Source organism: Mya arenaria, chromosome 16 (genome assembly GCF_026914265.1).
Source record: "Mya arenaria isolate MELC-2E11 chromosome 16, ASM2691426v1".
Lineage (NCBI taxonomy): Eukaryota > Metazoa > Mollusca > Bivalvia > Myida > Myidae > Mya > Mya arenaria.
In genome coordinates, this window is record NC_069137.1 from 17,077,077 (window position 1) to 17,134,771 (window position 57,695).

Consider the following 57,695-nt stretch of genomic DNA (forward strand, 5'->3'; position numbering starts at 1 on the left):
TGTTTATAAGTATATTGTTAATATATTTATATCAATACAGTTTGCTTTGTTTATGTACAACGATAGGAAAATGATAAATATATTATTCTTCAGGGTGCTAGGTCACCCTTCCGAATAGAGTGAGTATTGACTGGTTTCACAATATGTATACACTAACCTTTCGTTGTCCCGAGCACCATCAGACCGACCATCTGAAACCTCTGAAAACATAAAGGATTGATCTTCTTATACAGAGAGTGACGCTATTTCTTCGCCGATTTGAACAGTTGATGTGCACGCGTGGCGCCAACACACTTGTCATGACAACTATTAAATTAATTGTTTCGGTGCCCTTTTTGTCATCTGGCGTGGTTGGTAAGTTGGAGCCAACACGCAACACGCGGGAGAAAAAAGCTGTTATTCTTTTCGGCGCACTTTGTTTGCTGTTCCGGCGTGTTAGCGTGTTTGCGGCACCAGGGGGCAACAGTCAGACAAAATACGTGTTTCCTTTCCTTGTATAGCCTATTGTGTCCCTTCTACTTTCTCAAGTATTGTGCCAGTATTCCGGGTTGTAAATTATTCATAATTTAAAACAAACAATATTTTTTTTCCTTTGAGGACGAGTCGAAATCTTCTAGTTTTGGCTGCATAAAATAATGATGTTACTTATTACACTTGCATTATAAAAGTATGCACATTATATTACTTACGCGCATTGATGCCTAAGCAGTAAGAATTCGCGATAATAAATAACAATATCAGCGTTTCTCTGGCCATTCTGCATCATCGTTGGCTAAACCTGGAATATATCAATATAAAGATTGTTAATAAACTAAATTGATAGCTCTTAAGCACATAGATAGTTGGTAACTGTATTATCGTTGGTCACATCTTGAAGTTCTAAAGGGAAATTTATAGCCATTAAATCCTAACACTAAAGTACACCGCCTGGATTATTGATCATATCTAAAAGTGTTAAGAAGAGAGGACTCTAGAATCTTCATTTGACAACTCTTAATATAAGCGTTTGTGGTATTATTTTTCTGATGCTATGTTTAAATTTGTAGCAATTTCATTTCAATAACCTTAAAACGTAATGCTAATGCTAAAGTAGTTGATTACTTGGCTCGAAGACCAAACTTACTTCGCTATAAATTGATATAATTATGCTCAAAGCACGAAACCACGCGAAACAGCTATATGACTTTACCGTTTACTTGGTCCATAGGACCAAACTAACGTCGTTATAAATTTGATTGATATAAGTATGTTCTGAATCACAAAACCACGCGATACAGCCCATATGCCTTTATCGTTTACCTTGTATAGACGACCAAACCTACACCACTATAAATTTATAATAATTATGTAAGCATGGAACCATATGATGCAGCGATATGCCTTTTACCGTTAACTTGGTCTCGAAGACCAAAGAAACATCGCTATAAATTGCTATAATTATGTTCTAAGGCACATAACCACGCGATCCAGGCTTTATGCTTTTTACCGTTTCAAGAGATTGAACTTTAAACTTCTGGACTATTCGTATATTCCAGCCATTTTATATAAATACAGAATTTCGAAAAATAATTCACATTTCAATAAACATGGTATACCCTCCCCGTAGAACAAAACCATAACATCATGTCCATGCCAGTCAGATAACATCGAACAAATACTACTTGATAAATAAGTACTCCTAACCATGGGTTTTAGCATGAATGCACTCAAATAATACCATATTAACAAACACGACACACGACTTTAATTTTCCAGATCTAATGACATCAATTTATTATACTCGTAGTATAATTGCTACAGATTTCAATGAGACAGATTATTGTGTATTTCCGAACAAGACATATGACGGTAATTCTCCAGATCTGACGACGTTTTATTCCCAGAGTATAGTTGCTACAAATTTAAATCAATAATATGAAAAGATCAGTATAGCAGGATAAACTGAGGATATCAAAATCGAATACGTTGTTCTACAATATATTACTAATTAGTTGTTGCAAATCATTCTGAAAAGAAAAGATAATTTGGACATTTAATTAATCGGCGTATTTTGTCAAATCTTCTGAGTATTGTTTGCTGGCTCTTTGCCAATAAAATAATATTGTTATTATTATTATTATTATTATTATTATTATTATTATTATTAATATTATTATTATTTTATTATTATTATTATTATTATTATTATTATTATTTATAATTATTATATATTATTATTATTATTATTATCATTATTATTATTATCATTATTATTATTATTATTATTATTATTATTATTATTATTATTATTATTATTATTATTATCATTATTATTATTATTATTATTATTATTATTATTATTATTATTATTATTATTATTATTATTATTATAATTATTATTATAATTATTATTATTATTATTATTATTTCGTTTGTTTGGGTGGGGTTTGAATGTGGTTGGTCTTTTCTGTTCATTCCACCCTTCAGGAACATCTATCTTACTATGTACATCACCTAGGAATTCCACCTTTCAAGAATACATATCTTACTATGTACCTCACCTAGGAATTCCACCTTTCAAGAATACATATCTTACTATGTACCTCACCTAGGAATTCCACATTTCAAGAATACATATCTTACTATGTACCTCACCTAGGAATTCCACCTTTCAAGAATACATATCTTACTATGTACCTCACCTAGGAATTCAACCTTTCAGTAATACATATCTTACTATGTACATCACCTAGGAATTCAACCTTTCAGTAATACATATCTTACTGTGTTCCTCACCTAGGAATTCAACCTTTCAGGAATACATATCTTACTATGTATCTCACCTAGGATTTCCACCTTTCTGGATAACATATCTTACTATGTACCTCACCTAGGAATTCCACCTTTCAGGAATACATATATTACTATGTACCTCACCTAGGAATTCAACCTTTCAGTAATACATATCTTACTATGTACCTCACCTAGGAATTCAACCTTTCAGTATTACATATCTTACAATGTATCTCACCTAGGAATTCCACCTTTCTGGATAACATATCTTACTATGTACCTCACCTAGGAATTCAACCTTTCAGGAATACATATCTTACTATGTACCTCACCTAGGAATTCAACCTTTCAGTAATACATATCTTACAATGTACCTCACCTAGGAATTCAACCTTTCAGTAATACATATCTTACTATGTACATCACCTAGGAATTCAACCTTTCAGTAATACATATCTTACTATGTACCTCACCTAGGAATTCAACCTTTCAGTATTACATATCTTACCATGTATCTCACCTAGGAATTCAACCTCTCAGGAATACATATCTTGCTATGTACCTCACCAAGGAATTCAACCTTTCAGTAATACATATCTTACTATGTACCTCACCTAGGAATTCAACCTTTCAAGAATACATATCTTACTATGTACCTCACCTAGAAATTCCACCTTTCAAGAATACATATCTTACTAGGTATCTCATCAAGGAATTCCACCTTTCAAGAATACATGTCTTACTATGTACGTCACCTAGGAATTCCACCTTTCAAGAATACATATCTTACTATGGACCTCACCTAGGAAATCCACCTTTCAAGAATACATATCTTACTAGGTATCTCACCTAGGAATTCCAACTTTCAAGAATACATACCTTACTATGTACCTCACCTAGGAATTCCACCTTTCAGTAATGCCTATCTTACTATGTACCTCACCTAGGAATTCCACCTTTCAAGAATACATATCTTACTATGTACCTCACCTAGGAATTCAACCTTTCAGTAATACATATCTTACTATGTACCTCACCTAGGAATTCAACCTTTCAGTAATACATATCTTACTATGTACATCACCTAGGAATTCAACCTTTAAGTAATACATATCTTACTATGTATCTCACCTAGGATTTCCACCTTTCTGGATAAAATATCTTACTATGTACCTCACCTAGGAATTCCACCTTTCAGGAATACATATCTTACTATGTACATCACCTAAGAATTCAACCTTTCAGTAATACATATCTTACTATGTACCTCACCTAGGAATTCAACCTTTCAGTAATACATATCTTACTATGTACCTCACCTAGGAATTCAACCTTTCAGTAATACATATCTTGCTATGTACCTCACCTAGGAATTCAACCTTTCAGTATTACATATCTTACTATGTACCTCACCTAGGAATTCAACCTTTCAGTAATACATATCTTACTATGTACCTCACCTAGGAATTCAATCTTTCAGTAATACATATCTTATTATGTACCTCACCTAGGAACTCAACCTTTCAGGAATACATATCTTACTATGTACCTCACCTAGAAATTCAACCTTTCAGTAATACATATCTTACTATATACCTCACCTAGGAATTCCACCTTTCAGTAATACATATCTTACTATGTACCTCACCTAGGAACTCCACCTTTCAAGAATACATATCTTACTATGTACCTCACCTAGGAATTCCACCTTTCAGTAATACATATCTTACTATGTACCTCACCTAGGAATTCCACCTTTCAAAAATACATATCTTACTATGTACCTCACCTAGGAATTCCACCTTTCAGTAATGCATATCTTACAATGTATCTCACCTAGGAATTCCATCTTTCAAGAATACATATCTTATAATGTACCACACCTAGGAATTCCACCTTTCAAGAATACATATCTTATTATGTACCTCACCTAGGAATTCCACCTTTCAAGAATACATATCTTACTATGTACCTCACCTAGGAATTCCACCTTTCAAGAATACATATCTTACAATGTACCTCACCTAGGAATTCCACCTTTCAAGAATACATATCTTACAATGTACCTCACCTAAGAATTCCACCTTTCAAGAATACATATCTTACTATGTACCTCACCTAGGAAATCCACCTTTCAAGAATGCATATCTTACTATGGACCTCACCGAGGAATTCCACATTTCAGAAATACATATCTTAATATGAACCTCACCCAGGAATTTCACCTTTCATGAGTACATATCTTACTATGTTTGTCATATTGGAATAAATATCTTACTTTAAGGCTTTTCTTTAAATGCCAACTTTCTGTTTCATTCATTTTATTGATTTTCAAATCATATACAGAAAAGGATGGTTAGAAAACGATTCAATGAATTTAGCTTCGCAATTTAACAAGACTGATATAAAAATGATAAAGAGAGAGTTTACAATGTAAGTCAAGTTGGTAAACAGCAGCCTCTGTATCATGACTACTAAACAAATGTTCGAAATGGTTGACGTGCCTTAAGGAAAAAGGTATTTGCTCGTTTATGAAATCCTACATTAATCAACATACGTAATTACGAGTCTTTGAAACAACATCGGTTAATCAACGTATATCATTTCTTGATCTGGCCCCGATTTCTCGAAACTTCTTAAGTCCCTTATAACAGGATTAAGCTAAGCTCACTATTTTTGGTGTTCAATAAATTGCATAATATTAACTTCTTTAAGAATTTTTATGCATTAGATAGGAATTATCAATATGATTATCACAATAAACCATTTTTCATTTATCAAAATTCAATTTAAGTATGTATTTTGGCTAATTGAAATAAGCTACTTAAGCCTGTTAAGCTTAAGAAGTTTCGAGAAATTGGGGCCTGAAAGATTCTTTGCAAGATAATTGTGGAAATATTTTTGTTGCCCTGAAACACCATTGAATAATCCTCGTGCATCGTGCATTAGTTCTGTATTAGAAATAAATTGAGATACACTAGCCCCAAATAAGATGAAACAAGACATAGAGCCAGATAGAAATACACGTACCCTACGATTATTGAGATAATCGTGATACCAGGAGAATAAGGTCACATGAACACTAGATTCCTGAAGCTTCAAAAGTAAGCCAGTGTCCAAAACTTTATCAAACACCTTACTGATATTTATATATAATATTATAGCCATCATCTGAAGATATGAAGATGTAGTGAATATATCATTGATTTAAGTAATCCCCCAGCATTATTACTGCATCACAGAGCTAAACCAATTTACATTTTGCTCAATGATCCTGAACTACCAAATCTTGCACGAGATTACGGGTGCCTTCAGAGGGCGTCGATTGTTCATCTTGTTGATATCATGTTCAAGACAAATACATTTTTGTGCTTTGGCAGGAGTTGTTGGGTACCTCTTTTAAAAAGTATTTTGAAAACATAATTTTATTACGGTTATAGAAGTCAGAGTTGGTTGGATAAATTGCGTTTCATCGAAATCGAAATGCTGTCATACTTTTAGAAAAATAATTGGTAACCCTTTTATAATGTGTTTTGATAATACAATTAAAACTCCTTTAACAAGATTGGTGATGAGTCTATTTCATTGTGCAGGGCGCAACACAACTAACCAGGTTACTTGAGAAATAAAATTTCAAACCTGACTACGTTGGCCATTTATAACAGGAAGACAAATATAACACTAGATACCATGTGTACCAATGTGCATGTTTCAGTGATTATTATAACAGTTTATCAGTGAGATTCTTTTTTTACAAATGCAGGACAGAACTATTGTGTAATCTAAGGGTCAAACAGTAATCGGTGTCCTTTAAAATAAAACAAATACAACAACTGATTCCATATGTATTCATAACACAACTTATGTAGGTTGAGTTTAATAATTTCTATATATTGACATCATATGTGTAAACATTAATATAATAATAGTTTGTTTTAAGTTTCATTATATCAAAGTTTACTTTCTCCATGTTATTTACCACATTAAGTTTGTGTTGTTCAAATATCACTATCATTGGAAGTAACACAGTATTATAAATTGAATTGAGCTGCATAGTTGCAAACCAAATCATCGAACATAAACAGCCTACAGGCAACCTCCAACGACAGACTACTTGTGACCATTAACATATTATCAAGGTTTGCCTAGAGGCTACCACCAATGGCGGACTACTTTTGCCTTCAAACACATTAACGAGGGTTGTCTTGCACGCCACTACCAACCGTGGCCTACGTGTGCCTGTTAACACAATAAGGACGGTTGTCTTGCAGGCCACCACATACGTTGTACTTGTGGCCTTTAAAGAATACATATCTTACTATGCATTATTGAGGATATCCCTGCAGGCTACCACGTACGACGGACAGCATGTGCCGTTTAAGACATTAACGAGCGTTGTCATGTGACTACAACTTACGACTGACTACTTGTGCCTTTTAACACATTTACGAGGGTTACCTTCAAGCCATCACCTTCCGCGGACTACTTGAATCTTTAAACACATAAACAAGGGTGTATTCTAGGCCAACACTTAAGACGTACTACTTGTTCCTTTAAGACATAACCGGGGGTTGTCTTGCAGGCTACCACCTACGGCGGACTGCTTCAACCATGCATGCAGAAGCTCGAAATAGGAAACTTATGTAATACATTTTCAAAACTCATAGAATAAACTATATAGGGGCTTAATGTGCCAGAGGTAATCGAACACCAAAATCAACTAGTGAACTATAAGGATTTGGTGTTCAGTAGGGTAACAAATTTGAATTTATACAGCTCAAACAATCGCTTTTTAGCATTTTCTTAAATTTTGAAAAAAATGGTAGTTTATTTTAGATCTTCAGAACAATGCTCAAAATATCTGTTATCGTGAAATTATTTCTGATTGTGCACGTAACCGTTCAAATTAAAAATGACAGGTGACAAACATTTCAAAACAGTTATACCATCTAATTAATATTGATGACATGAAATTTTGTTATACCAGCTTTAATTCACAGATAAATGTCATTATATATTTTTAAAGAAGTTCTTTTGAAGTACTAAGTACAAAACGACAACATTTTCAAAACAGGCTACAAATCATGAAAACGAGTCCAAGAAAACTTGTGCTAAATACATATACGTACGTTTACAGTGGCAAAACCGGTAACATGTATTTTATCTTCATAAATCCGTATCCTAGTCAAATATCGTATTTCTACCACTAAATTAAACTGAGTAATCTTTTAAAGAGATTCTTAAAGCGTATTCTGTGAAACAAGACGGAATGTCGAGGAAGACAGTCCGCTAATAAGTATTGGTTTCTTTCATTAGCAAGAACAGAAATGAGTCGCATAGTACCGTGCATTCGCATCAACACATACACTTCTTGGAAAATCGACTTTCACAGAGCTGATTAGCACGAAGACATTATCGTAGTACAACTCCAGGCAGCGTTAAATTCCCGATCCGGATCTGCTTACAGAGGTAACCGCACTTACATCAATCTCATGATTCTAGACTGTTTATTTCGACACATATATATTATTATTTTTTATAAGATTATACCTTCAAGTTGGTTATCATGGCGACAACATAAATTAGAGATAACCTACTACTAAGTCAGTTGAATTGATTTAGTTCTGGCTTGATATTTTCATGTTGTCAGAAGCAGACACTACGATTGCTTTCGAAATAAGTGTAGACGGAATATGTGGATTGTTTGGAACACAAAATACGTTATTTTGATAAAATATCAAGATAATGATAAATCAATGACATTCTATTTTGAAAAGATGTTCGAAATTAAATATCTTATAGAATTTATTTATGAAGAATGAATTCATAACTATGTACTAAAGTACAAGAATCACGCGATGAGACCGTTTTCATAGATTGAATTTCAAAACGAAACAATAAATAGAACTTCGTTTCCTTTCGGATGTAACACTTATTTTGTATTGATAAATATCAACCAAAGGTAATCTTCATTCCAGCACAAACACCAATGGATATTTCTTATAATAACATTTCGATGGTGATATATTGCTGTTACTTATTAAACGATTAATACTCGCAGCCATGATTTCCAGCTTTATTTCATGTACATGCTTCTGTATTTCCGTACGCGACGATATACATTAATTTTCTAGATCTGACGATGTCGATTCACCTGAGCATAATTGCTGTTCTGCAAGACAGGTCATTAGCACAACTACATTTCATTTGCGGGCGTCATTGGCCTGGATTACGAAATATCTGACTGAAAATGCTCCGACTATCTTTGGGTCAGATCGAAGAAAACATGTTTTCATAAACTGTTGTTGTTTTAAGAATGTTTTACATTTTGTTATATTTTTGACATAATAGGCTTCATTCGATCGAGTATCACATAAGGTAACCAAATGCAGCATAATAATGACTATAAATACCTGCAACGGTTTAACAATCGAAAGATGCCATAACAATTTGAATATTTAGGCTATCTCGTTTATCACTTACATTTATACACTGCTGGGATTCGTCAGCATTTAGATACATTTTGAATGGTAATCCATATTGCACAAGTCTGCATTAGTTTCAGAATAATCTATTGGAATAATTGAAGGATGAACTAATGTTATCAAAATGTTCAGGGTTTGTCTATTATGTAAACAACATGTTATGTACACTAACACTTAAACACAGTTAAGTGTTCGCTTCAATCAGATAAACATAGCATTCGTTAAAAGATAATATTATTAAAGCAAGTTTTTAAGTTGTTTAAGTTTAAGTGATCGAAACATGTATGTAGTATACTTGTATTTTGATTGAAATTGCACATGATAAATATCAACTTAAGAAGGTCGGAGCTAGTAAACCGCTATCAGATGGATTGGTATTTCGTTTATACATCTTGAAACACATACCCATGTCTTAGTATATCATGTATACATTTTTAAAAATGTTTCATAATATCACTAAATAATGCATGATTGAAGTGTTTTTTGGATATTATTAAGTGAAATAAATGTTTAAGACAGCAACCAAATTATTTTCATTTCTTTTTTAAGTAACGTTCGCATAACATTTGAAACGCTATTCTGTAAGCTACAAGTCATTTTTTTTATCATGTTAGTTATAAAATAAAACATGCTACAATACTCGTGAACTATAGCATTTGGTGCTCACTCCGTGAGATATATTGGGACCTTACACGGAAATATATCACATTTATTGTATGTCTTCAATTAATATTCAATACACTGGAAGTTTAATATTATTTATTATTATGTTATCTTATTTATAAATTTGGCAACTATTCCTTGAATGCATAGTCGTAGTTTAAAGCATAGTAACATATGATGGACTGCAAACTTGATTGTCATAAATGGATTATTGGAATGCATACTCGTATGTTAAAACATGGCAACATTTAATGAAATGCATACTCGTATGTAGAAGTATGGCAACATCTAATCTTAATTTTTTATAAAAAAATATTGCCATAAGTAGTTGAATGCGTACTTGTATAATTAACGTTAGCAAAAATATATTGGGTGCGCTTAACATGTATAAACACAGTTGATAATAAAACAATGGACACTGCAGAATATATTTACTATTTTTAAATATAGATAACCTTCAATCATCAAGTTAATTTATCAATATTCGTAAATACTTTACGACAATTTAATTGAATTAATTTGACAAATTGGTTCAAGTTGACGACATATGATCAACCTTTGATCGTTGGGTTCCTAAACTACGTGATCGTAAAACAATATAGAAAGTCAAACACTCGAATTTATCTTATTATTTAAAAGGCACATACGCTACTTTGGGAAACACTTATCTGAAATTAAGTTAATGACTATACGGTTGACACTGATGTATGAATCCACTGTAATACATGTATGTGTTTAATATATAATCACTTGATCAACATTATTTCAAAGAGTATATGTTTGTATATAGCAATTATTTTGAATTCCCTTATTTCACATTTAAGATACATTGTGCAATGTTTTATCTCTAATGATATATATGGACTTGGGAAAACGGTTCATTTGTATTTTTATCTCGACGAAAAGTCATGAAACGTAGAGAGAGAACGTTGAAGGCATTATGGTTACCTTTGCAATATGCTACTTTGCTTTCACAGGGATATCGAAGATTTTTATTTTAAAGAATATTTGTTGGTATATAGCAATTATTTTGAATTCCCTTATTTCACATTTAAGATACATTGTGCAATGTTTTATCTCTAATGATATATATGGACTTGGGAAAACGGTGCATTTGTAGTTTTACAGCGAAGATTTAGAGGATTTGGATCACATAAAGAGGTCAAATACGTTTGGCCTCTGGTTCGATCGACATCGTTTATTGACAACAATGGTAAAGTGTGTCTCTGTCCTCTGAAACGATGACACAGCACGATTGTTAAAATTAAAATAAAACAAAAACACATTCACATTTTAAACTTTCACCTGTAGTTTGATTTTGATTACAACAATATTTCAACGACATATGTTTATCACAGTAATGTCTTTTAATTTGATTTAAAAACATGAACATAGTAAAATATCAGGACGAAATTAGAGAAGGTGTTAATACAACAAGCTAAAAAAATCTATGAATATAGTAAAATACCAGAACGAAATTAGAAAAGATGTTAATATAACAAGTAACAAGCTAAAAAAATCTATGAATATAGTAAAATATCAGAACGAAATTAGAAAAGATGTTAATATAACAAGTAACAAGCTAAAAAAATCTATGAATATAGTAAAATATCAGAACGAAATTAGAAAAGATGTTAATATAACAAGTAACAAGCTAAAAAAATCTATGAATATAGTAAAATATCAGAACAAAATTAGAAATATAACAAGCTAAAGAAATCTACTAAAATGTGCTTCTATAAACTGAATAACTAGTTTTGGGTAATTATATGCTCGGCAACAGTATTATTTGTCTAGTAATGCAAATCCAGTTTTTTACCACACTCATTGGTCATTGGACTTTTATGGTAATTTTGCCAATTTGTCATGTATTTAATGATATTTTCAACAATAATTGTCAAACAATTTGCGTAAGGCTGAAATGAAAATTCTGAATCAGCCGAGATATGGTCCGTGTTTTTTTACAAAGTTTTCCTTTCTACCCATCGGTGTTGTTACTTATTTTACAGGAACTGGTATTCGGAGAAGACATGTTTTACGAACGGCTCAACAAGCCTTATGCTCAAGATGAAATATTCGTATGTGAAGATATATTAGAGGGTTAATAATTGCTTGTATTGTGTGTTTATATGTTTTTTGTTTCGTGTTGCGCATTTCCTGCTTGCTTGCGCTCATAATTGCATTTCATCTCATTTCGTGTACGTTTCTTCGATGCAAATTCAACCATTATTTATTCATTTATTTTTTGGGTTTGCTTTACTTTGGCAGTATGCAACTTTTCAGCATATTTATGACTAAACAAGCAGAAATTTGTGATTTTTAGTTTGTGTGGAATTGTAATTAGTATTTCAATTCCGTTATAATGTGATAGCATAATAATATTCTAGGGTGGTTGAATTTGGAAGTGATATGTTATTGTTTTGGTGTTATAAAATATTGTTTTCGGGATTTCTTTTTTTGGCAAAGCACCAATACTTTAGATATTTCGTCACTTTACATTTATCAGTTGATTTACGGTTTAGCTTTTGTCTTCTTGTCGTGGTATATTCATTTTCACAGACGACATTCCACTATTAAAGCAAGCGACTGCAAACTCCACGTGCATATTACATTTATAGAATAGTATGAGTGTAGCTTGTTTACGTTCCCACGGTTAAACATGTTTTGACCTATATTTATAAAAGTGACATACAATTGAGTTCTGTGTTTACATTGATTTTGTATTGAAATATCTGTAAACTGACGTTTGAATTTATACATTTGCTCGCACGGTTCAGACTTTTTTAGTTTCCAATTTAACAGGTTGGCAGTTGACATATTGTTTTTATACTTTGTAATATTTATGTGATTTTCAACAATATATTTATTGCAAAAGTTCATAAAGTAAGATATAGACATTTTATTATTGAGCATTTTCGTATATCAATTCGTATTACTTAATTGGTGTGTTGTTTCACTTCAAGGAGAATAATTAGTCAATTATCTTCATTTCCAGGTGTATGCGGACGTTTGATTTTGTTTAACATGTTTTGTGTGTATTTTTATATATTTTTTTTGCAGAATGGCACGTTTCTGAAGGATGTTGTCCGGGCAATGATGAGCCATTTTGATATCAAGCCCAAGACATCAACCTATGCGGAGTTGGAGGAAGTTGTGATAACGCAGCCGCAAGTTACACCCCGTGTACTAACGCAACCGGGCTATCCACCAATGTCAACACCTATGCCGGGTCATTTAAGTTTTAATCCGCAGGTTTTCTGGATTTCATCCGTCGATGTTTGCAGCGTAAAGCACATCATTACCCCAGATTCCGAGATTTTTTCGGAAATATTCAAAGGTGAGGTACAATATATGGTATGGCGGTACGAGGTACAATGCTTGATACGGGCAGGTGATCTGTCAGAGGTAAACATATTAAAGGTAATTCGTGCGTCGCTACTGGGTAGGGCGCGGGAGATCATGGTCCGTTGTAATGAATAAGTTAGATGTTATGTTTTCTAATGCGTCGTCTAAGGAGGAACTCTTACATCAGTTTTTTAACTCGACTCAGCAACCCGGTGAGTCCATTACTACATTTGCTTGTAGGTTAGAGATTCATTTGCAGATTATCATGGACAAGGGCGACATTCCGTATTCTGCCAGGAACGACCTTCTTAGGCATAAGGTCTGGACAGGTTTGTCGTCGGAAACACTGAGGCTGCAGACTAGGCATAAGTATGACACAGTACGAAATTACAACGAGTTGGTACGAGAGTTGGGTCAAGTTGAAGAAAAGATCACCCGTTCTCAGCCACGACCTAGTAATGGTTCCAGTACACGTCCACGCCGAGCAGCTCATAAGTCCGCCGTTGCGTCCCAAATGCCATCTACTTCAGATGAGGTACGCAAACAGGTAAGTGACCTGCAGGCACATATGTCTGCGTATGATGCTAAGCTAGAAAAGTTGATGGAACAACTTAAAGGTTATTCCGGGTACTCTGTTAATACTACTGGTAGTGATATTCGTGGATGTGGGTGTCGTGGTGGTCGTGGAGGAAACGGTCGTGGACGTTGAAGAGGAGGTGGTTTCCAGCCTCAACAACAGCCTACTCAACAAGGTAGCTATAGCAACCAAGGTAAGTATGGTGAAAGTTACCCAAACTGTTAGCCGCTTCTGTGTTTGGCCAACCGGAAGCGGCGAGGACCGAGGGCCCGCGCCACCAGAAAAAGACCCTCGAGGTAAGTATACGTCCGAAACAGAGTGTACGAGGTAAATTAGTTGGTCACTCAAATGTTGATAATATTTGATTCAATGGAATAAAAACCTCGGCCTTGATCGACTCAGGTAGTATAGTTACACTTTTTGCTAAATCTTTTATGATTCCTTGCAGAACAAACCACCTCTACTTGACGTCAAAAGTTTTAATCTTGACGTTAGCGTTGCTGACTGTGCCAAGCTGCAAGTGTTCGGCTACATTGAGGCAACTATTTTAGTTCCGTGTTTAACATATTTTACCATTGATGTGCCTGTCCTCGTTGTTCCCGATGGTAACCCGAGTCCTGAAGTTATCGGTACAAATGTTATTCGCCGGTGTAAGGCAGTTTCTTTTCAGGAAACAACACAAGATTCTATACCAGAATCATGGCAGACAAAATTTAACGCTCTGACAAGCAGCTCCCTGCCAGTGCGGTCTACGAATAGACGCGCTATAGAAGTGGGACCTTATGAGATAGTGGTTATCAACTCGTCAGAGGCGTCGCCAACCGTGGTTGTATTTTTGTTACAGAGATTCCAGTTAGCGACAAATCATGAATAGTTCGACCTCAGGTATTTCAGTCAAACGCTTGTGACAAAATATTTGGCAATCATCAATAAACAATGTTGATTTAACCTTTTCTGCTGACAACTTTAAAACAATAGCAAAACAAACACGTTTCAATGTACACGTATATTTATATGCGATCCAAGCATATCTGAATATGTTGCGTTGATCGAATGAATTCCACGATTTCCGAAAGACCGTTCATTTTAGGAATCGAAGTTGTGGTGTAAAAGCCCAATATTGGTCTTAATTGGAAGTACGATTGGATTGGTGTAGCATATCTGACAATGTAGTATAAATAACAAACCATTGCAGTGAATAAAGACATTGATGTATCATCGTTAGATATGAGTTGCATATGGAATACCAACCCTGGTCGAATGATTTTCATTTCATTTTATGAGGTCGTTATGAACACAACAATTACAAGGACCGGTACAAAAATGGCAAAAACATGTCCTCGAAAAAATAAAATTTGAATTTTGACATTTGTCTCCCTGTTGTGTATACCGCCTTTGATAAAAGTGTTCATTATGGTGTTTATGTCTATCAATGATGTAAATACTGACCCAAGATTACTTCCAGACGTAAGTGAACAACTTTGCTCGCAGTTTTTGTTGAAATGTTCAAAAATGCATTTTATACAACCCTAACCTCATATTTTTAGGTATGTAAGTAAACTATCAATCATGTGTTTATGGTCACGATAGAACAATCAGACCCTCGGACACGCTGCGGTAACGAGACTTGTTACCTTGTTGCTTACGCGCGTATGTTTGGGTCTAACTTATGTTCTGTCCACCGGATACGCGTGATTAATAATATGTATCTGTGATCATATGGCTGGACTTAAAACATACATATCCGATGATATGTTTATGTCTTCTATTGTTCACTATCTACAGTGGCTTAACTATATTTTAAAAGCCAGGCTCATCACTGAAGTTTCAAATACATTTTCAATGAATAAATTAATTTTATATGACATTTCAGCTGCGGGAATTAATCTTAATAAGTATTATACTATTGGGTGTAACGCTTCACGCTATGGGTGAAATATGTCGCTATGCTTCGCTTGATTCGTAGGGTTTTTGGTAATTGAATTAACTATAGACTCTGCATTTATAGGTTATGGATATTTACAAGGTAAATACCTTTCCTGATATCTTTATTTACAATTTATATAAACTATCTTATCATGATAGGATTATGGTGTGTTAAATAAGTAACTAATATATGAACACACGGTTATGATATATCCTTAATTATCACCTATTTTATGTTATTCACGTTTTGTTTTGTATTTACATTGTTTATACTATATATTCGCGTTTAGTTCTTATCATATTACTGCTATCGCTCAATTGAAATTGCAAGCTGTTTATTTTAGAAATTATGGAATGTTGAAACGAAATTTGTCATCAGGAATAAACGCAAGCCAACTGGTCAATAAGTTAGGGAAAAGAAATACTTCTGTTCATGGAAAATATATCGTAAATGACTCGTTAATGCCTACATAAGTTGATGATATTATATAGAAACAAGTGTCTGATATATTGAAATATAAATACTTCCTATCATTTTGCGGGTAGTTTTACATCACAATTGAATATCTGATCATAAATGTATGCAGACCAACTATGACAACTAGGATAAGCTGTATGATTATGCGTTATGATTATTATTATATTTATAAATACAATTCAGAAGCAAATATGTGTTAATTTAAATTTATAAACAAAAAAGATGACTGATGGAAAACAGATATAATCCAAAAAGCAAATTTAACATATTAATTCGAACGCTTTCGAATATTTAACATAAAAGAAATGTTAAGAATGTATATATAACTTTGGCTGAAGTCATGAGTACAAAAAGTCTGTACTATGTTTTCTGGTTATTTATAGAGGTTGATCAGTAAAATAAAAATAATACTGCTTTTCACTTTTCGTAGTGTTCTAACCATATGCGATTTCCCTGTAACATCTTCAACATCTTACTTTCAGATGGCGACATGTACAGTAGCCCTAGTCCTGCTTATTGCGATACAACACGCGTCGTCTATCGAAGGTAACCAGGACCAATGTATATCCCATTATTGACGTTTTCTCAATTTTCCTTAACTAACTAAGTCTTTAATATCGCTTAAGAAACTTCCTTAGCTAGACAAGTTTATAAGAGCAGTTTAGAAACCTGTTATAAGAGATCTCAACAACTGGTTTGAATTCCCATTGAACACTCTTTTTGTAAAAGCATTCACACATTTATTAAAAGTTATAAGTGATACAGTATAGTATAAAGTTGCCCCAAATAGATATAGGTTCGATAGGGATATATTATCTTTATTTTTCATTCTATATTAGTGTTAACGATACGATGTTTATCCCTCGTTCGATGTCAATAATACGTTATTGTCAGTTGCTGATGGTTTCAAAAACAAATTCACAGAATAAAAAGGCCTATATCAATTGCACTTGAAACATTAGCTATTTCAGAATACAAACAACAGTTTAAGCCAATGAAATAGCAGGAAGGCAACCATCAACAATATGCCTCTGAAACGCACTTGATTTATTATCTTTTAACTCCATGATATTTAAATTTTCAGAATATTTTCTATTACTGTATCAAAAAAAATATTGTTTCATTTGGGTACGAACCCAAGCCCCCGACGCCTTACTTATAAGGCCTTTAAGCAAACACAACAGTAGTAGGGTGTTTTGATTGTTTCAACAATATTTTGATCACATCACAGGTGTTAATGTCATTCAGCATAAGACGTAACATTAAAATGGAGCAATGACGCTTGTAAAGCGAACAATTTGTTGCACTGTGCTTCGCGATAAAAACCTGCATGTTCAAAACCATCAGCGAGTCCCTTTACCATACTAATACCATATATACCGCAACGAAAGGTCATTCGATTTTTCATTATATCTGAAATATTATGTTGACCGGATGAAAGTGTTTCTTTCATTGCTTCATTTAAAGAAGCGGAGTATGAGTTTTTAATAAATGCACTGAAAACAAATTGCAAGAACATTTATAGATTGTGTAAATGGTTTGTATACATGTTAAAATTTATCTCCCTTCGTTACCATGTAGAATCAGTTCTTTACTAAAATATTTCCACTGTTCTGTTCATTATCATACTAGTGTGGTCTAGCATTTTAACAAGTCTTACCTTTCATGTTTGTTTATTATTAGTTGTATTTTAACGTTAAATAAGCCATATCTTAGTGGTTGAGCTTTCACATTCATTGTTGTCCGTTTATTATATTTTTACTAAACGAAGGGAAATAGTTATACTCAAATTTAATTGAAATAATTAAATATAATTTTAAATCGAAGTGTACCCTTATCATTACAAAAAGACAGCTCTATTGATGAGTGAAAGCGATAAGGGATATATGAATATTTTCAAAACCACTTTTAAACCTTTCGTTTGAATACAGATACATGTTAATTCGTTTATTATTATAATGCATAACAAGTCGTGCGCAGCGAACCGACGCGATAAAATGTATCTTCCATTAATATCATTAAACACCAGTGAAACGATAAGACAAGATATGTCTCACGCCATTTGGGCGTATATCAGTCGGGTGTACTGTGCCGTTAAATTTCAGCCATGCGACCAGTAGATATAATTTTGTTACGGATTGTGAGCAAAGCTGTTAACTAATTTAAACTACTATCGAGTCAGCTTTCAGGGTAGACTCGAGCACTGCATTCAAGGCATCTGTTTATTACTGCTTCTAAGCAAAGCTTTGAAAATTGATTTAAACTACTGTCAAGCTGTGGTCATATTTATAGAGAATCTTATTGTTACTGCTTCTAAGCAAAGCTTAAGATGAAGCCATAAGCTATAATACACATACATAAACATACTCTTCTTGTCAGCCCTTCTTTATATCAAACACAAATATCTAAAACTTACGATTTAATTTCACAAACAAGTGACTACATGTCCATGCGATTCATACGATTTCATATGTATGAACCAAAATATTTACTGAATATTTGCAAAATCCTAATAGTGTCATGCACACACAACCGGTATTTTGAATTACTAACTGATTTTTATTTTGTTTTATTTTTGCAGTGTCGTATACATGCCATGAATCAGCATCAGGGCTTTTTCGACTCGCACTTCGGTTGAACAGACAAGGCGATACTCTCGTAACGGCTCTTCGGGCATACACGACTGGTGCAAATGATGTTCCAGTTCCGGGTTGGTCATGTTGTTATATATATTACAGTTAACTTGCGGTGATGACGTCAAGGTTCTTTGGGAATAGTGACTGATGGAAACTGTAACCTATTATCGGGTAGATTAAGATATACATCTTTATTTTTAAAGAAGTTAATTTATTCATTGAGTCACATTGGCGTATTTCTTGATGACGTCATGACCTTCTACGTATGCATAGCTAACTGAAACGGTAACCTAGTTCCGGATAGATAGTTATGTTGTTATATGCGTCATAAATGCACAACCATTGGGAATTTCACGCTTCTGGCATACGTAATAAATGAAATTAATGACTTACTTCGAGGATAATAATGCTGCTACATGTGAAAAACTTTCATTGACAACGTCATAGCGTTCCGGGTATACGTAATGAAAGAAATCAGTGACTAAGTTCCCTATCGGTCATTTTGTTAAATGAGTAGTTATGATAAAACAGCTGTGACTCCACGACTTTCTGGGTATACGTGATCGAAGGAATCAGTGGAATACACATTAATTGTTTTATTACGACTCTAAGCGTATATGTCATTATTTGGAATGTTGACTTGCTTCATAATTAGGTATGTGTAATTTATTGATTAAAACAGTAATGTATACAATACAGGGTTTTATCACTTCATTATTTTTGATCTGGAATGTCGTATTCAACTCTGACTCGCGGGAGGGCATATATTTATTTCACTCACATGTATTTTTGACATTTATTCAGATAACCCTGCATGTGAGGCCACTTCTCATGTCAATGGCATTTTTGAAGTAAGCACTGACATTGTGTTGGCAGACACAACGTGCGGCTTCACAAATACGGTGAGCTTACAGTTGATTTATTCCAGTGTTCCCTGAAAGTATTTTATAACTTGTTCATGTGTTTTATGTATATATGTATTATAATACAATAAAACAGTGATTTATTAGCAAAATAAAAATGGTATTTTCATCATTTTAAAAAGTGAAATAAATATATATTCGCTGTTCAAAAATGTTCACCCGCTTTTATTTCCTGGTCTTACATCAGGATCACGATTTCAATTGACGTCATTTCAGAAATGCTGACTGCAAAATTGTGAAATAAACTATAATATTATACTGAATTTAATAACTTTCCTGTTCACTCATATACAACAAGTGTCTCTTAAACTTTTTTTTTTTTCAAATGGCATTGCATTATTATGAAAATAATTTTAAATTGTAAACTATACTTCTCAACTTTAAATCTTAAAACAGTTATTTTTTTTTTCTTCCATTAAGAACGTATTTGATGTAATGCTCTCAGTAAAAACATAACTAAAAGGTACTTTTTCCTCAAAATTATGTCTGAATTTGTTTGGATAATGAAACAATATCATTATAGTTTGAAATTATAAAAAAACTTTCTTGTTTTGTGGTTGTTGCTTTTTAAAACAAAACACAAAACACTTGTATATTTGTATTAAAGGGGCTAGACACCAGATCATGCAATTGCAAGAAGAAAGAGGAAATTATTCAGAAACTTACATAAAACTGACATCGTTGTGTACAAAGCATTGAATTTAACTTACTGATGTATCACATCGCTTACGACACATACATCTTTTGCAGTGTTTGCGCATTTTTTTTCAATACGAAATTTACTAGGGTTCTCTACCACGTAAATACCAGTAAGTTTAAAAAAATACGTCGGTATATTTATCTGTACTCGTAAAAATATATGATTTAATTAGGGAAACCATTGTTATGTGCTACTTTAAACGAGAAAACACAGATGAAGTAGCTCGCATTGACTGGTTTCTATGTTTGTTATGAGGAAATACTGTATTTGCCGATTTTTTGACCATTTAGTGTCTAGCCCCTTTAAAGAAAAAACAAAACAAAGAAACATCCGTTTTCATTTCCAAAATCTAAACAAATTCTAAACATGCATGTATCACGAAATAGTACGTGTTTATGATATTATGTCTACTGCACTATCTTGATTTAAACACCTGGTACACTTTACACGGCACAATCATAACCCTAGTATTCACCTTTTCACAAACAAGGGCGACCCCGGACTTCCAGACTCTCTGCATACACCTTTTGTACATTCCAGTTCAGAATCATAACCCCGGTATAAAGAGCAACTTTTCACGAACTTGTGCGGAAGCAGGTCTCCAGACACTCCGCATAAACCTAGGACACTCTACAGCAAAACATAACCCCGTTCTTCAGAGCAACCTTTTACGATCTAGGGCATCGCAGGTCTCCAGACATTCCGCATACACCTATAACACTAAACAGTACATTAATATAACACCGGTCTTCAGAGCAACTGTTCACAAACAAAGATGATTGCAGACCTCCGGACACTCCGCATACATCTCATACATTCTACAGTATACAAACATAATCCCTATCTTCGGAGCAACTTCTTATGAGCAAGGGTGATCGCAGGTCTCCAGACACTCCGCAAAAACCTAGTACACTCTACAGTACCTAAAAAGAATTCCGGTCTTCAGAGCAACCTTTTACGAAATAGGGCGACCGCATGCCTACGGACACTCCGCATAAACCTTGTACATTATACAATAAAGAATCATAACCATGGATTACAGAGCAATCTTCTGCCATCTAGGGCGTCCGCGGCTCTCCAGACACTCCACATGCACCTAGTACACTCTACAGTACATAAGCATAACCCCGTCCTTAAAAGACACTTTTTACGAACTAGGGCAACCACAGGCCTACAGACACTCTGCAGAAACCTAGTACACTCAATAGTACATAAACATAAAACCTTTTACGAAATAGGGCGACCTCAGGTCTACGGACACTCCGAATAAACATTGTCCATTTTACAGTACTAAAACATAACCGTGGTCTACAGAGCAACCTTCTGTCATCTGAGCGACCGCTGGTCTCCAGACACTCCGCATACACCTTATACACTCTACAGTACATAAACATAATCCAGGTCTTCAGGACAACACTTCACGAACATGGGCGATTGTAGACCTCCGGACACTCCCCGTACACCTAGTACACTATACAGTACATAAACATAATCCCTGTCTTCAGGACAACTTTTCACGAAAAAGGGCGTTTGCTGACCTCCGGACACTCCCTATACACCTAGTACACTTTACAGTACATAGACATCATCACTTCTCTGTCTTCAGGAAAACCTTTTCATGAACAAGGGCGATTGCAGACCTCCGGACACTCCGCATACAGCTATTACACTTTACAGTACAGAAACATAACCACGGTTTGCAGAGAACATTTCAAGATCTAAGGCGACCGCAGGTTTCCAGACACTCCGCATACACATAGAACACTATACAGTACATTAACTTATCCACGTTTTTCAGAGCAACCTTTCAAAAGCAAGGACTACCACAGGTCCACAGAAACTTCACCTTCGCAAAGTAAACTCTTCAGTACATAAACATAACACTGGTCTTCAGAGTAACATTTCCTAAACATGGACGACCGCAAGTATACGGACACTCCGCAAACAACTAGTACAATCTGCAGTACAGAAACATAGCCTGATCTGCAGCGCAACTTTTTCCGGGAACGGGCGACCGCTGACCATACACTCAACATACACCTAGTACACTCTTCGCAAACAAACATAACCCCGGTCTACAGAACAACTTCTCGCAAACAAGCGCGGTTACAGACCTCTGGATCCTCCACATACACCTAGTACACTCTTCGCGAAACAAACATAGCCCCGGTCTACAGAACAACTTCTCGCAAACAGGCACGGTTACAGACCTCTGGATCCTCCACATACACCTAGTACACTCTTAACTGTTAGGCTGCACTTATATTATCCAGCCCAAATGCGTTAATACTCCGATTTTGACATCAATAATGATTTGACATGATTTGACAATTACTAAATACACCTCTCATTATTACAGGGTAGCGAGTACATGTTTCTGTTTCGAGCCGAAGGGACTATACAATATTACACATTGAAATGTGATACGGATTCTCTTATAGCAAATGGAGTGTCATCCGCAGAGTTCCAGACCACGTAAGTTGTTTTCTTAATCGGCCAAATACAACTAAATATGAAAACAATAGTAAAACATGATGCTCTTAAATAAAATTTCTCATTTTAGTCTGAACAATATTAAAAAGAATATAATTACATAATTCATATAATAAAATAGTATTTTACAGGAGTAATTTTTCTACTTAAGATCGTCCGAGAAACTGCGCCTACACAATTTAAAAAAAAAATCAGGAAGAATGGGTACATGCTGTTTATGTTGGTTCTTAAACGTTTCACAATTTTTTTCTGTAAAAAGAACACGAATGATCAGAATTTAGAAAAAGTGTTGTGTTAGTCTGAAGTAATACTTTAACTTCGGACCATTCGTTCTCTAGGCCCGTGCTCAATCCATAATGAATCCGGTTAATGTTACAGGGCTGTGAAGTCTAACCTGCTCCATCGAGCTAACCCCCTCGGGGTCAGCTTTCAGGTGAATGAATTTTATAGGTATACTATATACAATGTATGACTTTGTATTGCCAGATGACCCCATAATCCTGTGATATTAATTGATATGAGTTAATATGAAGATAATTGACATGTTCAACCTCGTTTAAGAGAATATATTTATATACATTCAAATTTATTTTCGTTTGAATTTATAACTATATATGTATATTCATAATTATTTCCGTTTTAATACTTCACTTGCTTGCATGAGAGTTATGAATTAGACTTATGCAGTGCATGCTATTATTAGGCAGGGAATACCGATTCTCAACTTTGCTTCTTAAAGACTTATTTTTTTACTTACGGTTTCATTGCAAAGACCTGTGGCCGTGGTGACGAAATGCTGTTTTGTGCAGTACGATATATGAACCTTATCATTTGACACGAAAGATAAACATGAAATATAAGTAACCTTCTTTGTTTTGCGTAGGTCGTTGAAGCAGATGGAAGCTACGTGCCAACGAATAATGTTTACATTGGCCAAGACATTAAGCTTAGGCTAATCCTTAACAAAGGCGCTGAAAGTTTTGGTAAGTGACAACAGTTTAAGGTAAAGCTTTTATCTTTAAATAATCAGTGTAGAAAAGACAGTTAGCTCACTAAGGTATTTGACTATTTCATGAAATCCATTTCAACCGTTTCATTCCATGATTTCCATGTGTTTGGTTCGCTTTTTCAGGACCTGACAATTGGGGATATATTTTTCACACAGCAGTCTCAAAGGACTTTGAGGAAGATGCAGAACTTCTGCTACAAATATTCACTCCAGGACTGGGCACAGAGGTCAAGGTCGAAGGGCAATTGCCTACGTCGGAATTTACCTGTTACGCAAAGGTGAAGAGGGATGATGCGGTAAGATCCTAATTATTCTATAAATTCTGAATATTCTTACCAAAACTCTAATATCTTAAATGCATGCAACCTCCATTAAAAAAAAAACAAAGTTGCATGTCTTCATGTCATGACTGAGTGTGAGTCACTCGCTAATTAATGAAATGAGCATGATAACTGTACCAAGACAGCCACATGTAGGCTGTACACTAACCTCGACAAATGAAGTCATAGACTAATGTTCCTGTAAATGGTAACGCCCATGTTGTGACATGTTTCAAAGTTTCAAAGTACATTACACTTTCCGAGTTTAACAGACATTTATTTATTTATCTTAATACCAAGTTCTAAAACCATTTTTTGTTTTTTGTCTTAAGTCAGTCAATATTGTGTGTAGAATTTCTTTGATCATTGTTATATTATTTTAATTACAAGTTTTGTTTAGAGTGTTTCATATACACCGACATAGATATGAATTCATATGAAACGACAATAAATATGTTATGGAATATTCATAAAACTGTGACGGAAATAACAAATCAAGCAAGAACACCAGGAAGTTAATGATTGATAGTTTTTTAACCAGTCCATTTTAACACTGTTTTCAATTTATTATTTGCAACATCTTTTTGTAAGGTCATGCTCGATAACGATGCATTATACAGGCAAATATTATAAATATCATATTCATTACTTCAAAGTTTTAATGTACTGTACAGATATCGCTAAATTCATTTGAATATATATATTTATATAAAAAGATGACTATTTTAGGTTGAAATATCCATACCGAAGGCCTATGCCGATGCGTCTAGTGCAACATTAACCGAATGGGTCACTTCAGGTGGCGGGATCAAGGTGACTTCATTTCATGACCGCATAGGTGTTAAGGTATGCTAGTAAAATACAGAGGATAAAACCCATTACTTTTGCTTGTCCGTGTTCGTGTTGTGATGTTTTACGCTTTGCTTTTCGTAAAGATAAAAGTGGTAAAATGGAATAAAAACCCCGCTTTTTATCGAAGAAGTTAATGGTTGTATTCCCACTAGTGGTACGTTAGCAGGTGTTTAAAGTGTGCCATTAAAAGGATATATATTTGAATTTTGACTCCTGGGCTTGTTCCTGAGATATAAAGTGGATATTGTGACAGGACGCTTATCTGACGTCCTGCATCACGTCGAGTTCGATGTGTAAACGCGTATCCGTTTAAACAAATACCAAAATAGAGACAAATAACGTCATTAGCCAATGCATACACAACATAGAAATGAAAACTAAAACGTACAAAACATTTTACCTTAATTTAAACCGATATACTCTATAAAGACACACTTATCAGTGCTTGAGAGGTACTAAATGAGAGAAATACAACTTCACTAAAAACATACACTAAACAGAAGACACAATATCAGGCCAAAGAGCCTCTTCACAAGAGACACACATTTCTCCCACCTCAGATAAGTAGATCCAATAATTTAACCATGCTAGAAATTGTTATCTTGCCCACGAGCGAAGAAAAATGCCCGTATGGAACTCCTTTTTAATGGTTACTACATTGTAATTACCTCCCTTGTTGAAGACTGTCGTCTGTAGCATCATGGACTCCTTGTCTTGTGGCAATATTTAGAACGCTAATTATTTATTTCTCGCTTCAAATGTCACCATAAAACAGTTTTCACGCACCTTTAAAATATTGCTTCACTCTCCTTAGAACTATTTATATACCGATTTGACTATTAACATAATCTGAATAACTGCACGTATTTCCATGACAACCACGAATTATCGCATATCCATACGCAATTAATTTCACTAAGCACAAAAGAGTTCCAGCAAAAAAATCATTTTTACCTAATTTTGATTAACTGAGGTGGGAGAAAAAGCATCTACCAAAGCCGCTCGTGTAAGATAGGTTCATCCCGACTCGGTAAACCTCGTTTCCGCTAAACACCCTACGCTCGGGTCGGAATGAACCTATCTTACACTCTCTCCATGGAAGATACTTATAATCTTCACAGTGCATACACAATACTTTATCTTATATCTTGCACGAAATTGATTAATCGAAGGCCAGAACTTCATAAAGCTTGCAAACACGTTAGAATTATTCATAGACGTGGGCAGATTTTACTTCAATATAATTACTAAAGTGATATAATGATTAAAAACTTGCGTAGAGGTGTTTATATAGTGATGATAACCTTTAACGTGATATAGACTTTAAATTCTACCGTTCAGCAAAACTATATAGAACCTCTGTATCAGCCTTTAGTTGTTTACATTGTTTTAATAAAGGTTATCCATAGACGACCTGGGACCACTCTGGATGCAGGTCGGGTAGTCCTACCAGACGATGCAATCGCAACCTTGGCCACTGGTTCAACATATGTCTACAGTTTACACAACTCAAACGGTACACGTTTAATTTACTAGAACCAGCGTCAACTAACCATGAACAAAGTGAAGCCTTACGAAAAGTTTGTAATTGTAGCTACTGGTTTCACGATATCAAGAATATGCAATGTTCTCAGTTCAATATTTTAGATTCATAAATAAATCACGATTTCAATATTTCATTTCAATTAATTCTCAATATCATGATTTGAATTCGATCAATTCACCATTTCATTAATTTAAGATTTTGACGTCATGAATTCACAGGTTAGTGGTTTTTACTTTCAAACATATATATCAAATTATTCATGAATTCACTATTTCTGGATTTAACCATTTCAAGATATCATTTTTCTTATTTCAGGTAGTAATAATGTCAAAAGTATTACTTTTTTGTGATTTTAGGCAAATAATACATTGAAAAATACAGAGCCCTGTTGTCAAACATATATTGTTTCAGAATCATATAAAACGTGTGTATTATAATATGCTTGATTCATTACAAATATATATTAGCAACCTTCTGAGTATGTTTTTATCAAAATTTACTTTTTCGATATTAATTTTTCACCAATTCAATAGTTGATCAATAATTCGTTTTGATGAGTGTATTTGCATATTTTGATTCCTTTTATCTTACAGCTCAACAGGCACAATTTGGACTTGTAGCGTTTGAGGACACAACAGCAATCACTATAAACTACAATGAGTATACAGTCAGTACGGAGGTGAGATAACGTTGAACCTCAGCTTAAACTTTAACAGCTCATTGTGCTCTCGTCTTGATCTCTCGACGGAACAAATTCGAGTTCATTTTGCAGATGACAATATGCACACGTAGAGTAAACCCAATCACGATTAATTCAACAATTGTTTCATAGCAAATTTTCAACTTTTAACAAAGGATATGACCGTAGACGGTTTTTCTACACAATCGTGGAAGGCCCTCTAAACTCTGTGAATGTGGAGGAACTGGTAGCGCCCAATTTCATGAACCGCTAGTGAAAACGGAGCAAAAAAAACGATGACTATAGACAAATTTGTTGCTTGTCTCAATGACTTGAAATTGTTCTGGTATTTAAATCAATATTTGTTTATGACCCTACGGCTATACATTTGAGATGTTTAAGGTATATTAAGGTATATTAAATTGGTTATGACTTCACTATTACAACACACGAAATACATTTCATATTAAAGGCGCACAATATAAGTTGGTGAATATTATTTTTTTTTCATTTTCATGCATTATTGTGTTTAAAAATAAAAAAAAATGCATTTGCTAAAGGTTCAGATAAAAAACAATTTATCGATTGTTGGTGCTGTTTTAAGTGAAGAATTTTTGACCACGCAGCTACATTAAAAAACATAATATTTTTAATATGTTCCTAAATTATATGTTTTTAATCATTAATGACAATTAAACATGACATTACATTAAAATATTTTTTTTTACATCAACCTATATTGTGCATCTTTAAAAGAACAACTTATATATACACATTAATTCATGAAGACAATAACATACACGACAGATATTTTATTTCATGACTATGTTTGAATATTTCAATACTTTTTTTTTTAGATTTTGATATATGTTATCAAGTTTACGCTAGAAAATTGTTGCACTGTCCTTCTAGTGCCTAACATTATTATGTTTATGAATGTGTTTTACTATAAATTTTCACAAGACACAGTACAATACGTTACTATTTAAAGTAGCAAATGTTATAATATAAACTAATTAACACCTGCAACGGTATAACGTACGCAACTATTTAAAGTAAATGTTATCATAATAACTACTAAAAACTGGCTACAGTAAAAAAACGCTACTTTTTAAAGTAGCAAATGTACTTATGTCAACTACTTAACACAAGCCACAGTAGAATATGCTACTATTTAAAGTTAAATATTTACAGAGGTCAACTAGTTAACACTAGCCACAGTAAAAAAGCCACTATTTAGACAAAACAAATGTACTTATGTCAACTACCTAACAATAGCCACAGTGAAATACGCTACTGTATAAAGTAGCGAATGAACTTATTTTAACTAGTTAACACTAGCAAGAGTAAAATACGTTACTATTTAAAGAAACAATTGTACTTATGTAAACTACTTACCACTTGCCAGAGTAAAATACGCTACTATTTAAAGTAACATATTTACAGAGGTCAACTTGTTAACACTAGCAACAGTAAAAAAGCCGCTATTTAGAGAAACAAATGTACTTATGTCAACTACCTAACAATAGCCACAGTGAAAACGGCTACTGTATAAAGTAACAAATGTACTTATGTCAACTATTTAACACTAGCCAGAGTAAAACACATTGACATTTAAAGTAGCACATGTACTTCTGTCAAATAGATAACATTTGCCACAGTAAAACACGCTGATATATAAAGTAGCAAATGTATTTATATGAGCTATTAAACACTGGCAGCAGTAACATATGCTACTATTTAATGTAAATACAATTATACAATGTCAAAAATGATATTATTTAAAGTAATAAACGTGATAGAATTTATCATTAGCCCCAGTAACTAATGTGATAATATGTTTTCCATCTCTTCTGACAGACCATTGATGGTGCACCTGCTAGCGGTCCGACCGAGACCGTTTCTTTAGACGAATACCAGGTTTTAATGATGAAAGGAGGATCCACCATTGGTGAAATCATACTAGAAGGAGACAGTAAGTCTGATAGCAGAGGAGGGAGGGGCGTGGTGAAACCATGTCTTTGATTTTTTTCAGGAGGCGTGGTGAAACCATAGCTTCGTACTTTCTCAGAAGACGTGGTAAAACCATGTCTTCTTCATTTCTCAGGGGTCGTTGCGAAACCGTGTCTTCTTTTTTTCGCAGGGGTATGGCTAAACCATATCAAATGTTCAGGTTCTTCCCGCAACTGGGTCAATATGAATCGTCACAAATAAGTATTAAAACAAGAAATACTATCTTGTGTAGCACCAGTGTGGTTTCCCATAATTTTGTAAATGGGGTCAGGGTCCCGTTTTAATACGATACTTAATCGAAAACGTTACGCTGCTTAAGGATGCTCGGAGTCACCCTTAATAATACGGGCAGAATATATCCGCAAAATATTCATGTGATTGTATTATTGCAGTGATAAGCCTAAGAATTTACGATCTTAAGCCATGCAATCGTTATTGAAACGGTGACCAGGGCCCGTATAAATGTTAAAATACCGACAAAATGCCTGAATTTTCTATATTATATTTTCAATCAGAGAAAGAATGCAAAACCCGGGTTTGAATTACATGTGAATTATTGATATTATTATATCAACGAGGACCAAAATCGAGTTACTACCCCTGCCACGGACCACACGAGATTTAGTACTCTTGTCAAAGCCCTTAATTCTGATCAATGTAATCCGAACATGAGTTTTAGTCCTATTCTAGGTTATATAGTTTATATCAATGGCAGCCTCACGTAAGCTCTTTCTCTTCTTATATAAATAAATTACATACATATAAAGTGCACACGAATAAGTAAGCTCACCCGACAATTTTCAATTATGCTTACCAATGAGGTCTATTATTTCGACTACACGTGAATTTTTAACTCTTGTTAAAAACTCAAAATCATATCAATGTAAACTATATGCGTATTATTACTCTTGTCAAAGCCATATAATTCATATCAATGATGTCCACACTAGAATTGTTACTCTAGTCAACGCCTCATATTAATGAAGACAGGAACAATGTGAATTATTAATCTTGTCAAAGCCAGAAAATTCATGCCAATGAGGACAACGTTTGCAATATTACTCTTGTCAAGGCCAATTAATTCATATCAATGAAGACCACGTGAATTATTACTCTAATCAAAGTCACATTATTCTTATAAATGATGATCAAATTTGAACTTTTACTCTTCTTGAAGTAATTTAATATACATACTTGAGGAAAAGACATAAATCATTTCCCTTGTTAAAGCCACAAAATCATAACAATTAGGAGCATATTTGAATTATTTCTTTTGTCAAAGCCGCATTATTAATATCGATAAGGGGACTACACCTGGATAATACCGTGTTAAATTCCAATGAATTATAGTTATTTCGACCAGACAGGATTTATATCCCCTGTTAAAGCTAAAGTATTTATTCCCATGATGACCTCAGGTTGATTATAACTCTTGCCATAGCGCTATGTATATAAATGAGGACAAAGGGTGGGATATTCCTTATAATCATATCAATTGGGATTATTTAAGTCATTTTAACCAATATGACAATTTATTGCCAACATACTGACCAATACGTTTGGAATTAATGCAACTCATTTATTCTTCCATAACAATTACAAGCACTTGTAGTATATAAGTATCCCCACTACCATTGACATATGCTGTTGTTACTTCAGAACCCTTCGGTGTCTTCATGGAAAGTGATTTTACCGTCGCTTCACCGGTCATTGCTGTAGGATTACAGGTAAGGCCTAAAATGCCTATGTTAAGTGCAACTTCACTCTACCTGCCAAATATCCTTGGTCATAGAGGTATTTTTCCTACTCATTATAATAAAATCATCCAAATTTCCATTTTGAAGTTGTTGTTGACCATGACATCAATTTGTGTTGATTGAAATTAATACAGGTTTAGTATTTTAGGCTAAAGGTTAGGGTCAACGCTATGGTTTCGTATTAAAAACAATATACCGTAAATATCATGGTAAGCAATTTTGACTTGCGTTGATGTTTTGACTCGATTTAAAAGAATCAAACCGTGTCTCTTCTCTACCTTTCTATTTTCAGGCCTCAGATATTTATTAGGTCTAATTAAGTAGTAATCGTATTCCGTTCTCGAGTGTTTATCCAATCTCCTACACAGTGATCTCCCCTGACAAGCAGAATACATATCTAAACATTCATGAACATGTTATTTAAGAAAGGTTATCGACATCATACTTGTGTAAAAGAGTTGTCAACAATTATAGCGCTGTATACAATCGGTTATATGTAATATATACAATGGATTAAATGTATGTTTGACCCTCAACATGATTCTTACAAACTTTCAATTCACCATGAGTAAATATCGCCATAAGCTACTTTGTTTTCTTCCGCTTGAATTGGAATAACATGATTAATAATTTTCTTGCATCTTAAACAACAGACATATTTGATAAAACATGACGAAATTGAATTGTCTACTTATATCTCCAAACACGAGTGGATAGTTGTTTATATTGAGCAGTTATACAACAACTAAAACTGGCGTCAAATAGCTTCTAATTATTTATATATTTAATAATCGATCGTACTATTCTAAAATACTACAGCTGAATTCACACAGTGTTATTCATTGCAATATTATCATATTACGCCTTATTGTCTTTTTTTCCGTGGAGCATTGAATTCTGAATCACCGACTACATGACCGGAACTCTTTACCTGGTATGCACGCAAGATCAAAGGAATCTGATTATACTAGCTTGAAATGATACTTTATATGGGGTCCCCATTTCAACCATAGGTTTTTTATATTTATAAAGTAAAAACTTACTATCATTATTAAAATCAATTTCAGTTCTTACCAAAACACACAGCTGCTAAGCGGTTTGTTCTACCATTTCCCAGCAGCTACATGTTCGAGTACGAGTTTGATGATCCCGTAAATGACCAAGGATACACCATTGAAAATCCAGGTAAGATACGATATATTCAGATAACAGACGGACACATATTATAAGGTAATATCATATTCAGTTAGGGTCGCACAATAAACATATGTGGCTACGTGTATGCACTGGCGGCAAGACATATTGTATGTTTTACAGCAATGACACAACCAAAGTATTTTACTGCTGTTCATGACCCTGCACAATGAATTGTTTTATAAGAGGCTCAAATGTGACACTAGCAATGTAAGCGGCTTCATGTTGTGCTCTTGCAAGATCTATTGCATTATTACAAGCGCAAAAGTAAAGATATGTGGCTACCTTTCATAACCCAGCAAGTCCGTTGCATTTAAGAGGCTCAAATGTATTGTTTAATCATAGGTGCAACAGTGACACGAGCAGAAGGTGCACCGGTGTTTGTAGAGGGAGATTTGAACGGTGCATCGGATGCGCTTGAAATAATCTCAGCCAACCCAATACATGTTCACGGAATTGTTCCAAGTAAGTTTTGGAACACATTTACATTTCTATATTATTATTGTTTTTTTAGGGGTTATGATGAAGAAATTAAAACATATCTAATAATTGCTTTTTGAATCATTTGAATCGCATCGGGTATGGCCATTATTTTTAACACAACTCCTAAAAGTATGTATAATGCCATTTTGGAAGGAGAACATCACGTACAGTTCATTACATTGAGTATTATAGGATTACCAATACTGCTCTTAGATCCGGATTTGTGTTCGATAATCGAGTGGACATTTGAAGATTTTGATTTTTTGAGGCACCAGTCTTTTAATATATGCATGACGGCTTTAAATTACATTATAACATGATATACTAGCTGACAAAATCAAACTACATGTTTGAAGGAAAATAAACAAGCGTCTCCAACTTCAAAATTATTGGCCAACAGTCAGTTAAAAACCTGAGAATAACCATTAGGTTTGCACATGAAAGCGATATAATGGTGTATTGAAATTATTGACCAGATTTTGTCCAATTAGCTTTTTAGGCTCCTCTTTAACAAAATCATAGAGTTAACCAATTATTGTCAGAAATTGCTTTTGCGAATAGTTGGCAATAATTTACTTGAATGTTTTATTTAAAACATCATTTTATGATGCTAAAATATGTTTTTGTCTGAATTTTAATATCCTTTTATTCATTATATTTATAAACTTATTTTAAGTATTAACTGATCTACACGATATGTTTATTTTCAAAATTACAAGATAAATAAGTTGCCTACATTTTTATGTGTTAATGGACCATTCACTAAATAGTGAAAATCCCCGTTGAACCACACACTTATTATTTGTACTGCCTCCTCCTTGAGCGAGATAATGTAAATCTTCTTCGTTAACTTTATAAACGTTTATGCAAGCGAATGGAAGATAACATCAGCGATGCAAAATAATAAATAACGCTTATGCACAAACACTTTTATAACCTTCGTACATGTCCATACCATTTCATAGTGTGTTTTTTTTTAAAATAAAACACCTTCCGATTGTTAAAATGGAGAGCAGTTTTTCTACAGTATTGATATTTACCAATACCGTATGGGAAATGTTGCATTTATAATGTGATTGAGGTATACTCATAGTTATAATCAAATGATTACTCGTGAAATATTCTGTTTTACTGTATGCCAAATTTGTGCTTCAGCTCAATCCACACAAGCTGGTAATGGTCTAGCGGGCTTTGTTCTTCCCTCACTTGAACAGTGGTCCTCTAGACAACATTTCTACGCGATGGAAGGAAAGAAATACGATCTTATTTTCGTCTCTCACAAAGGCGACATGGATGATATAAAGGTAGAAATAATAAACGTTATTTTGCTATTGCTTTGTTTGAAGCAATAACTACAAATTTGAACTACAGGGACAATCGTAGTAATTTACAATATTATAATGGCAACGAGAGACACACAACAATTACCAAACAATAAAGATAGGCAAAATATGAATCATAAACGTATTATCTCAGAAACCGTTTAACCCTGGCTTCAAGCCAAAATAGCATTTTTTCATCCTTTTCGAAACAGCTCGAATCTCGATTTCATTGTTTAGAACCGGGACCTTAACTATTCCGGTGATAGTATTGTTCAATTACACTGGCTTGCTCAGTCTTACTAAGGTTTGACCTATTGACATAATTTTTTCCTCATGTGACCTAGTTTAAGACTATACATGAAAAATGGACCGGATATATTGTTCCCAAGATTTGACCTATTTTTTCTAGCTTTTTACGCCATACGATTTCAATTCTATCAAGGGGAGCAATCTTACAACAGTTTGAAAAGGTCTAACAAATCAATACAAGAATTTGTCTCCGGACATGATTTTTAAATATTTGACCTAATGACCTAGTGTCTGACCTCATATGACCCAGTTTTAAAATTGTGAGTGATTTTATCAATTCATAGATTTTGACTTAGTTTCATAAGTATAGGACCTGGAATATTGCCCAGTTTATGTTCCCAAATTGTTTTTTAAGATTTGATCTTGGTTTTGACCATGTGTTACCCACTTTCAAAATTCGGTTATATTTTATCAAGTGTAACATTATATTGGACAATATTGGACCAAATAAAATGCATCTACTTTGTTCCAAGGCTTTTCTTAGACTTGACTTATTGACCTAGTTCTTCACCCACTTCTACCCAAGTTTGAACATAATTCAACCGATCCCTCTCCGAATTCCCAAATAACCACCTTAACCTAATGAACCTACCCCCGAAGCACCCGTACGTGCACCTGGATGGACGTATTGACAGAAAGATGTATGGGCAGAATGACGGTCGGACGGGCAACACCAGAAATTATCCCAAATATATCCCTCTCCCAAAACCTTTTATTCGGTGGGGAATAAAAAATATAAATCTGATTTAATTTTAGAGCATGTTGATCTAATCATAATGTCAGTATTCCAACGAGTAAGAACGCTTCTAGTGTACAATTTATCAAGTTTTCATTCATAAGGCAAGTACTGTTATGCTTTTAAAAAAACTATTTCTTAAGAATACTGAGCAAACATGTTTTCAAACGTACGCATAAGAAAATGCGATTTTAAAAAGGTAACATGTTGGGGGTTTTGTTGTTGTTTTTTGTCACAATCAGATTTCATTAGATAATTTAACATGCACGCCATGTGACTTATTTCTTTCTTAATATCCATTTAAACAAACTTTCCGATAGGATTTTGCAAGGTAAGTTGTTTTATATCGAAAATATAACAACTTGATTCTGGTGAATATTTATTTATTGCCGGATGTTGTACATTAGGAATGTATGGTTTTTCATCGAGCTATGACATAAAGTATGTCTTGCTTTTTAACGAGCTTTAAAATAAGCTACAAAGGCTATATATAACTTATGACCAAGCTATGACATATGTTTTTCTAAGGTGTTAATTTCCAAACAAATGCATAAGTAACCTTTAAGTTTGTTGAGATTAGGAATTGTCATTTTGGAATTTATCGATGTTGTTGTTGTTTCTTTTCAAAGATCAAGCTTGGGTCCATCACAACCTCTTTCATTGGCTCTACTTTGAGTTCACAGACCGGCTTCTCCAAGACAGAAGTAACGCGAGTAATGGGTAAGTTTGTCTTTTTGCCAACGGTGTATTTATAAAAGTATAAGACCAGATTAGAGATATATTTTTTCCTATAATGGGTCATGCTATATATGACATATGGAGATAAAAAACAGTACATGAATACTTTAATTAAGGTAACAGATGTCCGAATAAGCTTGTCATTTTATCAGGCCAAAATAGATAATGTTTAATGTTCGTGCCTGATGTATATAATTGTGTTACTAATTGAAAGTTAATGCAGATTGTATTTTTGATATCTATTTCAACTGAAATTTGACATACATCGATCAAAGTTAAAGCGTTAATCACACACAATGCAAAGTGGATGTTGGTTGGTAAAATAGATGTCAGTGCACTTTGAAAATTTATATTGAAATTAATACAAATCGCAACACGTTTCGCCGCTTCAAGGGACAATACAAACTGGAAATCCATTTTATCGGTGTTCTTTGTCGGTATTTGATAATTAACTTCGTAATTAATAATGGGTATTGAAATAACTAATCATGATCATTTATTGTAATAATTCCGATCGAAACATACGCCATGTGTCATAAACATAATTCTTTGATGAGGACTTACATGACTTACCATCGTGTGATTTAATACGCGATCTATTAGAATGTCACAGCTGACTTTAATAGTGGAAGTGTCAGTGACAGGGAATAGTGACCGTCAACTACTGCCAAAATGTTTTCATGGAATCAAAGATTAGGTGATACAACATCGGTGGATTAGAAGACTGATTTGAATGACTAAAATGGCAGTTTTTGTTCAGTACCACTGAATATGTGTTGTCGAATGTTTTTAAGCACAGTTAATTGTTTAACGAGTGTTTACATTGTTTCAATCTGACAACCTAGCGAAATATAATAATATATTCAATCACCGTTGCAAAGCCGATTCAGTAATGCCGTTGAGAATGAATAACATATCGTAAAACTAACCCAAAAATAAGCGAACCGCGAAAATTTGGAAACCGAAGAGAACTTACACTTACGAATTGTGTTCATATATTATTTTCAGGCGAAACCGATCCGTCTAGGTTCGAATATTACGAACATTCAGATTTCCAAGTGACTAACACTGACGACTATCGGACTGAATGTGGCCTGGTCGAGTTTCAAGGTAGGAAACAGTTTATAATTTTCGTTAAACTGTTATTTCAACGAAACAAACGCGACATCCCTGTTAGGTATGGTATGCATCGTTCTGATGTCCTGCTCATCACTTATGTTGCAAATATAAAAACTTCCGAGCATATCCGATTGTTTATAGATATAACATGAGCGTTTATTTTACGTCTTGCCTGAATGTAGATTATATTGTATATTGTTTCATTTCTATATTGTTCCATTTCACAGCAGCATATAACCCACATATACTTGAACATAGATTCCATTTGTATATTGGTCCATTTCGCAGCTTATATAATTGACCATTACATGAATATAGATTCCATTTGTATATTGTTCCATTTTGCACGTTAACTTTATATAATTGACCATTACATGAATATAGATTCCATTTGTATATTGTTCCATTTTGAAGGTTTATATAATTGACCATTACATGAATATACATTCCATTTGTATATTGTTCCATTTTGCACGTTTATATAATTGACCATTACATGAATATAGATTCCATTTGTATATTGTTCCGTTTTGCACGTTTTTATAATTGACCATTACATGAATACAGATTCCATTTGTATATTGTTCCATTTTGCAGGTTTATATAATTGACCATTACATGAATATACATTCCATTTATATATTGTTCCATTTTGCAGGTTTATACAATTGACCATTACATGAATATAGATTCCATTTGTATATTGTTGCATTTTGCAGGTTTATATAATTGACCATTACATGAATATACATTCCATTTGTATATTGGTCCATTTCGCAGCTGTACATTACCGACCCTTACCCGAATATAAATTGCATTTGTATATTGTTCCCTTTCGCAGCAGCACCTAAACTTCCAATACCAGAATAAAGATTGTATTTGTTTACTTTTCCATTTCGCAGCAGCACCTAACCGCCCGTTTATGCTGATTATATTTGAGAAGACCGATGCCGGTGTGCTTCATGAAGCCTACTTGCCATTTGGTGTTGGATATCCTCCAATCAACCTCGTAAGTTCATTTAAAAAAACTATTGACTATTGAGCCATTTAATAATTTAATGTTATTAATTAGGTGATTTAATACTGGCCTACTTGTTTGTACGAGGTTAGCTGTATATGCCTGAGCCCGAAAGGGCCAATAAGAAACCACATAATTATTAAATATTGTATGAATTAACTATTACGTAGTGTTCGACATTTTGGTTATAAACCATTCTAAAAACTTAGGTCAAGTTTATATTTGAAGCCTGTTTATAGCCGATTCATTCATTGTGTCTGCTTTTCTAGACTTGCCTTTGCTGATTTTGACATGCATCCTTTAGTGACATTGTACATAGTTATGAATGAAGTTTTGTGCAGTCTACGGAAGCATGTCTTTTTCGTCTTTATTTCGTAAATCGTATGCCAAAACGTCAAATGTTTCATCTTCGCCATCCATTTATTTCAGTGTACACTAACATTATAGTAGAAAACAAACACCAACAGGTTAAATACAACTGTTAAATCAAACCGTACAAAGTGGTTGAATAATTTAATAGGCTAGTAATTCCAAATAAAATTAAACAAACACAAACATTTTCAGAACAGTCGGAAAGCGAAAAACAAAATTGCTTTCTTTTAAAATAATTTCCAGCATATTTATCATATTAGGCAAGTTTCGACAGCCAATGAAAATGGTCCATTTCTCAAATTCTTTATTTCGTGAGTTTTGTAACCAATCAACAAGAAGAAAACTCGTATACGCCGAGTTTGGTCAATATTGGGCGACTTTTGGAATATATTGTCTTCAATTGTCTGGTACTGGTACCACGATTGTCCCTGTATCGCGTTAAAAACGCAATAGCTGGTTAATAATAATATTATATTATAGTGTTATTAATAAGGTGACATCATATTGGCCGGGTTTTTTGTCCGAGGTCAGCAGTATTGGCAAAGAGCCATAATGCAGCTTAAAAAGCTGGTAAATGCATAAGCTATATAATATACAAGTATGTGATATTGTAGCTTGACGAATATTAATTAATCATGTTGTTGCCGTCATAGAACGGTCGGCTGAACATGAGGTATAAGTGAGTTAAAGCTAGTTTTTAAGAACTCAACTATAAACTTATTCCATTAATAATTGGTTTTCCCCCTCAACTTTTTACAGTGCACAGACACATCAAGTGAACATACCTTTTCCTCTCGATTTGCGGGATCCTTCTCCTCCAAGCCAGGTGACCTATTAGATAACGACTGTGATGGATTTACGGACGAGGAGGTGTTGAATGGAGAAGGTAAGACCGGGCATGTTTCTGTGGTGGGTTCACGGATGGGAAGATAATGGAGAAGGTAAGACCAGGGCATCCTTCTGTGATGGGTTCACGGATGAAAATTTGTTGAATAGAGAAGGTAAGACCGTGGCATGTTTCTGTGTAACGCAACATTCATGTTTCTGTCTTATCTGTGTTTCACCGTTTAGTAATTGCGCATTATAGTTTCCTACTTAAATTCATATCTGATTACAAGTACTGATATTTTAATCTTACTGTTCTTTACCTGGAATACAACACCAGTCAATTTCGAATTGGAAACATGCGCACACACTACAAAAGGTGCATGTGTCGTAAACGATGTTATACATCGGTAACTAAGATAATTACTAGATTCAGTCTAATGTCTATTAAATGTCTAAAATTTTAACATTAAGATTACACACAAATGATACATAAACCTAATTAAGGGGTCAGCTTGATTCCGTATAAGCTACCTAAGACTGTTAAGACTGTTCGACAAATGTTGACCAGGTATTGTCAACTATTTAAAGAGAATTTTGTTTGTATTTCAGATGATGATGGTGACGGCTATATCGATGAAGACTTGGCTCTTAGGGAAATATTCGGTGAGATAATCAGAAATATAGTTTACATGTATTTGCTTTAACACTGAGTTTAAGGTCTTATGGGAAGTAGTATTAAAGATACTTGCTATTTCTAACTCCATGAAGTAGTGCTTTTAGGTTTGAATGTATGGGTATGATTAGAATACACGATTAAACAACAATGAACTAAACAGTTCATTTCTTGTAATATGGATTAGCCATATTTCTGAAAAAAATGGCTCTAAGTTAAAACTAAGAAGAGTTTATAGATGTGAAATCGAAATTAAAAAAACCACGAGCTTCGGCATTCGAACAAAAGTACTGTTGGTATGAAGTCCTGGACCATATCAGCTGAACCATCGTGAGCTGAAAGATGTACTCTTCATACCAAAATAAACAGTACTACAATTAATAGAATTGCTTCAAGTTCCAATCTTGTTATCAGTTATTAATATTTTCCGTAAACACATTATTAAGTTAGTAGTTAAAGGTTTTTCGCTTAAAATCTTGCTTGTAATACATGTGTATGTATTATCATTATTGTTGCTATCATTATTATTATTATTGTTATTATTATTATCATTGTTATTAGTATTATTCTATTATTATTATTATTATTATTATTATTATTATTATTATTATTATTATTATTATTATTGTTATTATTATTTTTTATTATTATTATCATTATTATTAGTATTATTCTATTATTATTATTATTATTATTATTATTATTATTATTATTATTATTATTATTATTATTATCTTATTTCTGAAACCTTCTGAAGTCCCTAACAACAGGATTTACTCACTATTTTTAAATTTGTTTTCAATACTTTGTGTAATACTTATTCCTTTAAGAGATTTCATGATATTTTAGATAAGAATTACCAATTGTCGTATATCAAAGTTCCAATTGAGTAGCAATTTGCTTATAAAAATAAGTTATAATAAGTTACATGTACTTAAGCCTGACAAGCTCATTAAGTTTTGAAAGGTTGGGCTCTGACGTAATTTGCCTTAATCCTATTTTGCATTGTTTTCCAGAACGAGGGATAAAAGTGAATGAACTTTTTTATGATACAACCAACCCGTCCAATGCTAAGAACTTCATTATAGTCAATGGGTAAGACATTCATATATTTCACCAAGTAGTTGCAATATAGTCGAACCTTGTTGGCCCGAAAACGCTTGACTCGATTTCATCGTTGCCTCGAACTGGATGTGAAGGACAAAACTTCTCTCTAAGAAACTCTGCCAATCTTCTCTCTCAGTAACATGGACAAAATTATCTTTCAATAACTCTGCCAAAATTGTCTCTCAGTAATTATGCCAACTTTCTCCCTCAGGTACTTAAACAAATTATCTCTCAGTTACTCGGCCAAATTTCTCTCATAGTAACTCGGCCTAACTTTTCTCTCCGTAACTTTGCCAAACTTTCTCTCAGTAACTCTGCCAATCTTCTCTCTCATTAACTCTGCGATACTTCTCTCTCAGTTACTCTGCCAAACTTCTCTCTCAGTAACTCTGCAAAACTTCTCTCTGTTACTCTGCCAAACTTCTCTCTCAGTAACTCTGCCAAACTTCTCTCTCAGTAACTCTGCCAAACTTCTCTCTCAGTAAATCTGCCAAACTTCTCTCTCAGTAACTCTGCCAAACTTCTGTCTCAGTAACTCTGCCAAACTTCTGTCTCAGTAACTCTGCCAAACTTCTGTCTCAGTAACTCTGCCAAACTTCTGCCTCAGTAACTCAGACAAACTTCTCTCTCAGTAACTCTGCAAAACTTCTCTCTGTTACTCTGCCAAACTTCTCTCTCAGTAACTCAGCCAAACTTCTCTCTCAATAACTCTGCCATACTTCTCTCTCAGTAACTCTGCCAAACTTCTCTCTTAGTAACTCTGCCAAACTTCTGTCTCAGTAACTCAGACAAACTTCTCTCTCAGTTACTCTGCCATACTTCTCTCTCAGTAACTCTGCTATATTTCTCTCTCAGTAACTCTGCCAAACTTCTGTCTCAGTAACTCAGACAATCTCATATTATATAGTGAACAATAATGATGTTGTTATGTGATTGATACAGGTGACGAATTTCATATGTCTGTAAAGTAAATAGCTTGTTTTAGTCATACACACTTGAAAACGTAATTTCGATTTCAAAATCGTATTTCGTTTCCCCAATTAACGCAGTTTATAAGTAGAAATAACATTAAATACATCAAAATCGATAGTTAACTATAACTTAAACGGAAGAAGGCATACCAAACAGCATATTGCACATAGCGTGATGCTGTTTAATGACTTCTAGAACCTCTTCCACTTTTGTTAAAATGGGTCATATTATTTTAATTAATGTCAAATTATTGTTCATTTTAATGTTGTATAAACCACTACATAATTTGTATATATCGACAAATAGAACTCGGACGAAAGTGAATATTCTCTGATACGTATTGTTTTGCTTTATTTTGTCGTTATCTATTCAGTCAAGGAAAGCAAATGGGCAAACTTGGAAACAAAAGGCTATAGATATTCTGTTTCGTTTAATATTTATTAAAAATTTGGGGTGTCGAAAGAATGGACAAAGACAGTTATAGTTTAGGTACACTTTTTTACATGTTAGATTTATATTACCATGGATAAATTATTTCAGGTGTCAAGAGTTTAAACCGGCAACTGAAAGCATTGGCCATTTTACTCTGAACACGGCACTGAGCGATGTTTTTGACGACTACTGGGTTATTGAAACTAACCCATTCAATGCTTTTAAGGTGAGACATCATTGTAAGCCGCGGCCCGTCAGGAAACCACGTCGATAATCAACTATGTGCAAATTATTCCCATTCGTTTTAAGCCCTGAGTGAACTATTACAATGCAAAATACATGTATGTGCATACACTATACGTGTGGTTTGAGATTGTTTAACACATGCTCTACCGCTTTCGACGGTACTAATGAGCGTGACTACATTGATGCACTACCAATGCTGAATATCTCAATCCGATCAAAACCGCCTTACATTATACCTTTGGTTTTGATGTTCTAAATTATCTCAAGTTGAGATGTTATGATAGCTTTGGCATCGGAGCCGTCGGCATCGTGCATTTATTAAACCTTACCCATAACTCAGAGACAACAGCACACGCAGCGCATGATTCATATTGTTGACAGCAGCTACCTTGTAAGAACATTGAATGTATCTATATAGACGAATATGGGTCGGGTATTATTTACACCCCTAACGTCGACACAAATAATGTTCCCTTTTGCTAAAGTGTGTTTATATACGGTCCATGATTAACCGAATTAGTAAAAACACGAATGACAAAATAAACGTATATGCTCTGCACTTCTGGGAGGGATAGAACACATTACTCTCGGCCTGCAATTTCACATTGCTATCACAATGGTGAATTAGTTCCGCTATATATCAAATACTCGGTAACATACATTGTTGAAGGAATTGCACTTTTTTAAAACAATGGAAAATACAGGGACAAACCAAGTAGTCTAAACTTTTAGTAAGCTGCAGTTTATAAGCACTTTGATAAAAAAAACAGACAAGAAACAAAACAGTAGACACAAAATACACTAAACAAACATAATTATACTACAGTTGATTAATTTACAACTACCTGTAAGCGCTATTTACAGGAATGTCCATTGGTAAATTGTACATGTAAAAGTAAATGTATATACGGAAAATATCCTATGCCCAAATAGACGTGCCAGGGGCCTTTTCGAGGGTCTATTAACCATTTCTGTGATATAAACAATGTAAAGTTTAACCTTAACCTTTGTCTCCTTTTGATCCGAAAAGTTCCTATGAAAATTATTCCTACTGCCATTTTCTTGCACCTGCTGACGTCATGCATACACGGAAAACCATACCCTATTGCGCATAATGATAATCACGATTAAATTGCCGAAAGTAGGGTATTGATGTATTGCAGCCGTGTATTCTGTGGATCCTTTTATTAATTTATACAGCATGTAATGTTTATAACTACGGTGCAGAAACTGATCGTAATTCATTATTTCGACTCCAATTCCAAGTGCAGTTTAAAAACATGCTGAATAGGGAAAATAGTTCTTTTTGAGCGTGCAGGATTCTCGAAAACACAGGCACAGGGTGCCGTTAATAGGATATATACCGTATTTAGATTGACACCAATATGATAAAGCTCAATCTCAATTTATACCTTATTGTACCCAAATATCCTCATAAGTAATTGTTGGGTTTACATTAATATCAGGTAGCCGATGCACCGTTCCTTTTCTTTGGAGTGAAATATGAAGTGTGTTACGACGGGGACCTGCCAACCACGTGTGTCCAACCCACGGTATGCATTTTAAGTTTTCAAAGCATATATTCAAATGGATATTTTAGACAAAACGTTTGAATGTTTCGTTTGCATGCAAGGAAACGTGTCAAACAGTTGGAATATAAATGATTTAACTAATTCATTACCAATTACAATTGTATAGAACACACTCACTTTCAATTCAGTGACGAAAGTCAACGGATATAGTTTAAGTTCTATTCAATAGAACTTTTTATATACCCTATTCCCATTTCACATAGAGTAAACTGACATTTTGTTTTATCGCAAGCCTTTAAAGGAGTTTTTTTAATCGCCCTTTAAGATTAAAATACTAACCTTATGGTTAGCATGCATAACATAAGTAAATATATCTGACTTAGCCAGCAGTAAGATCATTCATTTTTTCAACACTCTTTATTCAATGTCTTCCATAATCCTGCTTTTCAAGTATCTCCAATTTGAAATAAAAGTATAAAGATAATTAAATCATCACAATAACGAAGAAGTGTAACTGGTATATTCTATATTGACGTTACAAATGGCTAAGTTTGAATACATCTATATTTTTTTAATTTTTTTTTAGAAACCAATTTATTGAATTGCTATATTGTCATAGTAAATTGGTGTTTTATTAACTCCCTTAATTCATCATATCATTAAAGTAGCAGAATCAGTACAGTATTATTCCAAAATGTAGTCGATGCAAAAATATGCAATGGTTAATCAGCACCAATTGTACAGTGAAATAATCTCAATGATGATATATTTATTGGCATAGCACAAATTGCCATCCTAAAGATGGATGGCGTACGTTAACAAACATGTGATTATATCTTATCATCGTATTTGCTTCAACAAAAATTAATATTATTTTCTTTTCTGATCTATTCATCTCCCTTTAAGATTGCATCATGCGCTTCGGCTCAGAGAAAAAGAAGGGACATTTCTGGCGCCATCTCTGAACACTTTGCCTCTGTTCATGTGTCAATTAGCGGGAACAGGACGGATGAGTACGGTTCTTCAAATACAAAGAAACATAGCAAAGGTAGACCATAATGCCTTGAAAAATAGGGGAAAAAGTTAAACAGTGTACAGTTATGTCCCTTAAAAATTTAATCAACTGCTATCATATTACATATTACTATATCTCACATGCCTTTATAACACTTAGTAAATATATAATTGTTTGTAATGTCTCATGTTATAAATTTTAGACGACCCTCGCGTTCATGCTTTCTCAAGCGTCCGAGCGCATTAGGCGCTTATAAATTGTAGTTTGAAATCCGAATTACTTGGCGCTAAGCGTTTCGCAGACGAAACCGGTGTAAACTATATTTGTTCGGTAGTCATTCCATTTCTGCTGTCACCATTCATGGTATCTGATATTTACATATTATCATATAAAAACAATCCATATAAATATTTTTTTTTTCCTTTTTTCAGTGACATGTTACTTTATAATTAAAGAAATGAATTACGTGATGTCATTATCGAGGTATGAACACAGAAAGCTGGTTAAAGTGCGTGGAGTACTAGTTCCCTAAGCGAAGTTAAACCAGCCCAACTTCGTTCATATTCACGATAATGACATCAATCACACAATTCTTGTTCTATATTTACATCAGTAGTTCATTGTTTTCAAAAAGTGTCAAAACATCATTATGTGAAATAATAAACCACCACAGACGACAGGAGTAAATTGGTATCATTGATATAGGGTGAAAATAAATGAGTTGAAGTTTTGTAATTTTTAAATTTCCGAATTTGTTGAGTTGGAATACACCAATAATTGTTTGAACATCATTTTGTTAACGCCAAATTATTATCGTTACGAAACATATTATATCTCATATCTCTCTTTGTAAGTTGCCCTTCTTTTCTTTGCAGTCATAACCGACGAGCACTCATGTGAAAAAGACACCAACTTTTGGTTATCCATTGCTGGCTTTGGCGCTATCTCTTTGATGGAACTGTTTATGATTGGTGGAATGATGTGGTACAAACGTCACGTGATTAGACTGTTGCCGTAGATGGACCCGAACAGTCGAGTAAATAAATGATTATAAAATTATAGAGAATAAATATAGCTGGAGCAATAGGAACACCTTGGCCGTCTCGGCCATAGGACGAGTCTTGAATGTATAGTACATTAGTATAAGTATATCGTAAAGTAAAAGTAACACGTTTATTGTTAGTTAAGTGTGATTTAATGCGTTACTCCTATTATTAAGTTAAAATTCATTCCCATTGAATTGTATTTTCACAATAATTTATTTTCGTTCTCGATGTTTGCATGAACGGATTACCTTGACTGCGTTTTTGAGAAAGTATATCTTACTTATAAAAAAGGAGTAATTTTGAAGAAAAAAACATTATTTTATATCACAAACGTAAATATAAACACAAGTATAATTGTTTTCTGTTTCAGTGAGACCTTGATTGGATACAGAATATCGGACACATTTCTTTTTTCCATAATAAAATACTACGAACAAACAAACTTTATTGGATCATCTTCTATTCTAAATTTTAATGAATTTATTTTTTGAAATAATACTAGTTCACCAATTTTTTTGCATTTGAAGATACCATTGCTGAAAGAAGCAATAGTCGATTCACTAAATTATTTTAATCTGTACATTTTTTAACATATACATTTTATTCTGAAAATGAAAAAAAAATGCTATTAAAATATTCCATTTCAAAAATCAATATAAGAGTTAGTCCAATTTTTGGGTATGTTAATCAAATAATCGTGTAAATTAAAAACGCAACTTAAAGGGACTCGCTCATGTCTTTGGACCAAAACTACTGCTATCATTATTTTACTCCATGATGTCGAAATTGTAGGAAAATACAATTATAATATATCGGTTTTAGTGATATGCAATCCCACGCGGGTAAAAAGTAAAAAACAAATAAGAAAATCGACGCCTTAACCACTAGGCCACCGGGGGATATGAATGAGAGGGATATATTGACCTTTTATAAATACATTTATAGCAGCACGTGATGATGTTAATCAACCGAATCACGCAATAACGAATCGTTCAAAGCCGATTTAATCGCAAATAAAATCGGCGTATTTCAGGATATCATTTGAGCAAATGTCAACGTTTGCTGAAGGAATCCAGGATTCGTTGTACAAGTGTTAACACTTCTCATGATTTGCCACACTTTATTTCGTAAAAAAATGATTTTAACATGAGCAAGTCCCTTACATGCCTTATTTTATTTCATCGCTTATAATGATATATAATAAAGCTTTAATACATATGTCTTTGTGTTTTATTGTTCAACTGTTTGTACTTGACTCTTAGGAACGTATTCAATAACCAATTAAGATATAACTGAAGATTAGTTTAGACTTTATATAGTTTACAATGAGTGTGAAGAAAGCAAATGAATTAACTCATACTAAATCACTCTCATTCGCACTATGATGCAAGAGTTCGGTTATGTTGTGTGTTGAAAACACACTTGTCCGGTTTGATGAACAAAAATCTTAAGTTAAAGAACAGCATATTTTGATTGGACAGTTAAAATATCTTGCTGATATATTGTATGGAATCACTTAGGCATGCAAAAGAAGAAATATAAGAATATCATTGAACTATGCTCAAAGACAACTTGCTGAGTATACACTATATTACCATAACCATAAACCCGTATCACGTACCGTTAACAAACGAATGTTCATACTTTCAAGGAACTCTATTTATGATTTAGCTGCACTATGTTTTTAAGTGTTCTAATTGAGATATTGGATAATGATGAAACACCGGGAAGTATTCAACAAATACTTATTTGATCAGATAGGGTCAGTTCATGCCCGTGTTCATCCAGTAAGACTAATGCAATAGCGTCATTCACGCGTTTCTGTGTATTTCTTTCAAATGTATAAGCAGCAAACCTAGTACTTCTTACGACGGCCTATCTTATTAATAAGCACCATTCTGTTAAATTCCACATTAATTATTTATATCACAATATTGCATTGTGAAACGTGATAACGCCCATTTGCTGTTTTGTTAGCAGTGTTGCAAATGTTACTATCGTTTTAGAACAGTTTCAATCAAAGCGAAAGAAACGCATGATGGAGGGACGAGAACAAGGGAGGTCAGATATAGACTAAGATGTAAAAACAGGAAATCGAAGACGCTATGTTTGAGGATTGTACTTGTGTTTGTGTTTGTGTTTATTGACTATTAAAGTGAAAGCAAATACGAATCCTGTTGGGTACATACAATTGTGCTACTTACGTATTTTTATCATACGTAAAATAAAAAATGATATTGCTTATAGTGCCACCCTTCTCAATTGAAAGCTGATTGGTGTAACTTATTGATTTATGAACATTTTATTCCCGGATTCTATCATACATACATGCCGATCGGAAGTAGTCAGTCGGTGCCAATTATTTGATGACCTGCTGAGTGAGTAACCGGCCGCATCAATCAAACTATTTGCGGGGCTCAAATCATCGATTTCCGGCACATAATTGGTATTTTTTCCAAACAAAAAAATAAACAACAAAAGTAGGTTTAATCATTTTAAATGTTTTTAACGTCTTATGAAGATAACAGTTTATCAATAATTGACAATTGTTGCCGAAAAACACTACACAAAAAAATGAGTGAAAATTAAACAAAAAACTTCTTTCCCTCCTCCCTTAGTTTTAGATATGACCAAACAGTTATAAATATTAATCTTTCTTAGCCTGACTTTCTCTGCGCATTTGGGGAACTATGTTACGATCTCAACACACAGTTACCTTAAGGTTATCTTGCCAAATGGTTGAGAGTTAGATTTAAAGGTTACCGAACACTTATTGTTTGATCGTGGATCATGTATTTTCTCAAACAAATGTACCATTGTGAATCAAATGAATAGCGCTTATTAAACGAAAACAGCAAAAGACGAACAGTTTTAACGTAATTGCACAATTAAGAACAAAATGTGCCCCCATTTTGCACCAGTGGCAAGCTAGGTCACACCTATTTAAATTGGGAGTCTGGCGATGTCCAACTTAAAATGTTAGCAACAAAGGGGTATTTTTTTCATTTGGACATTTCTATACATGTTTACTTGTTATACGAGTTTGTCAATACCATTTACATGGACTACCTTAAATATCTGCTCACACATACAAGTAAATCTAGCTAGGCATCGGTATATATCCGTATGTAAAATGTATTTGTTTCGATATATTTAAGGGGACGCCACTGCGTCTATAGAAGAAAACTTGCAGGAGTCACAAAACCATTGACTGCCGCTGAAACGAGACTTACCAAAAACAAACAAAATGGCGTCGGTTAAAGTTCAGGTTGAATACTGGTAAACAAAACACATAATTTATCTGTATTTCTTATCTTTGAAGCAATGTTTGATCATGTTGTATGTGTTTCTTTTATTTCATACAATTAAAAAAGTCTGCTTCATTAAGATTTCTACGCATGATAGCTTTTAAATTTAAGTTATTTTAGAAATGTTCGCGCTATAAATATTCAAGATTTTAAAGAAAGTTCTTAATAATTACAACGGAATTGGGCTTCTTTTCCTTTATGTACAATATTATGTATGACAATGAAGCCTAGACGTTGGGTAGATTTACTTCACTTGTTTATAGTGTCAAGTTGACAACCATATATATATATATATATATATATATATATATTGCACTTTAAACAGTCTTGCTGTTATTAAGCTAGCTTTTATAGCAACATGGTATTGATTGCGTATAGGGTTCAGGCATACAATCTTACTTACACTTAATTTTGAAAGATAAGCTTGTAAGATGTTAGATAAGCTTGTTGTCTAAAAAGCACAAGCCTGAAACACTTCATTCGAAAATATTAAATGCTGTATTGTTTGTTTTTTCAGTGGAAGCTGAGGTCACTTCCCTCGGTTTAGGCGTCTGATGGAGGACATCCTCTCAGAGTTGCCAGAAACCGAGGTGGTTGGAGATGTCGGGAGAAACCGTAAGTGTCTTTGAGCATTGTTTTACAGTTTCATGTATGAATGCCGGAGTAAAGTCGGAGGAGTTAATGTACAAATTAACTTGTTATTTTCAAAGCAATATGTCATTCATTGGACCATACTAGCATATATTTTTTTAAATAGTTACTCAATAAAACCATTTTTAACTTGTATCTTGTAATTAACAACTTAGTTAATGTTTTGGCTGCAAAACACACTTGAGAAATTCAAAAAATGCTTTGTTTATGTTTTCAGAGTCATTTGAGGTCTCAATTAATGGACAGCTGGTGTTCTCAAAACTCAAGACATATGGGTTCCCCAAAGCACAAGATGTAAGTTCATAAATAATGATAATAATAATAATAAAATCTCACAGATATAGAATAAACAGAAATAGTTATGTTCAGTCGTCAATGAAAACTTCAGGGACAAGCTCAGATGAACTAAATGTATAAACACCATCAACAGACCACACACTCATCAAAGCTTTCAAGTCAGCTGACAGAACTCCTCAGGCATTTTCCTTCGAAAACAACCAAATATGCATATGGATGGTTTACAATGTCAGAAATTTTCACATTTAACAACGCTGCAAGTAGATCACATACTAATATCAAATTAGCAGTTAAACCTAAAAACTTTACTTCAAGGAATCTTTATTTAATTATGCAATAATACACTGAGAATTTGCATTTAGTAATACAATGACACTCTATTTACTGAGCTTACAAGCCAGGATAACATGTATACTCTCTGTTTGTATAATTATTCAACAAATAGCCAAGCAATGGAAAATGCCACCAAATTAAAGTCATCTGGGTATAAACCAACTTCAGTGTTCAGTGGTACCTGTTATGTATTTTCAGGTTATTTAGGATACTAAGAACAACAACACAAGGGCCCAAACCCCTGCCAAAAAGTGTTTAATTGGAAGCCAATGGTAATAATCACAAATAGTGAAATGTATTATTTATTTTTAGATTATCAAGGCATCCAAAAGTGCTGAGTTGAAGTTGGTTTCTATATTTGGAAATGTCTGGAAATTACAGATTCAAAGTCAGGGGTATACAGCATAATAAGTGATATGTGTTTTATATTTTTAGATAATAAGGGGAATCCAGAGTGCAGCACAATGGGAGAAATGCCAGGAAATAGTTGATTCAAAGTCAGGGGTAGTAACCATAATCAGTTATTTGATCTTAATTTTCTGATAATAAAAGAAATTCAGAGGGCTGCCCAAGGGGAGAAATGCCAGGAAATAGTTGATGCAAAGTCAGAGGTATTAACCATAATCAGTCATTTGATCTTAATTTTCAGATAATAAAATAAATTCATAGGGCTGCCCAAGGGAGGAAATGCAAGGAAATAGTTGATGCAAAGTCAGGGGTTTTAACTATAATCAGTCATTTGTCTTTACTTTCAGAAAATAAATTAAATCCAGAGGGCTGCCCAATGGGAGAACTGCTAGGAAATAGTTGAATTGAAGTCATAACTATTAACCTTAATTATAGATATATATTCTTTATTTTCAGATTATTAAGGAAATCCAGCGGGCTTCACAAGGGGAGAAATGTCAGGAAATAACGGATTCCGAGTCCCCCTGGTGTGTCTTACTCTAATCCTGTGTGCCTACTACACAAACGCCTAGCCTGTAATAAACAGAAACACATGAACACTGAAATATACCAGTGGTTTAGATGACAAACTACAAGGAGGATGGTTGGACACAAACAAAAAATCAGCATTAATTGTTTATTAAAATATCAGTCAAGTAAATTGAAGCATGCTAATGCATGGGAAAAAGACATAACATGAAATTACCTTTTTGATGTTAAGAGGAAGTTTTAACAAATCTATGGAATGTTGTGTACAGAAATACTTTATAACATACATTTGTACTTATTTGAATTACATCAAACTCCAGATTAATATACATCAGCATGGGGACCTGTGTTTCCCACATCATTTGTGTGTTACTGTTGCCCGTATCATTCAAGCGCTCACCCTAAAGGTCAAGATTACAATTATAAGCCATTTGCTTCTCATCAGACAAGACAAAATCGGAGTCATTTGACAGTATCCTGTGACTGCCATTGTCAATTTTATTTTCCACAAATAGATTCATTCTGGTACCACATAAATTGTGTTAAATAACTGTTGTGTTCTTGAGATGATGTGTTTCTCCTTTTTACAGGCCTTGTAAGTGTGTAAGGGATATTTCAAATCCAGATTTTCAGTTAAATACTACACAAGCGCATGAGGAAACTTAGCTAAACAATTGAAGCTATTTTTCTGATTAATATTTTTGTTAAATATTTTTGATGTTAGTATTTGAGTGATTGTCAGGGATTCCAATATTTCCTTTTTTAAAGTATTTTTATTATACAGAAGATATATACGTTCATGTTGCAATTACATTGTGTTGTTCATATACATTCAAATGCATGTATATATTTTGTCTTCAATAATTATACATATATGGTTTCATACCTTATTATTGTAAATTCCTTTTCTTTATAGACCACCTTTTCTGGTTTGATTCAATATTAATATATTATTTTTGATATTTGTTATTATGATGTGTTTAAAAATGATGTATTACTATCAAAGTTGCATTTAATAAATGTTTTATGTAAGAAAATCAAAAGTAAAGAGAAAAGATTTATGATTTATCATTCTCAAACATTTCTGTGCAATTAAACGGGTGTCTGTTGAAACTTTCTACTTCAAGGATTGTTTCTGTAGTTTTTCATATAAATATTGAGGTTTTTCAAAGATTGATTCAATATGAAAAATAACTGTTTTGATAAATTACTGTAATTGCCAAATATTTAATCAGTAAAAGTGTACTTGCCGTTGAAGGGTCGGTCTCACACAAAGGGTTCATGTTGGCACGTGTTTCTATTTCGAAATTCGACCATGCATGTATTAAGTTGTTTTTAGATAATTAGTAATGATTTTCAAACCAACATTCTTTTTAGTGGTCTATATTATATTATGTAAACTACATGTTCCCTTAAATGGGGTCAGTCACTATTTATATTTACCGCATCACCTGATTAATATCTATAACTGCTGACACCTGATTTTTTTAAAATAAATGTTTAGGTAAACATAAGAAATGATGCCTTCTAATTGGACAAACTATAACGTTGATCACTTATCATGAACAAACACTTGCACTTTTTTCTGGAATTTAGCAATGAAGGCCTAAAATTAAGTTAGCCTTCCCCGCATTGTCCAAAACTATGGATTACAAATAAACTTATAATAATGTATTCAAAATTGTTTGAAAAATATTTCAAATAATTAACGATTTCTAGCTGAAGAGACAAGATACTTAAAGTGACACTCTTATTCAAAATCAATACATACACATGTATAACAAACATAATTTTGAGTGACGAACCTTTAACTTCTTTCTTAATAATGCATTTATGATAATTATTTATTACGGATGACCAGATTGTAATTGTATATTAAATAGCTTGATACCCAAAAATATTAAATGATTATTGAGTGCTATAGTGTGATCTACTTCCATCTCATAAGGTAGAAATTCCGTGTTTTCTGCACCATTATTTTAAATTAAGATCGGCATCGTTTATAACAACCATTGTTTTCGACATTTATTCATCGTTTTTGTTATATTAAAACAATGTTATTAATCGTGGTAAATGCCATTTGGAAGTAAGAGTGCACCTTAAAAAATAGCAAAAAATATGTGTTTTTGTCAACTTGACTCATCATCAAAGATGACATAATTTTTTATGTCGTTTAATGGTTATTGCTATAGTTTATCCTTGCGAAATTCGATATATTAACACATTTCATATCATGATGCCTTATGTGTATTGAAAATAAACTGTAAGCATTTTAGCTTGACTATTCGAAGAATAAGGAGAGCTATCCTAGTCACCCGGGTCTCGGCGTAACCACTCTTGTTAAAGTTTGCGTACCACCTCAAATATTTGCAAAGTCCATTGACATACGGCTTTGAAACTTTGCACACTTGTTCACCATCATGCCCCAAACCTGTACACTGGAGGAGGTAACTCTATTAAGCATTTTGACAAAATTATGCCCCTTTTACTACTTAGAATTTACGTTATAGTTTGCGTACCACCTCAAATATTTTCAAAGTCCATTGACATCTGGCTTTGAAACTTTGCACGCTTGTTCACCATCATGCTCCCAACCTGTACACTGGAAGAGGTAACTCTATCAAGCATTTTGAAAATATATTGCCGCTTTTTCGACTTCAAATTTACGTTAAAGTTTGCGTACCACCTCAATTATTTTCAAAGTCCATAGACATCTGGCTTTGAAACTTCACACGCCTTTTCACCATCATGCCCCCAACATGTATACAGGAGGAGGTCACTGTATTAAGTCATTTGACAAAATTATGGCCCTTTTTCGACTTAGAATTTAGGTTAAAGTTTGCGTACCACCTCAGATAATTTCAAAGACCATCGACATATGGCTTTGAAACTTTGCACACTTGTTCCCGTCATGATCTCAACCTGTGTATAGGAGGATGTCACTGTATCAAGCTTATTTACAATATTATGCCCCTTTTAAGCTCGACTATTCGAAGAATAGGTGGGCTATACTAATCGCCCCTGCGTCGGCATCGGCGTCCGGTTAAAGTTTTAGGGCAAGTTGGGATTTTCACTTTTAATTTCAATACCATACATTCAGATGACTTAATACTTCACGCAGTTGTTCAGGGCCATCACATGATGAGGTCAGATGAATCCATATTATTCTTTACACAGATTATTGCCCCTGATTGACTATGGAACTTAGGTTAAAGTTTTAGGGCAAGTTGGAATATTTATTAATAACTTCTATATCCTTTGTTCAATTGACTTAATACTTCTCACAGTTGTTCAGGACCATAACACAATGAGGTTACATTACTCCATATTATCCTAAATACAAGTTATGACCCCTGATTGACTTGGGTTAAAGTTTTAGGACAGGTTAAAGTTTAAGGGCAAGTTGGGATTTTCACTTAAAACTGCAATACCATTCATTCAATTGACTTAATACTTAAGACAGATGTTCAGAGCCATCATATAATAAGGTTAGATAACTCCATATTATAATTTATACAAATTATGGCCCCTGATTGACTATGTAACGTAGGTTAAAGTTTTATGGCAGGTTGGGATATTGTTTAATAACTTCTATACCCTTCATTCAATTAATACTTCACACAATTGTTCAGGACCATCACCCAATAAGGTTACATAACTCTATATCCTTAATACAAGTTATGGCCCCTGATTGACTTAAGTTAATTGTTTAAGGTTTTTTTTTTAAACTTCCTTTGAAAGGCATATTTGTATATTCTTAACCACATTTTCATAATGGGAAAACAAGTTATTTGAATGACTTGCGTCATTGTTTGGGTGGGCTGGTGGGAGGGCAGCATCAAAGTCACCTTATGTAGCGAATAATTTCAGTTAGGTTTGACATAAAGAGACAACACTTGGTATTATTACATCGATATTGTATTCTAAGTCAAAGCGGCGTAGTCTTGTTTACTTAGAACTTACGTTAAAGTTTGCATACTACCTCAATATGCCTCAATTTCTATTATCTTATTATAATGTTCTTACTATTGACCATTCAACAAGCCTTTTTTATTTACACTCTTTATCCTCCAGGATGGATACTATTTTATATTGTCAATCACTGAGAATAGTCGAGTGCGCTGTCTACTGACAGCTCTTGTTTAATTTATCTTTTACATTTGTGTTTAACCATTTACACTATTTATTATTTAAAGATGCACCCTTTTTCCCCTATAAGGAGTACCACAAATAATACACGTTTTAATTTATTGAAAACATATCGAAAACAACGGATTTTAAGGAAGAAACTATGATTTAATTGAAAGAAAGGTGCATACAACACGAACATTCTACCTTATGATACGATTGCTGATCGCCGTTTTATCTTTTAGGACCCACAAATCATTTGTTATTTGTACGTTTTAAGCTATAAAGTGCATGGTTTCAATCTTGTAATCAGCAATTGATATTTTCCATAAATGCAATATTCAGTAAGTAGCAAAAGGTTTTAATACTCAAGATGTATGTGTCACTTTTTTATACGAGTATTATTTAAAGCTCTATTCTGCCAATGGTATTTGTAATGACACTAGTTTGTCCGTTGGTCCTCTGGTATTGTCAGCTCATGTGTTTTGCTTGAAAAATATGAGAGCCATTCTTACTCATCATGGCGTCCGCGTTGGCATCACATCTTGGTTAACATATCGCATTTAATCTCGTCTAAGTCAATATCTCAGCAAACACATCGCATATTGCATTGAATCTGTAGATAAGTGTTTCAATGCATCCAACGTTTTGCAGGAACAAAACTCTATTTTGCATATTAGACAAATTGTTACCCTTGACGTTTATTAATCCACTTTCAATTCAGGTTCAGGTTTTTGGTGTATAATTCAATATATCAGCAACTACTTGAAAAATTGCATTGAAACTTGATGCAATAAATTCAAAACTGCTTTACCAATAAAGTCAGATTAAGTTGCATGTATTTCAAATAAGGGCTCTTTGTTATTTTACTTCGGATTCGGGTAAAAGGCGGTAAAATAGTCGAGCACGCTGTCTGTGTGACAGCTCTTGTTTTCCAAGAAATATGTATATTTGTCATAGGCTTGGCGTCGTTGTATTACAACAGTGTTATGATTCTACCTTTTTCGTCTGTAAAACAGACGAGTGTTGGTGTATGTTTAATGGAGCCATTGTATTCCTGCAGTTGCAATGATTTAGCATGACAGACTGTTTGACGTTATGAAATGAAGTGTATTAATATGGGGGATGTCAGGTTTACAACTAGTAACAAATTAAAGAAAAATACCCTTGGTCGCAATTTATCAATACATTATTTCCTCCCATAATGAAGAACTTTGGAATCAATGTCTTCGGGACATGGGTGCGTAAAATTTACCTAGAACCGAGGCATAAAGCTATCGCCCTGTCCGTCTGTCCTGAATTCCGCCAGTAGATACTACCTTAGCAATAAGTTAGTAAGTCATAATAAATTTCAAGTTAAGAAAAACTGGAGAGCAATCGGGAAGGCGTTGTGTGCCTTTCTTTCATGAGCTAAGGTCACGTTTTGAGATCAATTCTATCTACCGGCTGGTACGCCATTGTTCCCAGCTAATACGTACTTCATAGTAACTCTAATACTTAATGTAATTTTGGTAGGTGACCTATCTAACTCATTAGGTGGGTTGTGATTCACATCCGTACTTTTTAACGCGAAGGTTAACAAGGACAAGTCAATTAGCCTAAGAGGTAATTAGCGACCTTTTCAAGCAACGATGCTTATGGTCAATCAAAATAACGAAAGACAACGACACTAGATAGCACGAATTTCAACTATTGGCAACGATAACTGTCATCCAACCGGAGCAAG

The 57,695-nt window shown here is 33.8% G+C and overlaps 3 protein-coding genes and 1 long non-coding RNA gene across 4 annotated transcripts; all 4 read left to right on the forward strand.

Moving 5' to 3' along the window:
• The first annotated feature begins 16,717 nt into the window (after window positions 1-16,717).
• On the forward strand, window positions 16,718-25,182 carry LOC128221452 (uncharacterized). Its single transcript, XM_052930059.1, has 8 exons — window positions 16,718-16,792; window positions 18,828-18,956; window positions 19,687-19,784; window positions 22,865-22,980; window positions 23,377-23,431; window positions 23,882-23,981; window positions 24,131-24,303; window positions 25,057-25,182. The coding sequence occupies exons 1-8, from the start codon at window positions 16,729-16,731 to the stop codon at window positions 25,180-25,182; spliced, it is 861 nt and encodes a 286-aa protein (XP_052786019.1). The 5' UTR covers window positions 16,718-16,728.
• Window positions 25,183-26,613: 1,431 nt separating this feature from the next.
• LOC128221906 (uncharacterized) lies at window positions 26,614-29,343 on the forward strand. The gene is made up of 3 exons (XR_008259026.1): window positions 26,614-26,695; window positions 27,319-27,404; window positions 29,265-29,343. It is a non-coding gene; the product is annotated as an uncharacterized LOC128221906 (long non-coding RNA).
• Window positions 29,344-30,125: 782 nt separating this feature from the next.
• On the forward strand, window positions 30,126-46,961 carry LOC128221453 (uncharacterized). The gene is made up of 16 exons (XM_052930060.1): window positions 30,126-30,138; window positions 31,077-31,144; window positions 32,242-32,359; window positions 32,714-32,833; window positions 34,007-34,155; window positions 35,848-35,938; window positions 36,965-37,066; window positions 37,978-38,084; window positions 39,225-39,351; window positions 39,903-39,956; window positions 40,983-41,061; window positions 42,586-42,703; window positions 44,190-44,276; window positions 45,162-45,303; window positions 46,146-46,306; window positions 46,687-46,961. Exons 1-15 carry the CDS (start codon window positions 30,126-30,128, stop codon window positions 46,286-46,288), a joined length of 1,518 nt encoding a protein of 505 aa, XP_052786020.1. The 3' UTR covers window positions 46,289-46,306; window positions 46,687-46,961.
• A 2,571-nt stretch (window positions 46,962-49,532) lies between these two features.
• Window positions 49,533-52,902, forward strand: LOC128221903 (migration and invasion enhancer 1-like). The gene is made up of 4 exons (XM_052930556.1): window positions 49,533-49,595; window positions 50,142-50,239; window positions 50,493-50,569; window positions 51,770-52,902. Exons 2-4 carry the CDS (start codon window positions 50,179-50,181, stop codon window positions 51,854-51,856), a joined length of 225 nt encoding a protein of 74 aa, XP_052786516.1. The 5' UTR covers window positions 49,533-49,595; window positions 50,142-50,178; the 3' UTR covers window positions 51,857-52,902.
• The last annotated feature ends 4,793 nt before the right edge of the window (window positions 52,903-57,695 follow it).

Bases quoted from the DNA above. Each gene is read 5' to 3' on its own strand.
- LOC128221452 (XM_052930059.1), top strand. From the start codon at position 16,729: ATGGCGACATGTACAGTAGCCCTAGTCCTGCTTATTGCGATACAACAC. The intron at 16,793-18,827 runs GTAACCAGGACC...TTATTTTTGCAG, and splicing joins ACACGCGTCGTCTATCGAAG to TGTCGTATACATGCCATGAA. The intron at 18,957-19,686 runs GTTGGTCATGTT...ACATTTATTCAG, and splicing joins AAATGATGTTCCAGTTCCGG to ATAACCCTGCATGTGAGGCC.
- LOC128221453 (XM_052930060.1), top strand. The intron at 42,704-44,189 runs GTGAGACATCAT...CATTAATATCAG, and splicing joins ACCCATTCAATGCTTTTAAG to GTAGCCGATGCACCGTTCCT. The intron at 44,277-45,161 runs GTATGCATTTTA...TCTCCCTTTAAG, and splicing joins CCACGTGTGTCCAACCCACG to ATTGCATCATGCGCTTCGGC.
- LOC128221903 (XM_052930556.1), top strand. From the start codon at position 50,179: ATGGAGGACATCCTCTCAGAGTTGCCAGAAACCGAGGTGGTTGGAGAT. The intron at 50,240-50,492 runs GTAAGTGTCTTT...TTATGTTTTCAG, and splicing joins TGGAGATGTCGGGAGAAACC to AGTCATTTGAGGTCTCAATT. The intron at 50,570-51,769 runs GTAAGTTCATAA...CTTTATTTTCAG, and splicing joins GGTTCCCCAAAGCACAAGAT to ATTATTAAGGAAATCCAGCG.